The 72089-nt window shown below is 50.4% G+C and overlaps 1 protein-coding gene across 1 annotated transcript; it reads left to right on the top strand.

Annotated features, from left to right (window-relative positions):
- Positions 1 to 28642: 28642 nt before the first annotated feature.
- Positions 28643 to 70312, top strand: LOC141197839 (isovaleryl-CoA dehydrogenase, mitochondrial-like). The gene is made up of 4 exons (XM_073662909.1): positions 28643 to 28825; positions 31885 to 31971; positions 66189 to 66261; positions 69823 to 70312. The coding sequence occupies exons 2-4, from the start codon at positions 31927 to 31929 to the stop codon at positions 69954 to 69956; spliced, it is 252 nt and encodes an 83-aa protein (XP_073519010.1). The 5' UTR covers positions 28643 to 28825; positions 31885 to 31926; the 3' UTR covers positions 69957 to 70312.
- Positions 70313 to 72089: the final 1777 nt, after the last annotated feature.

The following is a 72089-nucleotide window of genomic DNA, read 5'->3' as shown; positions in this document are numbered from 1 at the left end:
TGCTCGGGCCGCTGGGGCTGTTAGACAGCTGTGACACATGCAGGGATTGCCTAACAAACATGCAATCCCTGCATGTGTCACAGCTGTCTAACAGCCGCGACACATGCAGCCGCGGCGGCTCGAGCATAGATGCCGAAAATACTCAGGCAGCACCTGAGCATGCTCTGTGAGAGGGTTAAGAGAACACGCTCATGCATCACTACTAACCTTACCTCATCCGGCGTGACTTTTGATGAGGCTGGCATGGTGTCATCTGTGCGTCGTGCTTCTTTCACTTGGGATCTATGGATTTATTTTCTGTCCATTCCACTTTCTCATCTTTTTGTAGCTTCACTATTTGACATTGGCTTTTTTGTGTCTGCAAGGCCGTGTTCACATGTTGAATAAATACTGTATTTTTTTTTGTTTTCTGCAGATGTCCACACCAAACTACACAATAACAATCTTCTCTGATTATTGCGTACTTGCTGCATTTTTTTATGCCTTTTCCCCCTTATTTGATGTTTTTTGGTGCAGATGTGAAGCCGCATTGTTCATTTTTTGTTATAATACAGAATGGCTTTGATTCTGCACTTAAGGTACCTGCAGTCTTTTTACCTGCGTTTTCTCTCTTTTTCCACATAGAAGTCTCCAGACGTAAAATAAACCATAACCGTACAGATCAGCAGCGTCTTTAGACCACAGAGCCGTTTTCATGAAATCACATTCACTTTTCTTGGCCATTTAAATGCTGCAAAATGACTGTTCCAAAAAAGCAGCTGAAAAAACACAGCACTTATGCTACATCTGAACACGGCCTAAATGTGCAAGTGCAGTGGATGTGATTTAATGAAATCTACGCCTGCAGTGAGTCTAAAGACGCTGCTGAACTGTGCGGATTTCATGCATTTTATTATATATATATATATATATATATATATATATATATATATATATATATAAGCCTCTGTGGAGCCTGTAAAAAAAAAAAAACATTTTTAAGCTCAAAAATCTAAGTTTTTCTGTAGTATTAAAAATGTAGATTCACAGCTTCACCAAAACACATTTTAAGGGGGAAAACTCAAAAGAAACTCAGCAAACACACAATAATAAGATTGTTATTTTGTTGTATGGTGCGGACACCTGCATAAAAAAATGCAGTCTTCATGTTGTGTGAACTTGGCTTTAGTGTTACATTTTATTCAACTTTTTATTTAATTTTTATGGCTTTAATAAAGACTAGCACACCTTTTCATTTTGTGGGATTGAAATTCAGCTGTTATACAGAGCTGAGTGCAGAACACAAAAATATATTTTTATAATTTGCCAGTGTGATAGCGCAAGCTATAGTAGCCCACCTTATCAGTTTTTGGGGGTGAAATTGATTTGTATGCACAGTAAAAAAAATATAATTTTTTTTCTGTTGCTAGCCAGAGTCCACCTAGTCCTTTTGTGGTGGTAAAATTCAGCTGTATGCAGAGACACCTCGTACACGTGCGGCTCTGCTCCACACACCTCGTACACACGCGGCTCCGCTCTGCACACCTCGTACACGCACTGCTCCGCTCCATACACTTTGTACACGCGCAGCTCCGCTCTGCACACCTCGTACACGCACTCCTCCACTCCGTACAGCTCGTACGTGCACGGCTCCGCTCCATACACTTTGTACACGCGCAGCTCCGCTCTGCACACCTCGTACATGCACGGCTCCGCTCCGTACAGCTCGTACACGCAGGCTCCGTTCCGTACAACTCGTACACGCGCGGCTCCGCTCCGTACACCTTGTACACGCATGGATCCGCTCCGCTCCGAACACCTCATACACGCGTGTCTCTGCTCCATACACCTCGTACACGCGCGGCTATGCTCCGTACATGAGTGGCTCCACTCCGCACACTCGTACACGTGCGGCTCTGCTCCGCACACCTCGTACACGTATGGTTCCGCTCCATACACTTTGTACACGCGCAGCTCCGCTCTGCATACCTCGTACATGCACGGCTCTGCTCCGTACAGCTTGTACACGCGCGGCTCCACTCCATACAGCTCGTACACGCGCGGCTCCGCTCTGGTACTGCTCGTACACGCGCGGCTCCGCTCCGTACACTTTGTACACGCACGGATCCGCTCCGCTCCGCACACCTCATACACGCGCAGCTCCGCTCCGTACAACTCGTACATGCGTGTTTCCGCTCCACAAGCCTCGTAACGCACAGCTACGCTCTGCACACCTCGTATACGCGCGACTCTGCTCTGCACACCTCGTACACGTGCGGCTCCGCTCCGTACACCTCGTACACGCGTGGCTCCGCTCCGCACACATCGTACACACGCGGCTCTGCTCCGTACACCTCGTCCACGCGTGGCTCCGCTCCGCACACCTCATACACGCGCGGCTCCGCTCCGTACACCTTGTACACGCGTGGATCCGCTCCGCACACCTCGTACACGCATGGCTCCGTTCCATACACGTCGTACACGCGCGGTTTCGCTCCTTACACGTCGTACACGCGCGGCTCCGCTCCTCACACCTCGTACACACGCGGCTCTGCACACTCGTACTCGCGTGGCTCTGCTCCGTACACTTCGTACGCGCGTGGCTCCGCACACCTCCTTACACCTCGTACACGTGCAACTCCGCTCTGCACACTCGTACACGCGCTGCTCTGCTCTGTACACCTCGTACACATGCGGCTCTCCTCCGCACACCTTGTACACGCGTGGCTCCGCACCGTACATCTCGTACACGCGCGGCTCCGCTCCAGCTCCGCACACTCGTACACGCGCTGCTCTGCTCAGTACACTTCGTACACCCGTGGCTCCGCTCTGCACATCTTGTACACGCGTGGCTCTGCTCTGCACACATCGTACACGCGTGGCTCTGCTCTGCACACATCGTACACGCGCGGCTCTGCTCCGCACACATCGTACACGCGCGACTCAGCTCCATACAACTCGTACATGTGCGGCTCCACTCTGTACACCTAGTACACATGCGGCTCCGCTCCGTACACCTCGTACATGCACTGCTCTGCTCTGTACACCTCGTACACGCGTGGCTCCGCACACCTCGTACACGCGCAGCTTCGCTCCGCAGACTCGTAATTGCGCGGCTCTGCTCCATACACCTCGTACACACGCGACTCCGCTCCGCACACATCATTCAAGCTCAACTCCGCTCCGTACAACTCGTGCAAACTACTCTGTACACCTCGTACACACGCGGCTCCGCTTCGCACACTCGTACACGCGCGACTCCACTCCATACACCTCGTACACGCTCAGCTCCGCTCCGTACAGCTCGTACACGCTCGGCTCCTCTCCGTACAGCTCGTCCACGCGCGGCTCCGCTCCGTACACCTTGTACACGTGCGGATCCGCTCCGCACACTCGTACACGCGCTGCTCTGCTCTGTACACCTCGTAAACGCTCGGCTCTGCTCCGTACACCTCGTACACTTGTGGCTCCGCTCTGTACAACGTGGCTTCGCTCCATACATCTTGTACACGCTCGGCTCCGCTCCAGCTCCGCACACATCGTACAAGCGCTGCTCTGCTCCGCACACATCGTACACGCGCGACGCCACTCCGTACACCTTGTACACATGATGATCCGCTCCGCACACTCGTACATTCGCGGCTCTGCTCCGTACACCTCGTACACACGTGGCTTCGCTCCGTACACCTTGTACACATGTGAATCCGCTTCGTACTCCTTGTACACAAGCGGATCCGCTCCACACACTCGTACACCCGCGGCTCTGCTCCGTACACCTCGTACACATGTGGCTTCACTCTGTACATTTCGTACACGCCACGCTCCGCTCCAGCTCTGCACACTTGTACACGCTCTGCTCTGTACACCTCGAACACGGGCGGCTCCGCACACCTCGTACTTGTGCGGTCTCGCTCCGTACACCTTGTACACGTGCGGCTCCTCTCCAGCTCGGCACACTCGTACACGTGCTGCTCTGCTCTGTACACCTCGAACATGCGCGGCTCCGCTCTGCACATCTCGTACACGGGCGGCTCTGCTCCGCACACATCGTACACGTGTGACGCCGCTCCGTACGCCTTGTACACGCGCGGCTCAGCTCCGTACAATTCGTACATGTGCGGCTCCGCTCCGTACACCTCGTACACGGGCGGCTCCGCTCCACACACTCGTACACGCGCGGCTCTGCTTCGTACACCTCGTACACGTGCAGCTCTGCTTTGTACACGCGTGACTCTGCTCTGCTCTTACATCTCGTACACACGCGGCTCCGCTCCGCACACTCGTACACGCGCGGCTCCGCTCTGTACACCTCAAACACGCGCGGCTCTGCTCCGTACGCTTCGTAAACGCGTGGCTCCGGTCCGTACTCCTCATATAAGCGTGGCTCCGCTCCGTACACCTCGTACATGCGCGGCTCCGCTCCACTCTGAACACTCGTACACGCGCTGCTCTGCTCCGCACACCTTGTACACGCACGTCTACGCTCCGTACACCTCGTACTTGCGCAGCTTTGCTCCGTACACCTCGTACTTGGCGGCGTCTCTCCGTACACCTTTTACACGTGCGGCTCCACTCCGCTCCGCACACATCGTACACGTGCGGTTCCGCTCCGTACACCTCGTACACGCGCTGCTCTGCTCTGCACACCTTGTAAATGCGCGACTCTGCTCCGCACACCTCATACACGTGCGGCTCCGCTCCATACACCTCGTACACGCGTGGCTCCGCTCCTTACACGTCGTACACTCGCTGCTCTGCTCTGTACACCGCGTACACGTGCGGCTCTGCTCTGCACACCTCGTACATGCGCGGCTCCGCTCTGCACACCTCATACACGTGCGGCTCCGCTCCATACACCTCGTACACGTGTGGCTCCGCTCCTTACACATCGTACACTCGCTGCTCTGCTCTGTACTCCTCGTACACGTGCGGCTCTGCTCTGTACACCTCGTACACGCTCGGCTCCGCTCCGCACACTCGTACATGGGCGGCTCCGCTTCGCACACTCGTACACACGCGGCTCTGTTCCGTACACCTCGTACACGCGCGGCTCTGCACCGTACACCTCACACATGCGTGACTGCTTCGAACACCTCGTACACTCGCGGCTCCGCTCCGCACACTCATACACGCGCAGCTCTGCACCTTACATCTCGTACACACGCGGCTCCGCTCCGCACACTCGTACACGCGCGGCTCTGCTCTGTACACTTCGTACACCCGCGGCTCCGCACACTCGTACACGCGCGGCTCCACTCCGCACACTCGTATACGCGCGGCTCTGCTCCGTACACCTCGTACACGCGCGTTTCTGCTCCGTACACCTCGTACACTCGCAGCTCCGCTCCGCACACTCGTACACGCATGGCTCCACTCCGCACACTCGTACATGCGTGGCTCTGCTCCGTACACCTCGTACATGCGCAGCTCTGCTCCGTACCCCTCATACACGCGTGACTCTGCTCTGTACACCTCGTACACTCGCGGCTCCGCTCCGCACACTCGTACATGCGCGGCTCTGCTCCTTACATCTCGTACACACGCGGCTCCGCTCCGCACACTCGTACACTGGAGACTCTGCTCCATACACCTCCTACACGCGTGGCTCCGCTTTGTACACCTCGTACACACGCGGCTCCGCTCCGCACACTCGTACACTGGAGACTCTGCTCCATACACCTCCTACACGCGTGGCTCCGCTTTGAACACCTCGAACACGCGCGGCTCCGCTCCGTACACCTCGTACAAGCGTGGCTCCGCTCCGTACACCTCGTACACGCGCGGCTCTGCTCCTTGCACGTCGTTCACGTGCGGCTCCGCTCCGCACACCTTGTAAACGCGTGGCTTTGCTCCGTACACCTTGTACACGCGCGGATCCGCTCCGCACACTGGTACTAGCGCGGCTCTACTCCGTACACTTCATACACGCGTGGCTCCGCTCTGCACATATCGTACACGCCCGACTCTGCTTCGTACAGCTCGTACACGCGCGGCTCCGCTCGGCACACCTCATACACGCGTGGCTCAGCTCCACACACATCGTACACGCTCGACTCCACTCCACACACCTCGTACACGTGCGGCTCTGCTCCACACACCTCGTACACGCGTGTCTCTGCTCCACACACCTCGTACACGTGCGGCTCCGCTCCGCACACCTCGTACACGCACGGTTCCGCTCCGTACAGCTCGTACACTTGCTGCTCCGCTCCGTACACCTCATACACGCGTGGCTCCGCTCCGTACACCTCGCACACGCACGGTTCCGCTCCGCACACCTCGTCCACGGGCGGCTCTGCTCCACAACCTCATACACGCTGGGCTCCGCTCTGCACACCTCGTACACGCACGGCTCCTCTCCCTACAGCTCGTACACGCACGGTTCCACTCCTTAAATGTCGTACACGTGCGGCTCCGCACACCTCGTACACACGCGGCTCCGCTCTGTAAACCTCGTAAATGCGTGGCTCCGCTCCGTACACCTCGTAAACTCGCGGCTCCACTCCGTACACCTCATACACGTGCGGCTCCGCTCCGCACACTCGTACACGCGCTGCTCTGATCCATACACCTCGTACACGCGCGGCTCCGATCCGTACGGCTCGTACACGCGTGGATCCGCTCCGTACAGCTTGTACATGCGCGGCTCCGCTCCGTACACCTTGTACACGTGTGGATCCGCTCCGCAAACTCGTACACACGCTGCTCTGCTCTGTACACCTCGTACACGCGCGGCTCCGCTGTGCACACTCGTACACGTGCGGCTATGCTCCGTACACCTCGTACATGCACAGCTATGCTCCGTACAGCTAGTACACGTGCGGCTCCGCGCTGTACACCTAGTACAAGCGCGGCTCTGCTCCGTACACCTAGTACACATGTGGCTCCGCTCCGTACACGCGTTGCTTCGCTCCGTACATCTCGTACACACGCGGCTCCGCTCCAGCTCTGCACACTCGTACACATGCTGCTCTGCTCTGTACACCTCGTACATGGGTGGCTCTGCTCCGCACACATCGTACACACGCGACGCTGCTCTGTACGCCTTGTACATGTGCGGCTCAACTCCGTACAACTCGTAGAAGCGCGGCTCCGCTCTATACACCTCGTACACGCGCGGCTCTGCTCCGTACACCTCATAGACGCGCAATACCCCTCCGTACACCGCGTACACGTGTGGCTCTGCTCCGTACACCTCGTACACGCGTGACTCCGCTCCGCACACCTTGTACACTTGCGGATCTGCTCCGCACACCTCATACACGCGTGTCTCCGCTCTGCACACCTCGTACACGCACGGCTGTGCTCCACAACTCGTACACGCGCGGCTCCGCTCCGCACACCTCGTACATGCAAGGTTCCGCTCCGTACAGCTCGTACACGCGTGGCTCCGCTCCGTACAGCTCGTACATGCGCGGCTCCGCTCCGTACACCTTGTACACGTGCGGATCTGCTCCGCACACCTCATACACGCGTGTCTCCGCTCTGCACACCTCGTACACGCACGGCTGTGCTCCACAACTCGTACACGTGCGGCTCCGCTCCGCACACCTCGTACACGCGCGGCTCAGCTCCACACACCTCGTACATGCGCGGCTCCGCTCTGCACATTTCGTACACGCGCGGCTCTGCTGCGCACACTTTGTACATGCGCGGATCCGCTCCACACACTCGTACACGCGCTGCCATGCTGTGTACACCTCATACACACACGGCTCCGCTCCACACACCTCGTACATGCGCGGCTCCGCTCCGCACACCTTGTACATGCGCGGCTCCGCTCCGCACACCTTGTACACGCGCAACTCCGCTTTGCACACCTCGTACACGCGTGACTCCGCACACTCGTACATGCGCAGCTCTGCTCCGCACATCTCGTACACGCACGGTTCCGCTCCATACACTTTGTACACGCGCAGCTCCGTTCTGCACATCGTACACGCACGGCTCCGCTTCGTACAGCTCGTACACACGCGGCTCCGCTCCGTACAGCTCGTACACGCGCGGCTCCACTCCGTACACCTTGTACACACACGGATCCGCTCCAGCTCTGCACACTCGTACACATGCTGCTCTGCTCTGTACACCTCGTACATGGGTGGCTCTGCTCCGCACACATCGTACACACACGACGCTGCTCCGTACGCCTTGTACATGTGCGGCTCAACTCCGTACAACTCGTAGAAGCGCGGCTCCGCTCTATACACCTCGTACACGTGCGGCTCTGCTCCGTACACCTCATAGACGCGCAATACCCCTCCGTACACCGCGTACACGTGTGGCTCTGCTCCGTACACCTCGTACACGCGTGACTCCGCTCCGCACACCTTGTACACTTGCAGATCTGCTCCGCACACCTCATACACGCGTGTCTCCGCTCTGCACACCTCGTACATGCAAGGTTCCGCTCCGTACAGCTCGTACACGCGTGGCTCCGCTCTGTACAGCTCGTACATGCGCGGCTCCGCTCCGTACACCTTGTACACGTGCGGATCTGCTCCGCACACCTCATACACGCGTGTCTCCGCTCTGCACACCTCGTACACGCACGGCTGTGCTCCACAACTCGTACACGTGCGGCTCCGCTCCGCACACCTCGTACACGCGCGGCTCAGCTCCACACACCTCGTACATGCGTGTCTCCGCTCCACACACCTCGTACATGCGCGGCTCCGCTCTGCACATTTCGTACACGTGCGGCTCTGCTGCGCACACTCGTACATGCGCGGATCCGCTCCACACACTCGTACACGCGCTGCCATGCTGTGTACACCTCATACACACACGGCTCCGCTCCACACACCTCGTACATGCGCGGCTCCGCTCCGCACACCTTGTACAAGCGCAACTCCGCTTTGCACACCTCGTACACGCGTGACTCCGCACACTCGTACATGCGCAGCTCTGCTCCGCACATCTCGTACACGCACGGTTCCGCTCCATACACTTTGTACACGCGCAGCTCCGTTCTGCACATCGTACACGCACGGCTCCGCTCCGTACAGCTCGTACACGCGCGGCTCCGCTCCGTACAGCTCGTACACGCGCGGCTCCACTCCGTACACCTTGTACACACACGGATCCGCTCCACACACCTCATACACGCGTGTCTCCGCTCTATACACCTCGTACACGCGCGGCTCCACTCCGTACACCTTCTACACGAGCGGCTAAGCTCCGCACACTCGTACACTTGCGGCTCTGCTCCGCACACCTCGTACACGCGTGGGTCCGCTCCGCACACCTCGTACACGCATGTCTGCGCTCTGCACACCTCGTACACGCATGTCTGCGCTCTGCACACCTCGTACATGCACGGCTCCGCTCTGTACAGCTCGTACACATGCGGCTCCGCTCCGTACAGCTCGTACACGCGCGGCTCCGCTCCGTACAGCTCGCACACGCGCGGCTCCGCTCCGTACACTTTGTACACTCTCGGATCCGCTCCGCACACCCCGTACACGCGCGGCTCCGCTCCATACACTTTGTACACGCGCAGCTCTGCTCTACACACCTCGTACATGCACGGCTCCGCTCCATACAACTCATACACGCGCGGCTCCGCTCCATACACTTTGTACACGCGCGGATCCGCTCCGCACACCTCGTACACGATTGGCTCCGCTCCACACACTCGTACATGTGCGGCTCTGCTCTGCACACCTCGTACACGCGCGACTCCGCTCCGCACACTTCGTACACGCGCGGCTGTACTCCACACACCTCGTACACGCGTGTCTCCTCTCCACACCTCGTACTTGTGCGGCTCTGCTCCACATACCCCGTACACGCACGGCTCCGCTCTGCACACCTCGTACACGCTAAGCTCCGCTCCGTACACCCTGTAAATGCGTGGATCCGCTCCGCACACTCGTACACGCGCTGCTCTGCTCCGTACACCTCGTACACGTGCGGCCTGCTCCGTACAGCTCGTACACGCGCGGCTTTTCTCTGTACACTTTGTACACGGGCGGATCCACTCCGCACACCTCGTACACATGCGGCTCCGCTCCATACAACTCATACACGCATGGTTCCGCTCCATACACTTTCTACACGTGCAGCTCCGCTCTGCACACCTCGTACATGCACGGCTCCGCTCTGTACAGCTCATACACGCGCGGCTCCGCTCTGTACACTTTGTACACGTGTGGATCCGCCCCACTCCGCACACCTTGTACACGATTGGCTCCGCTCCGCACACTCGTACATGTGCGGCTCTGCTCCGCACACCTTGTACACGCGCGGCTCCGCTCCGCACACCTCTTACACGCGCGGCTCTGCTCCACACACCTCGTACACGCGCGGCTCTGCTCCACACACCTCGTACACGTACGGCTCTGCTCTGCACACCTTGTACACACCTGTCTCCACTCCATACACCTCGTACACGCGCGGCTCCGCTCCACACACCTCGTACACGCGCAGCTCCACTCCGCACACCTTGTACACGCGTGTCTCCGCTCCACACACCTCGTACACGCGCGGCTCCGCTCCATACACTTTGTACACGCGCGGATCCGCTCCGCACACCTCGTACACGATTGGCTCCGCTCCACACACTCGTACATGTGCGGCTCTGCTCTGCACACCTCGTACACGCGCGACTCCGCTCCGCACACTTCGTACACGCGCGGCTGTACTCCACACACCTCGTACACGCGTGTCTCCTCTCCACACCTCGTACTTGTGCGGCTCTGCTCCACATACCCCGTACACGCACGGCTCCGCTCTGCACACCTCGTACACGCTAAGCTCCGCTCCGTACACCCTGTAAATGCGTGGATCCGCTCCGCACACTCGTACACGCGCTGCTCTGCTCCGTACACCTCGTACACGTGCGGCCTGCTCCGTACAGCTCGTACACGCGCGGCTTTTCTCTGTACACTTTGTACACGGGCGGATCCGCTCCGCACACCTCGTACACATTCGGCTCCGCTCCATACAACTCATACACGATTGGCTCTGCTCCGTACACCTTGTACACGCATGGTTCCGCTCCATACACTTTCTACACGTGCAGCTCCGCTCTGCACACCTCGTACATGCACGGCTCCGCTCTGTACAGCTCATACACGCGCGGCTCCGCTCTGTACACTTTGTACACGTGTGGATCCGCCCCACTCCGCACACCTTGTACACGATTGGCTCCGCTCCGCACACTCGTACATGTGCGGCTCTGCTCCGCACACCTTGTACACGCGCGGCTCCGCTCCGCACACCTCTTACACGCGCGGCTCTGCTCCACACACCTCGTACACGTACGGCTCTGCTCTGCACACCTTGTACACACCTGTCTCCACTCCATACACCTCGTACACGCGCGGCTCCGCTCCACACACCTCGTACACGCGCAGCTCCACTCCGCACACCTTGTACACGCGTGTCTCCGCTCCACACACCTCGTACACGCGCGGCTCCGCTCTGCACACCTCATACATGCTCGGCTCCGCACACTCGTACACGCGCTGCTCTGCTCCGTACACCTCGTACACGTGCGGCCCGCTCCGTACAGCTCATACACGCGCGGCTTTTCTCTGTACACTTTGAACACGCGCGGATCCGCTCCGCACACTCGTAAATGCGCAGCTCTGCTCCATACACCTCGTACACGCGCGGCTCCGTTTCGCACACATCATACACGCTCGGCTCCGCTCCGTACAACTCGTACACGCGCGTCTCCATTCCGTAAAACTCGTACACGCGCGGCCCCTCTCCGCACACCTCGTACACGCGCGGCTCCGCTCCGTACACCTCGTACTTGCGCAGTTTCGCTCCGTACACCTCGTACTTGCGCGGCCTCGCTCCGTACACATTGTACACGTGCGGCTCCACTCCGCTCCACACACCTCGGACACGTGCGGCTCCGCTCCGTACACCTCGTACATTCGCGGCTCTGCTCTGCACACCTCGTACACATGCGTCTCCGCTCCTTACACGTCGTACATGCGCTGCTCTGCACACCTCGTAAACGCGCGACTCTGCTCCGCACACCTCGTACACGCGCGTCTCCGCTCCTTACACGTCGTACATGCGCTGCTCTGCACACCTCGTACACGCGCGGCTCCGCTCCGCACACCTCGTACACGCTCGACTCCACTCCGCACACCTCATACAAGCGCGGCTTTGCTCTGTACACCTCGTACACCCGCGGCTCCGCTCCGCACACCTAGTACACGCGCGGCTCCGCACACCTCGTACACGCGCGGCTCCGCTCCGCACACCTAGTACACGCGCGGCTCCGCTCCGCACACCTCGTACACGCGGGGCTCTGCTCCACACACCTCGTACACGCGCGGCTCCGCTCCGCACACCTCGTACACGCGCGGCTCCGCTCCGCACACCTCGTACACGCGCGGCTCCGCTCCGCACACCTAGTACACGCGCGGCTCCGCTCCGCACACCTCGTACACGCGGGGCTCTGCTCTGCACACCTCGTACACCCGCGGCTCCGCTCCGCACACCTAGTACACGCGCGGCTCCGCTCCGTACACCTCCTACACGCGCGGCTCCGCTCCACACACCTCGTACATGCGCGGCTCCGCTCCACACACCTCGTACACGCGCGGCTCCGCTTCATACACCTCGTACATTGTTGAGTTGATCAAAAATGTTGTGACGTTTGGTGTTTTCACGTCAGTTTTGCCCAGCTTCACCAAAATGGGCAGAGTTGGGGCAGGATGGAAGTGTGGCACCACAGCTTGTCTAATTCATAGCGAACTGTGGCTTCCCTTACACCAGAAATCTTACTCCAGTCCGTGACTGGAGTAAGATTTGTGGCAAGGTGCACACACCACTTGTCAGAAGTGCATAATTCATGCTCCACTTAATGAATCTGGACCGTCTGACTCCAGCACGCTCCCTCATCAAGAGCAGCTTGAATATGGCCAGTCTTAATGAATCCGTGTCCTAAGTGCTTTATTAGTTAAGGAATAACCGTTGTTTTAATTTTTGTTTTGTAAATTAATATTACACATGAAAATAAGTAATTTTATAATCTTATCAGAGAAGTCTTCTTTTTCCTGCTGGATTGATCTTTCAGTCTCAATTCGCGGTAACATCTGTAAAATCTGTATTCAGTGAAGACAAACTTTCCTATTAGTGAGATAGATGACAGTTAGTGCTATTAATACTCTTTACAGAAGGAAGGGGAGGAGCTAGCAGAAGGGGGAGGAGCTAGCGGAAGGCACAGACCTTCTGCTGCAAGTTCTCCTGAAACCACAGTTACTTCTCCATGGAAGATTGCAGCTGGTGTTTATACATAGAATCCTAGAACATTAGAATTGGAGGAACCTCCAGGGTCCTAGTGTCCAACCCCTGCTCAATGCAGGATTCACTAAACCATCTCAGACAAATGTCTGTCCAGCCTCTGTTTGAAGACTTCCATTGAAGGAGAATTCACCACCTCTCGTGGCAGCCTGTTCCATTGAAAAACGCACCAAATCTGCAGCGTGTGCACACAGCCTTGTTGTTCTTTTGGTCACAGGCAGGTCTGTGCACAGTCCTGAATGATAAGTACAGCACATACACGCTAAGGCTATGTGCCCACGTAGCAGATTTACATGCATTTTTTCTGCCAGAGAGAAGTGTTTTTTCAGCATTTTTTCAGCGTTTTTTCAAGCACTTTTCCAAGTGATTTTGAGCATCACTTGGAAAACTGCTTGACAAGTTGGTCACACAATATAAATCCATGCAACCGGCATGGATTTATATTGTGTGACCAACTTAGATGCTTTAAATGCTGCATCTATAGTAACAAAAAAAAAGAAGTTAAAAATAAAAAAAACCCTGTATACTCACCTCTCCAGTCTCCTCCCGGCGGTGTTCTCTCTCTTCAGCGTCCCGCGGTATACTGGCAGGACCTGCGGTGACGTCATTTAGTCAGCTGATGGTCACGCGACCATCACCTGACCTCTGACGTCAGCGGTCGAGTGACCATCAGCTGACTAGATGACGTCACCGCAGGTCCTGCAAGTACACCACTGGACGCCGAGGAGAGAGGACGCCGCCGGGAGCAGACCGGAGAGGGAAGTATACAGGGTTTTTTATTTTTAACTTATTTATTTCTTTTTTTCACCGCTTGGTAGCCGGGATGAAGAGGAGTTGTAGTCTCTTCTTCATCCTGGGTACCACACGCACCCCGATTACGCTGCAAATTCTCGACCATTGAATTTAATTGAAACGCAGCAAATCCACATATACCTGCGGGTTTGCTGCTTTTCAATGGCCGCGTAATCGCGGTAGAAATGGTCATGCTGCGTTTTGCAACACAATGCGGATTCGGCGCTCTAATTAGCGCATCATGTGCACAGCACATCCCAATTCACATTGCTTTGCATGGCAGACGGTTTTACATGGGCACATAGCCTAAGAGCGGGGAGCGGCTCTAGTGTCACCTGCTGGGATGGCACAATCACGGTCAGCAGGATACAGGGGACATTATCAGAAAGGAGGAGATGACGTCTCTGCCCTCTCGCCTATCAGAGAATAGATTGCTGTATACGGGGGGCCTTATCCTCCTCTATTACACAGCACTCAGCTCCTAAAGGGAATGATTTGACCATAATACAATATATTTGAGTGGGGCCAGTGCTCCAGTTTTACGTTCATAATGTTGAATGGAGATTGATCAGTTCCAGTGTGTCTGAACAGGGTCCGAGCCCACATCTCCTGAGCTCAGGCTTTACACTGAGCATCACTGTCACGGAGGTCAGATTAGAAGGGCATGGAGCACGATGTGGATGGTTGCCTCCGTATCCGCCATTACCTGGACTGCTAGCTTTACCTGGACACTCTGGATCAGCTCCTCCGTCTTGTCGAGACCTCTAAGGGCCTGTTCACACAAGCAGATAAAATATCATTCAGAGTTTCATCCAGAAAAGTGGGAGAATTCTTTTCTCACTTGTCGTCCATGTGCGGTCCAGATCTAATCTGGCTTTTTAACCATTTACAGTTTCCAGGGCTACAGGATTGCAATGTATCTGTATAAAGCAGATTTTTTTCTGTACCCATAGACTTGAATGGGTGAATCTTGTCTGACGGATGAAACGAGGACATGCTGCCATTTTCTTTCTTTATTTTTTGCTCACACACAGATTCGATCAGTGACAAAAAAGAAAAATGACTCCTCTGCACTTTCCCATTGAATCCCATTGGTCTGAGTGCCGTCCATTTGTTCCACAGACAACTTTCCTACTGAAAATACATTCGTGTGAACGAGTCCTAAGAAAGACATTGGAATTGGTTATTAGATGTTGACTGAAGTTTGGCTCTGAAAATGCCGGGCTCTTAAAGACGTTCTCTAATACTTTAATGCAGATGATTTATGCATAAAATAGGTGGTCTATATCAGATGGTTGTAGGTCCGACTCTTGGCTCCCCACCAATAAGCTGTTTATAGCTCTGGCAACGGCCGGATGTAACTTGTGAACAGAGCGCACCCCAGTGGCCACTGCCTGGTGCTGCAGATCACCTCCGGTACTCCTCAATAGCTGGTCTGCACCCGGCAGCGGCCGCAGTGTACGGAGAGGTTTTGTTCCACTTTGAACATTGCCTGCATCTTGCCAGAGGTGATGACAGCTGATCATCGGGGGGCCGATGGTTGGACCCCCACCTATCTTATATTAATGACCTATCCAGTGGAGTAGAAAAGTGTTTGATAACTCCTTTTAAAATCTTGTTTCCATCCCATTGTCTTATACAGCGTGTATCTGTGTTCTTTCTGTAACCAGATGGGCCTGACCTCTGATGGTTCTTCTAGGCTTCTATTACAGCTCTTACAGCCCCAGCATGCATCATTTGTGCTGGAGAGGAATATGAGGACGCAGGAGCAAATAGAAGAACAATTAGGAAAGCTTGGATTATTAGAAGAGCAAAAAATGCTCATAGTGGAGGTGAGACTATTATTATTATTTTTTTTTTTCTTAACTTTAATTTTTATATTTTTTGGACATTTGTTTCCTCTCTTCAGAAAATAACAGTAGATAAGATTGATTAAAGCTTCTGGAAAGGTGTTCAATAACGTCTGATCAGGTGGCTGGTTTGTAATGGTTGTCCCATCTTACCAATCCCTCTCTTCTACCATGAATGGGACATTGTGGGATGAATATATATATATATGTATATGTGTATGTGTGAAAAGTTGTTTGCCCCTTCCTGATTTCTCATTCTTTTGCATGTTTGTCATACTTAAATATTTCAGATCTCAAAACAAATTTTAATATTAGACAAAGATAACACAAGTAACCACAAAATGCAGTTTTTAAATGAAGATCCTAATTATTAAGGGAAAAAGAAATCCAAACCTACAGGGCCCTGTGTGAAAAAGTGATTGCCCTCTAAACCTAATAACTGGTTGAAGCACCCTCAGCAACAACAACTACAATCAAGTGTTTGGGATAATTGGCAATGAGTCTTTTACAACACTCTGGAGGAATTTTTGCCCACTCATCTTTGCAAAATTGTTGTAATTTAGCCACATTGGAGGGTTTCCAAGCATGAACCGCTTTCTTAAGGTCAGGACTTTGACTAAGCCACTGCAAAGTCTTAATTTTGTTTTCCTTAAGCCATTCAGAGGTGGACTTAATAGTGTGTTTTGGATCATTGTCCTGCAGCATAACCCAAGTGCACTTCAGCTTGAGGTCATGAACAGATGGCCGGACATTCTCTTTCAGGATTTTTTGGTTAACCAGCAGAATTCATGGTTCCATTTACCACAGCAAGTCTTCCAGGTCCTGAAGCAGCATAACAGTCCCAGACCATCAAGCTACCGCCACCATATTTTACTGTTGGTATGATGTTCCTTTTTTGAAATGCAGTGTTACTTCTACGCCAGATGTAATGGGACATACGCCTTCCAAAAAGTTCAACTTTTGTCTTGTCAGTCCACAGAGTATTCTCCCAAAAGTCTTGGCGATCATCAAGATGTTTTCTGCCAAAACTGAGATGAGCCTTTGTTCTTATTGCTCAGCAGTGGTTTTCGTCTTGGAACTCTGCTATACGTGTCATTTTTGCCCAGTCTCTTTCTTATGGTGTAGTCATGAACACTGTCCTTAACTGAGGCAAGTGAGACCTGCAGTTCTCTGGATGTTGTTGTGGGGTCTTTTGTGACCTCTTGGATGAGTCGTTGCTGCGCTCTTGGGGTAATTTTGATCAGCCGGCCACACCTAGGAAAGTTCACCATTGTTCCATATTTTCGCCTATTGTGGATAATGACTCCCACTGTGGTTCGCTGGAGTCCCAAATCTTTAGAAATGGCTTTAGAACTTTTTCCAGACTGATAGATCTCAATTACTTTGTTTCTCATTTGGTCCTGAATTTCTTTGGATCGCAGCATGATGTCTAGCTTTAGAGGATCTTTTGTTCTACTTCACTTTGTCAGGCATGTCCTATTTAAGTGATTTCTTGATTGAGAACACGTGTGGGAGTAAACAGGGCTGTGTGGGGCTACGGAAATTGAACTCAGCTTCCCAAAGATGTGACAAATTACAGTTAATTTATGTTTTAAGGAGGGAGGTGCATCACTTTTTCACACAGGGCCCTGTAGGTTTGGATTTCCTTTTCCCTTAATCATAAAAACCTTCCTTTTAAAAACTGCATTTTCTGTATACTTGTGCTATCTTTGTCTAATAGGAGTCTGCTGCTGACATTGGTATTGGGGTAATGTCCCCCAATTCTGTTAATATCCTCCATCCTGGTATGTATGGTCCCTCCTTCCTGGTTATATGTGGCTCCCATCCCATCTTGGTATACGTGGCCCTCATCCCCATCCTGGAATGCATGGCACCCCTTGATCCCCCATCCTGGTATTCATGGCACCCCTTTGATCTACCATCCTGGTATGCATGGCACCCCCTGATCCCCATCCTAGTTTTCATGGCACCCCTTGATCCCCCATCCTGCTATGCATGGCACCCCTTGATCCCCCATCCTGTTATGCATGGCATCCCTTGATCACCCATCCTGGTATGCATGACACCCCTTGATCCCCCATTCTGGTATGTATGGCACCCCTTGATCACACATCCTGGATATATACAGTAACAGACCAAAAGTTTGGACACACCTTCTCATTTAAAGATTTTTCTGTATTTTCAATGACTATGAAAATTGTACATTCACACTGAAGGCATCAAAACTATGAATTAACACATGTGGAATTATATACTTAACAAAAAGTGTGAAACAACTGAAAATATGTCTTATATTCTAGGTTATTCAAAGTAGCCACTTTTTGCTTTGATGACTGCTTTGCACACTCTTGGCATTCTCTTGATGAGCTTCAAGAGGTAGTCACCGGAAATGGTTTTCACTTCAGGTTTAATAAGTGAGATTTCTTGCCTTATTAATGGGGTTGGGACCATCAGTTTTGTTGTGCAGAAGTCTGGTGGATACACAGCTGATAGTCCTACTGAATAGAATTTGTACTATGGCAAGAAAAAAAGCAGAAAAACACGTCCCCAATATGAGACACCCATTCAGGGCCGATGTAAGGCCAGGCAGACTAGGCATCTGCCTGGGGCCTCCAGCCCGTGGCGTGCCGCTATAGGGCCCGTGAGTTCGTTCCCCCGCATTGGGCATTGAACTGTATCGGTAGCGGGGGAATGACTGTGCCTGCAGAGTGGAGCTGCTGAGACGCTCTGCAGAGCATGGAGCAGCTGGAGAACGAGGAGAGGTGAGTATTGTATGTATTTGTTTTTTATACGTGGTGACCATAATACTGCAGAACTGGGGGGCTGCATTATACTGTATGGAGTGGCTGAATTATACTCTATGGTTGGGGCCGAATTATACATTACGAGGACTATGGGTTTCATTATATTATATGTACTATATGTTTGGCTGCATTATACTATAGGGAGGCTGCATTATACTCTATTAAGGACTGAGGAGAATGCATTATACTATATGAAGGACTATGGGGAGTGCATTATACACTATGAAGAACTATGGAGAGTGCATTATACTATAGGGAGGGCTATGGGGAGTGCATTATACTATAGGGAGGGCTATAGGGAGTGCATTATACTATATGGAGGGCTATAGGGATTGCATTATACTATATGGAGGACTATGAGGTGCATTCCATTATATGGAGGACTATGGGAAGTATATTATACTATATGGAGGGCTATGGGGAGTGTATTATACTATATGGAGGACTATGAGGTGCATTCCATTATATGGAGGACTATGGGGAGTATATTATACTATATGGAGGGCTATGGGGAGTGTATTATACTATATGGAGGACTATGAGGTGCATTATACTATATGGAGGGCTATGGGGAGTGTATTATACTATATGGAGGACTATGAGGTGCATTATACTATATGGAGGGCTATGGGGAGTGTATTATACTATATGGAGGACTATGAGGTGCATTATACTATATGGGGGGCTATGGGGAGTGTATTATACTATATGGAGGGCTATGGGGAGTGTATTATACTATATGGAGGGCTATGGGGAGTGCATTATACTATATGGAGGACTATGAGGTGCATTCCATTATATGGAGGACTATGGGGAGTAAATTATACTATATGGAGGACAATGAGGTGCATTATACTATATGGAGGGCTATGGGGAGTGTATTATACTATATGGAGGGCTATGGGGAGTGTATTATACTATATGGAGGGCTATGGGAAGTGTATTATACTATATGGAGGACCATGGGGAATGTAGTATACTATATTGAGGAATATGGGCCACATTATACAATATGGAGGGCTGTGGGGCACATTATACTATATTGAGGACTATTGGGAGTGCATTATACTATATGGAGGACTATGGGGAGTATATTATACTATATGGAGGACTATGGGGAGTATATTATACTATATGGAGGACTTTGGGGAGTGCATTATACTATTTAGAGGGCTATAGGGAGTGTATTATACTATATGGAGGACTATGAAGTGCATTATACTATATGGAGGGCTATGAGGAGTGCATTATACTATATGGAGGGCTATGGGGAGTGTATTATACTATATGGCGGACTATGAGGTTCATTATACTATATGGAGGACTATGAGGTGCATTATACTATGTGGAGGGCTACGGGGAGTGTATTATACTATTTGGAGGAATATCGGTCACATTATACAATATGGAGCTCTGTGGGGCACATTATACTATATTGAAGACTTTGGGGGAATGCATTATACTATAGGGAGTGTATTATACTATATGGAGGGCTATGGGGCAGTATATTATACTATATAGAGGGCTATGGGGCAGTGTATTATACTATATGGAGGGCTATGGGGCAGTGTATTATACTATATGGAGGGCTATGGGGCAGTGTATTATACTATATGGAGGGCTATGGGGCAGTGTATTATGCTATATGGAGGGCTATGGGGCAGTGTATTATACTATATGGAGGGCTATGGGGAGTGTACTATACTATATGGAGGACTATGAGGTGCATTATACTATATAGAGAGCTATGGGGAATGTATTTACTATATTGAGGAATATGGGCCACATTATACAATATGGAGGGCTGTGGGGCACATTATACAATATGAAAGACTATGGGGAGTGCATTATACTATATGAAGGACTATGTGGAGTATATTATACTATATGGAGGGCTATGAGGTGCATTATACTATATGGAGGACTATGAGGTGCATTATACTATATAGAGAGCTATGGGGAGTGTATTATACTATTTGGAGGAATATGGGCCACATTATACAATATGGAGGGCTGTGGGGGACATTATACAATATGGAGGACTATGGGGAGTATATTATACTATATAGAGGGTTATGGGGAGTGCATTATACTATATGGAGGGCTATCGGGAGTGTATTATACTATATGGAGGACTATGGGCCTCATTATACAATATGGAGGGTTGTGGTGCACATTATAAAATATGGAGGACTATGGCATGTATTATACTAAACAAGCAAAATGCTGCCTATTCATCGAGTAATTGGATTGTTTATGCCAGAACAAAAATCCTTGTTCTCAGCAGCACATCGGCCGGTGTAACCTGCAGATGTGCTGCTGATAACATGATGCTGTATGGGGACAGATTGATCTATTAGTGATTGTTCTGTATCCATCATTCTTCCTCAGCTGGTGTAAAGAGGTCGGGAAACAAGCGTCGAACGGCTTCAGTATTGTGGATTGCGCTCGTTTAGCGGCCTGATCTCAGCGCATGTACATACAAGCTAAATGTTTGTGTGGTGCTGTATGTCAGCATTTGGGACCCCACCTTAAACTTTTCCCCAGGGCCCCACTTTATCTAAAATCGGCCCTGCACCCATTTAAATGGTTCCCGTCCGCTGCACAGACTGGGAGAGAGAGGGGAGACTATTTGGGGCTTATGTAGTGGCGCTCAGTTTTGTGGACATCGGAGGGAAAGTTTTCTTTTAATTTATGAAATTCAATTCATGCGCTAAATGTAAAAAAATATTAGTAACAATTCAACTTTATTTTAATGCTTAGGTTATGGGTGAGGATCTTTTGGCAGAAAGAACAGAGGAAGGACAAACGGACACAAAAACCACTCAGACATTGGCCTCTTACATAATGCCGTCTGACGCCGAGTTCAGAGTCAAATGGTTTCAGAAAGCGACCACTTTCCTAATGAGCAGCGAGTAAAGATGATCAGCTCTCCGCCATCACTGACTGTCTGCCAACTGGAGCTTGTCCATCTCTAATCATTCCTGCTCAATGGGGGCCACAATATTTTGACTTCACAGTAATCACTGACATCTTTTCGGAGTATATTGTATACATAGTGATCTTTATACGGCTGGAGCACTTACAGTAGCCAATCAGATGGCATGCAGGTAGCGTTGTGCGAGATCCAGTATGCCGTCCTGCTTCTATCATTAGAGGGTCCTGCTAGAGAACAGCGGCCACACTATTATACTGTGTCCAGAGTTACAGGAGTCGGTCAGATGGGGACTGCTACGTTCCAAAAAATGCTTAATGAGTTATTTTTTTTCAAACTGGATTGATATGCAAAATATTTTTAATAAAATCATTTTCGTATACTTGCAGGGTTTCTGTTTATTCAGTAATGTTGTAGCTGTTTTCTCTCACGCTGTGGATGATTGTAAATGAATACAGTTTCCTACATAATCATTGCAGCGGATCAGTTAAAAACGGGTGCCGTATGTGTTGTACCCAGGGCCGGCATCACCACCCGGGCAAGTGCCTGGGCCCTGAGCGAGCAGGGGGCCCACTCACCCTCTGGTACACCAGCACGCTATGGGGCCCATGAGTCAGCGGGGCCTGATGCCAGCGAATGGGCACTTGCACTGGGACTTCCCCAGTGCTTTAAACTGTTTGCAATACTTACCTCTCCCTGTTCCTCTGCTGCTCCTCTGTCTTCTGCGTCTTCTTACTCTGTGACATCTCAGGGCAGAGGGCGCAATGACGTCACTACAGAGCGCCCTCTGCTGAGCAGTCCCAGTGCAGAGAGTCAGAAGACGCTGATGAGACAGGCCTGCTTCCAGCAAGGAGCGGTGAGTATTTGATTTTTTTTTTTTATGTTATGAGTATTATATGGGGCTCATTATCTATTGAACAATATATGGGGCCCATTATGTATGGAGTATTATATAGGGCTTATTATCTATTGAACAATATATGGGGCTCATTATGTATGTAGTATTATATGGGGCTCATTATCTATTGAACAATATATGGGGCCCATTATGTATGGAGTATTATATAGGGCCCATTATCTATGGAGCATTATATGGGGCCTATTCTTTATGGAGCAATATATTGGTCCCACTATTTATGGAGCAATATATAGGGCCCATACTGTATGGAGCAATATTTGGGCTCCATTATTCTGTATGGAGCATTATATGGTACCCATTATGTATGGAGCAATATATGGGGCTCATTTTACTTTATGGAGCAATATATGGGATCCATTATACTGAATGGAGCAATATATGGGGATCATACTGTATGGAGCATTATATACGATCCGTTATTCTGTATGGAGCAATATATGGTGCCCATAGTACTGGATGCAGGACCATGTGGTGCCCATAATACTGTATATGGAGGACCACGTGGTGCCCATAATACTGTATGGAGGACCACGTGGTGCCCATAATACTGTATATGGAGGACCATGTGGTGCCCATAATACTCTATGTGGAGGACCACGTGGTGCCCATACTACTGAAAATGGAGGACCACGTGGTGTCCATAATACTGTATATGGAGGACCACGTGGGGCCCATAATACTGTATATGGAGGACTACGTGGGGCCCATAATACTGTATATGGAGGACTACGTGGGGCCCATAATACTGTATAGAGGACTATATTGTCTGGTCTGAACTGTGCGCTGGGAGGATTCGCCGGTTTCTGAGCTGTTGTAGACTTTACAATAGATATCACTCATGTAATGTGAGAAGTCAGTGAAATCTTTAGCATTGTACTATACCTATATTTCTGTGCATCATGAATCGTGGTAGGTGTGAAAGGGGCCCACTGAGACTTTTGCCCGGGGCCCATGAAGTCCTGGAGCCGGCCCTGGTTGTGGCATCTATTTCTTTTTGTACTGTATGCATGAGTTTTAATGGCGAAATTCTTTCAAAAAACAGTGGGATAAACAGTGATCTGAACTTGTCCCTTAACTTACATTGGTCTGTGAGGTGATCTGAAAGCAGAAAATCCAATGCTGACTTCTAGAACATTTGGGGTAACTTTCCCGCATTGGTCTCTACATAATCTGTGAATTCAGGGAACTGCTAGATCTGCGGCAGATAAAAGAGGGATTATATCAAAATGACATCATGCAGACCAGCAAGTGACACATCGCTGGGATAAGGTCCTCTGCCCCGACTTGTTGCTTTTAGATTACATAGCAAAAACCTGATGACAGTTTCCCTGTAATAAAATCCCAGAGCTTCTCACATGGGAAATCCAGCGGGTGGCAGATACTGGCCTGGAATCCTGTAGATACACAGCACTGCCGTCACCTATACACTGCATTGTGAAAGGATTTGGCCCCCTTGAACTTTTCTACCTTTTGCCACATTTCTGGCTTTAAACATAAAGATATAAAATTCTATTTTTTGGGGGAAGAATCAACAACAAGTGGGACACAATCGTGAAGTGGAATGAAATTTATTTGCTATTTTAAACTTTTTTAACAAATTAAAAACTGAAAAGTGGGGCGTGCAATATTATTCGGCCCCCTTGAGTTAATACTTTGTAGTGCCACCTTTTGCTGCGATTATAGCTGCAATCGCTTGGGGTATGCCTCTATCAGTTTTGCACATCGAGTGGCTGAAATTCTTGCCCATACTTCCTTGCAAAACAGCTCGAGCTCATTGAGGTTGGATGGAGGGCGTTTGTGAACAGCAGTTTTCAGCTCTTTCCACAGATTCTCGATTGGGTTCAGGTCTGGACTTTGACTTGGCCATTCTAACACCTGGATATGTTTATTTTTGAACCATTCCATTGTAGATTTTGCTTTATGTTTGGGATCATTGTCTTGTTGGAAGATAAATCTCCGTCCCAGTCTCAGGTCTTTTGCAGACTCCAACAGGTTTTCTTCCAGAATGGTCCCGTATTTGGCTCCATCCATCTTCCCATCAATTTTAACCATCTTCTCTGTCCCTACTGAAGAAAAGCAGGCCCAAACCATGATGCTGCCACCACCATGTTCGAAAGTGGGGATGGTGTTTTGAGGGTGATGAGCTGTGTTGCTTTTACGCCAAACATATCGTTTTGCATTGTGGCCAAAAAGTTTGATTTTGGTTTCATCTGACCAGAGCACCTTATTCCACATGTTTAGTGTGTCTCCCAGATGGCTTGTGGCAAACTTCAAACGAGACTTTTTATAGATATCTTTGAGAAATGGCTTTCTTCTTGCCATTCTTCCATAAAGCCCAGATTTGTGCAGTGTATAACTGATTGTTGTCCTATGGACAGACTAACCCACCTCAGCTCTAGATCTCTGCAGTTCATCCAGAGTGATCATGGGCCTTTTGGCGGCATCTCTGATCAGTCTTCTCCTTGTTGGAGATGAAAGTTTAGAGCAGTGTTTCCCATACTCCAGTCCTCACAGACCCCACAGGTCATGTTTTCAGGATTTCCATAGTATTGCACAGGTGAGAAAATTCCTGATGCCTTGATGATACTTCCATCACCTATGCAATACTAAGGAAATCCTGAAAACATGACCTGTGGTGGTCCGTGAGGACTGGAGTTTGGGAAACACTGGTTTAGAGGGACGGCCGGGTCTTGGTAGATTAGCATTGGTCTGATACTCCTTCCATTTCAATATGATCGCTTGCACAGTGCTCCTTGAGATGTTTAAAACTTGGGAAATCTTTTTGTATCCAAATCCGGCTTTGAACTTCGCCACAACAGTATCTCGGACCTGCCTGGTGTGTTCCTTGGTCTTCATGGTGCTCTCTGCACTTGAAACAGAACCCTGAGACTATCACAGAGCAGGTGCATTTATACAGAGACTTGATTACACACAGGTGGATTCTAGTTATCGTTACCAGTCATTTAGGACAACATTGGATCAGTGGATTCTAGTTATCGTTACCAGTCATTTAGGACAACATTGGATCAGTGGATTCTAGTTATCGTTACCAGTCATTTAGGACAACATTGGATCAGTGGATTCTAGTTATCGTTACCAGTCATTTAGGACAACATTGGATCATTCAGAGATCCTCACTGAACTTCTGGAGTGAGTTTGCTGCACTGAAAGTAAAGGGGCCGAATAATATTGCACGCCCCACTTTTCATTTTTTATTTTTAAGTTTAAAATATCCAATAAATTTCATTCCCACTTGTTGATTCTTCCCCAAAAAATGTGAATTTTATATCTTTATGTTTGAAGCCAGAAATGTGGCAAAAGGTGGAAAAGTTCAAGGGGGCCAAATCCTTTCACAATGCACTGTATCTACCACTCGCCGACCTCCCTCTGTGAGAAGCTGATGGTTATTAATGATGGAATACAATGTTTTATTATAGCGGTGAGTGCTGCATTCACTTCTTACACTCATTCATGTGGATTTGTCTGATTAGTGACCTGCACCAGCTTATATCATGGGGCTGCTCAGAGTATAAAAATTTACCAAAAAGGTGTGTTCTGTTTATTTTCTTTTGGTTTCCATTTTTTTTTACTTTTCTTCTTTTTTTTCTTTACGTGGATCTTTCTGTAAAAAATAAATAAATAAAAAATAAAATATAGTCAACCTCTGGTATGCTCTACTACCATGAGATCCCCATAATAAAGGCAGAATTTAATAAAGGGTTACACATTTATCCAAGACATTGAAAGTTATGGTTAAAAAGGTAAAAAGACTTTTCTTTTTTTGCAGCAAAATTGGCTACAATTGCCCAGACAGGTTATATTTGCCCACAGCGTGGGACTGGGGAGACTGGGGCCCACCCTACAGCTAGATGCAGATACCTGTTAGCCTTTATCCCCGTTATAGTGGGACCTCGACTGTAAAACACAGGCGGCTCCTGCACATCTACTGTGCGCACAGCACAACTGGGATGTACAATTACGGTAGTTTGCATTAAAGGGCTTCTTTGGTGAAAACAAGTTATCACCGATCCATGGGCTCCTCAGGATTGGTGATAACTTAATGATCGTTTGGGTCCGACCATTGGAAACCGCACTGATCAGAATTGGGAAGTTTTATCCCTGACAGGACACTTTTATCCCCATTTTAAAATGCAGCGGCAGGTGGGATGTCTGACCGCAGATCCATTCATTCTCTATGGGGCTTCCAGAAAAAAACAAGAGCAGCGCTCGCAGCCATTGAGGAAATCAATGGATCAGTGGTGAAGTCGCACATGCTGCTCCAGTCTAATGGGGAGAAAAGCTCCACATTCTACTAATCGGTGCGGGTCCCAGCAGTCAGACCCCCACCAATCAATACCTTATCACTTATCCTTTGGAAAGGTGATTACTTGTTTTCACAGTAGAATTCCTGTAAGTGCATCTTGTTCCAAGTATTTAATCACAAATCTAAATAAAGATTATTCTCCTAATATCAGAGAGAACAATTGACTGCTGTACACAACACACTCCACTTTTTCAAGACCAATAATACCACATTCAAGGGAGAACTAAAGTGACACTGTGACCAGACCACATATTACCAGCATAAAGCGACCGAATAATCCCACGTAGAAGGGAGAAATACAGCCACACCGTGACCAGACCACATATTACCACCACATAGTGACCGAATAATACCACATATTGTATAAGGGACAAATATTGCCACACCATGATCAGACCAGATTTTAGCAGCATATAGCGACCAAATTATTCCACATAGAAGGGAGAACTACCGTCACACCGTGAGCAGACCACATATGACCACCACATAGTGACCGAACAATACCACATATTGTATAAGGGACAAATATCGCCACACCATGACCAGACCAGATTTTAGCAGCATATAGCAACCAAATTATTCCACATAGAAGGGAGAACTACCGTCACACCGTGAGCAGACCACATATGACCACCACATAGTGACCGAACAATACCTCATACTGTAAAAGGGAGAAATATCGCCACACCATGACCAGACCAGATATTACCAACATATAGCGACCAAATAATTCCACATACAAAGGAGAAATACCACCACACCATGTCCACACCACATAGTGACCAAATAATAACACATACAGGGATAAATACCACACCATGACCGGACCAGATATTACAACATAGTGACCGAATATTACAATACTGATCATTAATGAAATGTCCTCGGATGCACATTCAGTTGAAACCAGTGGGCCCCCTCTACGTCCTGCTCAGGGTCCTGCCAAGGACCCTGGCCCACCGGATAATCGTCCAGTGTCCCGGTGCTCCAGTCAGACCCTGTTTGCCCACCAAACTCATCCATTTAAATGTCTGATTTTAGAGTTTGCATTGTGTTCCTTTTCTTAGCTTATAAAAACATAATAATTATAGTCTATGGACCTTTTCTGATGCTGATGGTTCACAAAAGAAATTTGAGACATGTTTGATTGTAATCTGATTTGCAGATAAAACTGGCCCATTCAAATGATTGGATTGCCAAAAAAAGATCCATTTGCATCCTTGTTCTGTATGTTTTTCACTGACTAATGTTAGAAGTTTGTAAATCTTCATCACTTTTTTTCTCTCATCAATAGGTGGCAGAAAATGTCATTTTACAACATGAGGAGAGAAAACTTCATTCCATCACTTTACCTGATGGGCCCATGCAGGTTCGGACTGGCCTGGTGTGATAAATTCCCGGTGGGCCCCGATGAGAGAGTGAGAGAATTGGTAACGGGGGCTCTTAAAAAGTGCGGGCCCTTTAAAAGCGCAGCCGAAGGAAATGTAGCGTCGCGTGCGGCGCTCATACTATTCAGTGGTGACAGCGGGTGACGCGCATAGTCACATGACAGGAGGACGTGATCTTGGTGGGCGGTGACACGCACCGCGCTCTGCTTTCCCGCTGGTGGCTGGCAGTTGTGTGGTGTCAGGTGACACGCTGACGTCACGCTCTCCTCTCCCTGTTCCCCTGCCCGCTGTTCATACGCCGCGCTCTGCTCTCCAGTCCCGGCTCCTGCTCCCTTGGAATTGGCCTTGTAACACCGGCTCCCGTCCGGGTATGTAACACCGCACCAGCACCGCGCACCGCCCTCTTCTCTCCTGCTCTCTTGGCCTTTTAAGCCGGCTCCTGGGCTGAGTATGCGGTGACCTGCACTCTGCTCTCTCACCATCACCCTGGAAACAAGACTGCAGGCCTGGCTACAGCTCTCCCTGCTTCAACTTCAAGTCAAGTGCAATAGCCACATTTTTCTGGGTGAGTGTTCCCAGCATTGGTCATCATCCATATATGGAGGGGTCGCAGGCTGGTCACATGGGGACATGGATGGAGACATGGGGCTGAAGGGGGGGCTGGATGGACCCGTGGGGACATGTATGGAGACATGGGGCTAAAGGGGGGGGTCTGGCTGGACCCGTGGCGACATGGATGGAGACATGGGGCTGAAGGGGGGGCTGGTTGGACCCGTGGGGACATGGATGGAGACATGGGGCTGAAGGGGGGGCTGGTTGCACCCGTGGGGACATGGATGGAGACATGGGGCTGAAGGGGGGGCTGGCTGGACCCATGGGGACATGGGGCTGAAGGGGAGGCTGGCTGGACCCATGGGGACATGGGGCTGAAGGGGGGGCTGGCTGGACCCATGGGGACATGGGGCTGAAGGGGGGGCTGGCTGGACCCATGGGGACATGGGGCTGAAGGGGGGCTGGCTGGACCCATGGGGACATGGGGCTGAAGGGGAGGCTGGCTGGACCCATGGGGACATGGGGCTGAAGGGGGGGCTGGCTGGACCCATGGGGACATGGGGCTGAAGGGGGGGCTGGCTGGACCCATGGGGACATGGGGCTGAAGGGGGGGCTGGCTGGACCCATGGGGACATGGGGCTGAAGGGGGGGCTGGCTGGACCCATGGGGACATGGGGCTGAAGGGGGGGCTGGCTGGACCCATGGGGACATGGGGCTGAAGGGGGGGCTGGCTGGACCCATGGGGACAGACATGGGGCTGAAGGGGGGGCTGGCTGGACCCATGGGGACAGACATGGGGCTGAAGGGGGGGCTGGCTGGACCCATGGGGACAGACATGGGGCTGAAGGGGGGGCTGGCTGGACCCATGGGGACATGGATGGAGACATGGGGCTGAAGGGGGGGCTGGCTGGACCCATGGGGACATGGATGGAGACATGGGGCTGAAGGGGGGGCTGGCTGGACCCATGGGGACATGGATGGAGACATGGGGCTGAAGGGGGGGCTGGCTGGACCCATGGGGCCATGGATGGAGACATGGGGCTGAAGGGGGGGCTGGCTGGACCCATGGGGACATGGATGGAGACATGGGGCTGAAGGGGGGGCTGGCTGGACCCATGGGGACATGGATGGAGACATGGGGCTGAAGGGGGGGCTGGCTGGACCCATGGGGACATGGATGGAGACATGGGGCTGAAGGGGGGGCTGGCTGGACCCATGGGGACATGGATGGAGACATGGGGCTGAAGGGGGGGCTGGCTGGACCCATGGGGACATGGATGGAGACATGGGGCTGAAGGGGGGGCTGGCTGGACCCATGGGGACATGGATGGAGACATGGGGCTGAAGGGGGGGCTGGCTGGACCCATGGGGACATGGATGGAGACATGGGGCTGAAGGGGGGGCTGGCTGGACCCATGGGGACATGGATGGAGACATGGGGCTGAAGGGGGGGCTGGCTGGACCCATGGGGACATGGATGGAGACATGGGGCTGAAGGGGGGGCTGGCTGGACCCATGGGGACATGGATGGAGACATGGGGCTGAAGGGGGGGCTGGCTGGACCCATGGGGCCATGGATGGAGACATGGGGCTGAAGGGGGGGCTGGCTGGACCCATGGGGCCATGGATGGAGACATGGGGCTGAAGGGGGGGCTGGCTGGACCCATGGGGCCATGGATGGAGACATGGGGCTGAAGGGGGGGCTGGCTGGACCCATGGGGCCATGGATGGAGACATGGGGCTGAAGGGGGGGCTGGCTGGACCCATGGGGTCATGGATGGAGACATGGGGCTGAAGGGGGGGCTGGCTGGACCCATGGGGCCATGGATGGAGACATGGGCCTGAAGGGGGGGCTGGCTGGACCCATGGGGCCATGGATGGAGACATGGGGCTGAAGGGGGGGCTGGCTGGACCCATGGGGCCATGGATGGAGACATGGGGCTGAAGGGGGGGCTGGCTGGACCCATGGGGCCATGGATGGAGACACGGGGCTGAAGGGGGGGCTGGCTGGACCCATGGGGCCATGGATGGAGACACGGGGCTGAAGGGGGGGCTGGCTGGACCCATGGGGCCATGGATGGAGACACGGGGCTGAAGGGGGGGCTGGCTGGACCCATGGGGCCATGGATGGAGACACGGGGCTGAAGGGGGGGCTGGCTGGACCCATGGGGCCATGGATGGAGACACGGGGCTGAAGGGGGGGCTGGCTGGACCCGTGGGGCCATGGATGGAGACACGGGGATGAAGGGGGGGCTGGCTGGACCCGTGGGGCCATGGATGGAGACACGGGGCTGAAGGGGGGGCTGGCTGGACCCGTGGGGACATGGATGGAGACACGGGGCTGAAGGGGGGGCTGGCTGGACGCGTGGGGACATGGATGGAGACACGGGGCTGAAGGGGGGGCTGGCTGGACGCGTGGGGACATGGATGGAGGCACGGGGCTGAAGGGGGGGGCTGGCTGGACGCATGGGGTGACTTATGGATGGAGGCACGGGGCTGAAGAGGGGGCTGGCTGGACGCATGGGGAGACACATGGAGGTGAAGGTGGCCAAGTTGGGGACCTGGATGGACACATGGAGGTGAAGGGCGGCAAGCTGGACACATGGGGACCTGGATAGATATATGGGGTGGGGTGGGATGCATATATGGGGGGGACAGGGTGGACACATGGAGGCCCGGATGGATATATGGGAGGGGCAGGCTGGACACATGGAGACCAGAATGGATATATGGGTGGGGGGGGGGTCAGGATGGATAGATGGGTGGCCTCGCTGGACAAGGGACTTTATTACTGTTTAGTGGCCAGATTGAGGAACTTTATTAGTTTATGATGGCGAGTGGGGAACATTATTACTTTAGAGTCCAATTAGGGACATTATTACTTCTGTAATATAATTTACTTTTTAGGAAACTGTTTTCCATAAGAGGGGACAAAAGGGGGGTCCTGTTACTGTGCAGGGCGCCACTATGTCGCTTTATTTCTTCAACTGGTGTAGTGTAGAAGCCTGGGGAAAAGTGGGAATGTGCTCTAAAAGAGATCAGTTATTGATAACTGTGTGTTATTTTCTGCAGAGATGATTCCTCGCTGGAAGAAGTGATGGCGGACTGTGCCAAATGAAGAAAAGCGAAGATGAAGAACTTCACCTAGAGACATCACTGGTGAGTCAGTGTATTACTGTACACTTACACTATATAGTATATTCAGAGCTCCTGTGTATGTCACTGGTGACCAGTGTATTACCTATACACTATATACAGAGCTCCTGTGTATAATGTCATCGGTAATCACTGTATTACCTGTACACTATATACAGAGCTCCTGTGTATAATGTCACCGGTGATCACTGTATTACCTGTACACTATATACAGAGCTCCTGTGTATAATGTCACCGGTGATCACTGTATTACCTGTACACTGACACTATATACAGAGCTCATATGTATAGTGACAGTGTTGTTAGTATTGTGGTTTGTATTCCTGATCAGTATTGTAGTATTTGGTCACTATGTGGTGGTAATATGTGGTCTGGTCATGGTGTGGCGATATTTGTCCCTTTTGTATGTGGTATTATTGGTGTTATTATAGTGGATTATGTTGTGTATGGCGGTCATTTGTTCTCGCTGAGATTAACTAGGAAAAGATTTTTTTCCATGAGGCCACGGCTTCACTATCAGTATTTGGTCAGTATTGTTTCTCAGTAGTGAGAGGCAAAAGCAGGAGTGGGTGATAAATCCAGAATTGGTGACTTGTTTCTATTATACCTTTTCTCTGATTGTTCCTCACCTGGTTTTGGCTCCCACTCCTGAGAATAATCCTGACTGAATACTGATAGTGTGGCTGTGGCCTTAGAGATGAAATACTTGGAGCAGAGCGTCAGAGATGCACTTACAGGGGTTCTCCGGTGAAAACAAGTCATCATCTCTCCACAGGATCAGTGATAACTTATTGATTGGTGGGGGTCTGACTACTGGGACCTGCACCGATCGGCAGAATGTGGAGCTTTTCTCCCCATTAGACTGGAGCTCATGTGCGACTCGACCACTGATCCATTCATTCCCTCAGAGGCTGCGAGCGCTGCTCTTTTTTGGAAGCCCCCAAGAGAACGAATGAGGCTGTGGTCAGACGTCCCACCTGTGGCTGCATTGTAAAATGGGGATAAGTGTCCTGTCAGGGATAAAACTTCCCCATTCTTCCAATCAATAAGTGATCACCTATCCTGTGCAGCCCATGAATCTGTGATCACTTGTTTTAACCAAAGAAGCTCTTTCATGCAAACTCCAGAAATTGTCCATCCCTGTTCTAGTCTGTGCACAGTAGATGTGAGGAGCCGCCGGTCACTGCTCCACTATAACAGGGAGAGCAGAGAAAAGAGATCTGCATATTGCTGTAGGTGGCCCCTAGAGTCAGTGTCCCCTGTGGCCCCAGACGCCCCAGTCCGACCCTGCTGACATCTGATTAAGGCCTAAGGCCCTGTTCACATGTCAGGTTTTAATCAGTGTTTTTTTCTCATTTTCATCTGATTTTGGTCAGTGTGTCAGTTTTTCTCCTCAGTGGGGCATATTTTCTATATGTAAAGTAAAAAGCTAAAGGTTTCCTAGCCTCGCTTGCCCGGCCTATAGACCCTGGAAAACAGGCAGTACAGGCAACATGGTTGGTTCTGGCCATTTTTCTGACAGACTCATTGACTTCAATAGATGATCTTTATCTACAAATCGGATGAAAATCGGACCGGTCTCAGTTCTGATTTACAGATCAATCGTCCACAAAAAATAGAGCTGTAAACCTGTCCCCGGTCTATAACGGAGCATATTCTACCTGTTAGAGAAATAACCAGACGTGAAAAGAGCCATGTGCTATTCTTACAGGGAAGGGGCCACCATTTTATGTTTTGTATTAATAATTATTGATTATGTAATCAATTATTTTTAATACAAAATTAAATGTCCGACTTTATTAGTTTTTTAGTTATTTATGCTGACATTGGCCACTGGGGGCTGCCATTTTTATTTGGGGGGGGGTGTAAAAAGTGCTCTTACACACCTCATTTACAGCAGCCCTGGCCATAAGAGACAGTAGTCTGTCACCGACCCCATCTCTAACATTAGAGGCCGCTCCTCCTGCCTCTAGCTGTGACCTGGGCACGCCCCCTTGGCTGTTCAGGTCGCAGCCGTGGGAGGAGATTGCAGCCATCTTTGTGGAGCCTGCAGTGTAAGCTGTACATTCCCCCTGTCGTCGCACGCACTGCTTAGTCAGAGCGTGCCATGACAGGAGCTGCCAGGGAGGAAATGCCTGGGAGTGGACGTCCCGAGTGAGTATCTGCGGCGGCGCCGTGCGGTGATCTCGGCTTCTCTGCTGTTATCACCGCCGACATCTTCAGGCAACACAGACACAGCGCTGCGTGGGAACGTGGAAGGTGAGTAGAAGCGTTTATTGTTTTGTTTTTTTCTCCTTTGCATTGAATATATGGGGGCATAAACCCACCAGGATGGAGGAGGAGTCATAAACCCACCAGGATGGAGGGGGCATATACCCACCAGGATGGAGGAGGAGTCATAAACCCACCAGGATGGAGGAGGAATCATATACCCACCAGGATGGAGGGGGGGCATATATCCACCAGGATGGATGGAGGGGGGGCATATACCCACCATGATGGATGTAGGGGGGGGGCACATACCCACTAGGATGGATGGAGGGGGGGCATATACCCACCAGTATGGAGGGGGGGATATACCCACCAGGATGGATGGAGGGGGGCATATACTGACCGGGATGGATGGAGGGGCATATACACTTACCCAGGATGGATGGATGGAGGGGTATATACACCTACCCAGGATGGATGGATGGAGGGGCATATACACCTACCCAGGATGGATGGATGGAAGGGTATATACACCTACCCAGGATGGATGGATGGAGGGGCATTTACACCTACCCTGGATGGATGGAAAGGCATTTACACCTACCCAGGATGGATGGATGGGTATTTACACCTACCCAGGATGGATGGAGGGGCATATACACTTACCCAGGATGGATGGAGGGGCATATACACCTATCCAGGATGGATGGATGGAGGGGCATTTACACCTACCCTGGATGGATGGATGGAGGGGCATGTACACCTACCCAGGATGGATGGAAGGAGGGGCATTTACACCTACCCAGGATGGATGGATGGAGGGGCATTTACACCTACCATGGATGGAAGGATGGAGGGGCATTTACACCTACCCAGGATGGATAGATGGATGGAGGGGCATTTACACCTACCCAGGAGGGATGGATGGATGGAGGGGCATTTACACCTAGCCAGGATGGATGGATGGAGGGGCATATACAGTATAGACCAAAAGTTTGGACACACCTTCTCATTTAAAGATTTTTCTGTATTTTCATGACTATGAAAATTGTACATTCACACTGAAGGCATCAAAACTATGAATTAACACATGTGGAATTATATACTTTACAAAAAAGTGTGAAACAACTGAAAATATGTCTTATATTCTAGGTTCTTCAAAGTAGCCACCTTTTGCTTTGATGACTGCTTTGCACACTCTTGGCATTCTCTTGATGAACTTCAAGAGGTAGTCACCAGAAATGGTCTTCACTTCACAGGTGTGCCCTGTCAGGTTTAATAAGTGGGATTTCCTGCCTTATAAATGGGGTTGGGACCATCAGTTGTGTTGTGCAGAAGTCAGGTGGATACACAGCTGACAGTCCTACTGAATAGACTGTTAGAATTTGTATTATGGCAAGAAAAAAGCAGCTATGTAAAGAAAAACGAGTGGCCATCATTACTTTAAGAACTGAAGGTCAGTCAGTCCAAAAAATTGGGCAAACTTTAAAAGTGTCCCCAAGTGCAGTTGCAAAAACCATCAAGCGCTACAAAGAAACTGGCTCACATGAGGACCGCCCAAGGAAAGGAAGACCAAGAGTCACCTCTGCTTCTGAGGATAAGTTTATCCCAGTCACCAGCCTCAGAAATCGCAGTTTAACAGCAGCTCAGATTAGAGACCAGGTCAATGCCACACAGAGTTCTAGCAGCAGACACATCTCTTCAACAACTGTTAAAAGGATACTTTGTGCAGCAGGCCTTCATGGTAAAATAGCTGCTAGGAAACCACTGCTAAGGACAGGAAACAAGCAGAAGAGACTTGTTTGGGCTAAAGAACACAAGGAATGGACATTAGACCAGTGGAAATCTGTGCTTTGGTCTGATGAGTCCAAATTTGAGATCTTTGGTTCCAACCACCGTGTCTTTGTGCGTCGCAGAAAAGGTGAACGGATGGACTCTACATGCCTGGTTCCCACCGTGAAGCATGGAAGAGGAGGTGTGATGGTGTGGGGGTGCTTTGCTGGTGAGACTGTTGGGCATTTATTCAAAATTGAAGGCATACTGAACCAGCATGGCTACCACAGCATCTGGCAGTGGCATGCTATTCCATCCGGTTTGCGTTTAGTTGGACCATCATTTATTTTTCAACAGGACAACAGGCTGTGTTAGGGCTATTTGACCAAGAAGGAGAGTGATGGGGTGCTACGCCAGATGACCTGGCCTCCACAGTCATCAGACCTGAACCCAATCCAGATTGTTTGGGGTGAGCTGGACCGCAGAGTGAAGGCAAAAGGGCCAACAAGTGCTAAGCATCTCTGGGAACTCCTTCAAGATTGTTGGAAGACCATTTCCGGTGACTACCTCTTGAAGCTCATCAATAGAATGCCAAGAGTGTGCAAAGCAGTCATCAAAGCAAAAGGTGGCTACTTTGAAGAACCTAGAATATAAGACATATTTTCAGTTGTTTCACACTTTTTTGTAAAGTATATAATTCCACATGTGTTAATTCATAGTTTTGATGCCTTCAGTATGAATGTACAATTTTCATAGTCATGAAAATACAGAAAAATCTTTAAATGAGAAGGTGTGTCCAAACTTTTGGTCTGTACTGTACACCTACCCAGGATTGATGGAGGGGCATCTACACCTGCCCAGGATGGATGGATGGAGAGGCATCTACGCCTACTCAGAATGGATGGATGGATGTAGGGGCATATACATCTACCCAGGATGGATGGATGGAGGGGCATATACATCTACCCAGGATGGATGGATGGAGGGGCATTTACACCTACCCAGGATGGATGGATGGAGGGGCATTTACACCTACCCAGGATGGATGGATGGAGGGGCATTTACACCTACCCAGGATGGATGGATGGAGGGGCATTTACACCTACCCAGGATGGATGGATGGAGGGGCATTTACACCTACCCAGGATGGATGGATGGAGGGGCATTTACAACTACCCAGGATGGATGGATGGGCATTTACACCTAGCCAGGATGGATGGATGAAGGGGCATATACATTTACCCAGGATGGATGGATGGAGGGGCATATACACCTACCCAGGATTGATGGAGGGGCATCTACACCTGCCCAGGATGGATGGATGGAGGGGCATCTACGCCTACTCAGAATGGATGGATCGATGGAGGGGCATATACATCTACCCAGGATGGATGGATGGGGGGGCATATAAACCTACCCAGCATGGATGGATGGAGGGGCATTTACACCTACCCAGGATGGATGGATGGAGGTGCATACACACCTACCCAGGAAAGATGGAGGGGCAGATACTCCTACCCAGGATGGATGGATGGAGGGGCATATACACCTACCCAGGATGGATGGCGGGGCACATACACCTACCCAGGATGAATGGAGGGGCATATACACCTACCCAGGATGGATGGATGGAGGGGCATATACTTCTGCCCGGCATGGATGGAGGGGCATCAACACCTACCCAGGATAAATGGAGGGGCATATACACCTACCCACAATGGATGGAGAGGCATCTACACCTACCCAGGATGGATGGAGGGGCATCTACACCTGCCCAGGATGGATGGAGGGGCATCTACGCCTACCTAGAATGGATGGATCGATGGAGGGGCTTATACATCTACCCAGGATGGATGGATTGGGGGGCATATAAACCTACCCAGCATGCATGGATGGATGGAGGGGCATATACACCTACCCAGGATGGATGGAGGGGCATATACACCTACCCAGGATGGATGGAGGGGCATATACACCTACCCAGGATGGATGGATGGAGGGGCATACACACCTACCCAGGAAAGATGGAGGGGCAGATACTCCTACCCAGGATGGATGGATGGAGGGGCATATACACCTACCCATGATGGATGACGGGGCACATACACCTATCCAGGATGAATGGAGGGGCATATACACCTACCCAGGATAGATGGAGGGGCATATACTTCTGCCCTGGATGGATGGAGGGGCATTAACAGTTACCCAGGATGAATGGAGGGGCATATACACCTACCCAGAATGGATGGAGAGGCATCTACACCTACCTAGGATGGATGAATGGAGGGGCATCTACACCTGCCCAGGATGGATGGATGGAGGGGCATCTACGCCTACCCAGAATGGATGGATCGATGGAGGGGCATATACATCTAGCCTGGATGGGTGGGCATATAAACCTACCCAGCATGGATGGATGGATGGAGGGGCATATACACCTACCCAGGATGGATGGATGGAAGGGCATATATACCTACCCAGAATGGATGGATGGAGGGGCATATACACCTAACCAGGATGGGGACCATATACCATATACGAAGATGTGGCCATATACAAGTATGGGGAGGGCATATACTGTGGGGCATATATGGGACCATTACGCTGTAGAGCACTATATGGGGCCATTACGCCTTTGGCTCACCATATGCGGCCATTACGCCTTTGGCTCACCATATGTGGCCATTACGCCTTTGGCTCACCATATGTGGCCATTACGCCTTTGGCTCACCATATGTGGCCATTACGCTGTGGCTCACCATATGGGGCCATTACGCTGTGGCTCACCATATAGGTCCATTACGCTGTGGGGCACCATATGGGGCCACTGAAGTTCTCCACCGAGGGGGTTAGAAACTCCTATTACAGTTACTGATGATTACTGCACGGCTCCTGTCACACAATTATGTTATAGCCTACTGACTTTGTACTTATATATAAAGATGATAATCATAGTGTCTTTTCAGCAGGGACAGATGTTACAGACTTTGCAGTAACTAATAAAAATGATGCCTTAAAACATTCTCTCATTATTCTGGCATTTAGCAAATATTAAAAATTATGGTAATCCTAATTGACCTAAAACGGGAAAGATTTATTCTGATTTCATGTCAGATATTGAGAAAAACATGCAGATGTGTCTATTTATACAGTGTATGGAAACTTCTGATTTCAACTCTGTGTGTATATATATATATATATATATATATATATATATATATATATATATATATATATATATATATATATATATATATACATACTAGCTATTGAACCCGTTCTACGCCCGGGTGGTGAGCATTTTTATTGGTATATCGTCTCCCATGCTGGTATGTGCTGCCCCCATCCTGTACCCACCATCCAATCCTGGTATGCGTGGCACCCCTCACCCCCAATCCTGGTATGCATGGCACCCCTCACCCCCAATCCTGGTATGCGTGGCACCCCTCACCCCCAATCCTGGTATGTGTGGCACCCCTCATCCCTATCCTGGTGTGTATGATATCCCTCATCCTGGTATGCATGGCACCCTATCCCTCACTCCCAATCCCGGTATGCGTGGCACCCCTCACCCCCAATCCCGGTATGCGTGGCACCCCTCACCCCCAATCCCGGTATGCGTGGCACCCCTCACCCCCAATCCCGGTATGCGTGGCACCCTCACCCCCAATCCCAGTATGCGTGGCACCCCTCATCCTTATCCTGGTGTGTGTGGTATCCCTCATCCTGGTATGCATGGTACCCCATCCCTCATCCCTATCCCGGTGTGTATGGTATCCCTCATCCTGGTATGCATGGCACCCCATCCCTCATCCCCAATCCCGGTATGCGTGGCACCCCTCATCCCCAATCCCGGTATGCCTGGCACCCCTCACCCCCAGTCCCGGTATGCGTGGCACCCCTCACCCCCAGTCCCGGTATGCGTGGCACCCCTCACCCCCAGTCCCGGTATGCGTGGCACTCCTCACCCCCAGTCCCGGTATGCGTGGCACCCCTCATCCCCAATCCCATTAAGCTTGGCACCCCTCATCCCGGTATGCATGGCACCCCTCATCCCTATCCTGGTATGTTTGGCACCCCTCATCACTATCCTGGTGTGTATGGTATCCCTCATCCTGGTATGCATGGTGCCCCATCCCTCATCCCGGTATGCATGGCACTCCATCCCTCATCCCCAATCCCGGTATGCGTGGCACCCCTCATCCCCAATCCCGGTATGTGTGGTACCCCTCACCCCCAATCCCGGCATGCGTGGCACCCCTCACCCCCAATCCCGGTATGCGTGGCACTCCTCACCCCCAATCCCGGTATGCTTGGCACCCCTCACCATCAATCCTGGTATGCGTGTTACCCCTAACCCCCCAATCCTGGTATGCGTGTTACCCCTAACCCCCCAATCCTGGTATGCGTGTTACCCCTAACCCCCCAATCCTGTTATGCGTGGTACCCCTCACCCCCAATCCCGGTATGCGTGGCACTCCTCACCCCCAATCCCGGTATGCGTGACACTCCTCACCCCCAATCCCGGTATGCGTGGCACCCCTCACCCCCAATCCCGGTATGCGTGGCACCCCTCACCCCCAATCCCGTTATGCTTGGCACCCCTCATCCCGGTATGTGTGGCACCCCTCATCCCTATCCTGGTATGTATGGCACCCATCATCACTATCCTGGTGTGTATGGTATCCCTCATCCTGGTATGCATGGTACCCCATCCCTCATCCCGGTATGCATGGCATTCCATCCCTCATCCCCAATCCCGGTATGCGTGGCACCCCTCATCCCCAATCCCGGTATGCGTGGCACCCCTCATCCCCAATCCCGGTATGCGTGGCACCCCTCATCCCCAATCCCGGCATGCGTGGCACCCCTCACCCCCAATACCATCATGCGTGGCACCCCTCATCCCCAATCCTTGTATGCGTGGCAACCCTCATCCCCAATCCCGGTATGCGTGGCACCCCTCATCCCCAATCCCGGTATGCATGGCACCCCTCAATCCCGGTATGGGTGGCACCCCTCACCCTCAATCCTGGTATGCATGGTCCCCTCACCCCCCAATCCTGGTATGCGTGTTACCCCTCACCCCCCCCCCAATCCTGGTATGCGTGGTACCCCTCACCCCCCAATCCTGGTATGCGTGGTACCCCTCACCCCCCAATCCTGGTATGCGTGGTACCCCTCACCCCCCAATCCTGGTATGCGTGGTACCCCTCACCCCCCAATCCTGGTATGCGTGGTACCCCTCACCCCCCAATCCTGGTATGCGTGGTACCCCTCACCCCCCAATCCTGCTATGTGTGGCACCCCTCACCCCCCAATCCTGCTATGTGTGGCACCCCTCACCCCCCAATCCTGCTATGTGTGGCACCCCTCACCCCCCAATCCTGCTATGTGTGGCACCCCTCACCCCCCAATCCTGCTATGTGTGGCACCCCTCACCCCCCAATCCTGCTATGTGTGGCACCCCTCACCCCCCAATCCTGCTATGTGTGGCACCCCTCACCCCCCAATCCTGCTATGTGTGGCACCCCTCACCCCCCAATCCTGCTATGTGTGGCACCCCTCACCCCCCAATCCTGCTATGTGTGGCACCCCTCACCCCCCAATCCTGCTATGTGTGGCACCCCTCACCCCCCAATCCTGCTATGTGTGGCACCCCTCACCCCCCAATCCTGCTATGTGTGGCACCCCTCACCCCCCAATCCTGGTATGTGTGGCACCCCTCACCCCCCAATCCTGGTATGTGTGGCACCCCTCACCCCCCAATCCTGGTATGTGTGGCACCCCTCACCCCCCAATCCTGGTATGTGTGGCACGCCTCACCCCCCAATCCTGGTATGTGTGGCACGCCTCACCCCCCAATCCTGGTATGTGTGGCACGCCTCACCCCCCAATCCTGGTATGTGTGGCACGCCTCACCCCCCAATCCTGGTATGTGTGGCACCCCTCACCCCCCAATCCTGGTATGCGTGGCACCCCTCACCGCTCAATCCTGGTATGCGTGATACCCCTCACCGCTCAATCCTGGTATGCGTGATACCCCTCACCGCCCAGTCCTGGTATGCGTGGTACCCCTCACCCCCCAATCCTGGTTTGTGTGGTACCCCTCACCCCCCAATCCTGGTATGCGAGGGAACCCCTCACCCCCCCAATCCTGGTATGTGTGGTACCCCTCACCCCCCAATCCTGGTATGTGTGGTACCCCTTACCCCCAATCCTGGTATGTGTGGTACCCCTTACCCCCAATCCTGGTATGTGTGGTACCCCTCACCCCCCAATCCTGGTATGTGTGGTACCCCTCACCCCCCAATCCTGGTATGTGTGGTACCCCTCACCCCCCAATCCTGGTATGTGTGGTACCCCTCACTCCCAATCCTGGTATGCGTGGTACCCCTCACTCCCAATCCTGGTATGTGTGGTACCCCTCACCCCCAATCCTGGTATGCGTGGTACCCCTCACTCCCAATCCTGGTATGTGTGGTACCCCTCACCCCCCAATCCTGATATATACATGGTCCCCTCACCCCACAATCCTTTTATGTGTGGCCCCCTCATCCCTTTCACACTGTACACAAAAAAAAACAAAAAAAAAAAAGTTACACTCACCTTTGTAATAAAGGTAACCAAAAAATTAGAGAAATATTACAAAAATACTGGTACATACTGAGACAAGATCCCCTTCTACGGGATGTACTACCAGAGAGACCAGGCATCACCTTTAGAAGGGGTAAAACACTCAGAAACATTATAGCACCTAGTCGCTTGAAAAAATCTGTAGTGAAAAGCTCTGGAAAAAAACAAACGTCTCTCCAATCTAAAACTACTAATCCTATAATAAAAAAGACAACCAATACACTCAATGGCACTTTTAAATGCAACCAGAAAAAGTGCCAATGCTGTCAAACAATAACCCATGGCCATCAATCTATCACCTCCAATAGTACAGGAGAAACCTTTCCCATAAAACATCACCTGACTTGCACTAGCAGCTATGTTATATATGTAATTACATGTAGTTGCGGAATGCAATATGTTGGCCGGACGACACAGATGGTCAGATCACGTTTAAACGCACACCGACATAATGCAAAAATTGGGCTACTATCACATAGCCTATCGAGACATCTCTTACTAAATCATAATAAGAGCTTTGAGATAAGTTTGACTCCTGTCGAAGAAATTCCGCAGAATATATCAAACAGAATCCATCTACTGAACAAGAAAGAGGCTTTCTGGATGTACAGATTGCGCTCTCTACATCCGGACGGCCTCAATGATAGACTGGAGAACATATAGAACATCGAATTAGATCAGGGCAGCGTTGCTGACCAATAGAAATATATAGAAAGAATGGAATATATGGTAACCCAGGCTAGATATTTTTTATGATATATTCTTGGGTTTGCCCATAAACCCCTGACTAGTGAAGCCAGCATCATGAGGACATCCACAGCATAGAAGTAAATACCAATGAGAGAAACACAATAGACCCTGGAGTGTGGACTACACGAGTTCAATCCCAATAGAAAAAACTAACTTATCTAAAAAGTTCCCACAGCAATTAAAGATATAGAACTCACAATATGATTAGATTAATGTAATATGATTATTCTTTTTATTTTTTAATTATTTTTTTTTTGTGTTGTGTTTTCTCTCATAAGAAAAGTTTTTCTAGTAAAAGAAGTATAATATAATAGTCCTAATATGATCATTGAATATATGCTGTATGTGTGGATAATGCTATAGATTTACATTTTTTTATACATCCACTCATGCTGTACACTAGTGTTGAGCCACCCCCGTAGTGTTCGAGTTCGGTTCGGTTCGTCGAACACCCGTGTCTTCGTCGAACTGTTCGTCGAACACCTTCGAACACCGTTAAAACCAATGGCAGGCAAACAAAAACACATAGAAACACATAGAAAACACCTTCAAAGGTGTCCAAAAGCTGACAAACTGCTCAGAAGACACAACTAACACATGGAAAAGTGACAAGTACATATAGTCATGTGAAAAGAAAAGAGGTGGAGGAGTAAAAGGAGGGGGAGACACAGATATAGGCATGTCATGCCCTTCTAAAATCCAAAAAGTGAGAAGCCGACACGGCCAGTCCGTTCCTGCCTGTGCCACCTCCGTGTCGCCGGGTTTGTGCCACAGCCGCGGTGGACCCTGACGGCCAGCCCCCCTATCCCAATACTGGTGCCTGTCCGCCGGTGGGTCGAGGCCCCCCACGGTGGGGGGGGGAGTAACATCTGCAGAAGAAAGACCATCTTCCAGCCAAACTAAGATGTCGACTTCTTTTCGTGGACAATGTGATACGATCCCATTCTTACGGACACGCTACAAATTCTAGATGAGGCACAAAAACAGCAGGTGCTTCAACGGATATCAAGTGCTCCTTCAAGTGGGCTCTCCATCACCTCAATTTCAACATCACAAATACTCCAGTCCTCAGAGGTGTCACCCCAATCGCACTTGCTTCCTCACAGCTCCCAAGTCTCCAGCTGCCCGTCTGAGTATGGGATAACACAGATGGCTGAGTCTGCCCAGCTGTTTACTCATACTATAGCCTGGGAAACGGAGGTCTGCTCCAGAGCTTCTGTTAATCCAGATGAGGAAATGATCTGATCCGATGCCCAGAATCTTTATAAGTTGGATCCAGGACCAGATGAAGAAGGTTCTGAGCATAATGTAGACCCTTGTTCCCAAACTGTAACTCCTGTTGGTGGAGACAATGATGAAGACGATGATGAGACTCAAATACCTGATTGGAGCGACAACTTGACTTTTCGGTCAGGGCAGGAAGAGGTTGGCTCTGAGGGCGACGGGTGTGATAACACACAGGGTGATGATGACGAGGTTGGAGATCCCACTTACTGTCAACCCACAGTCAGACAGTCGATGAGGTCAGCAGAGGAGGTGGAGGAGGATGTGACTAGCCCTGGGGATGGGGATGACTCGGTACCCGGACATTTGCCTGGCCTTGGGGATGTCGCGGTGGTCGGCTCCCTGGCCCGTACCCTGGGGTGTCTCTTTAAAAGGGTGGATAATTGTTAATTTTATAAGAGTTCATGACGCCACCTGTGGTATCTGGTGACAAGCACCAGCGCTGCAGCAGTCCACTGAGGCCGGTGATAAGGCAGCTCGATGGTATAGCTCCCCACAGGTGGAGCTAGGTCTCAGGGCAGCGTATGCAGGGGGAATGCAGGACAGGCGAGACCCAGCTGGATCAGAGCAAGAACGGGAACGGACACGGTAGTCACTTCAGTACCTTTTACTGGTGGAAATTCAGGCACATCCCGGAGCACTGTAGGGTGAAGGGTGCATATCAGGATCCTCCCCAATGAGCGGGTGTAGGGCCTCCTGTTTCTTGCCTCTGCGCAGTAAGTTTCTGACCTGCCTGGAGCTAGGCCTAACTTTGTCTCTGTCCTGCGCTGGCTGACCTTGTGGTAGGGCCTTCTCTTGGAGTTCACGCTCCCAGTATGCGGGGCCTAAGCGTCTCCTGGCTCTGTTACATATCAGCACCTTAGCGATCCTGGGACTTGTAGTTCTCCAGGGATTCCGGTTATGCCTTACTGGGTCATAGAGATACCGGTAAGCTCGGATCCTGTGTCCGGTAAATGCTTCGGGGTGAGCTGGTTAAGCTCCTCTGCCCCTTATGTACTAACTCGCCACTCGCCTTCGGCCTACTCGGGCCCTCACTAGGCTATACACACTAACGGCAGCTTGCCGCGCTTCATTGATCTTACGGCACCGGCACACCTTAAGCTCTATCTGGGCTCGCTGAATCTAGCAAGCAGGAGCTTCGTGCTCCACTGCTGAACTATTAACTGCGTTCTCTAGACTAGACTGAGCTCCACTGCAGACTGACCTCTCTTAGGCTTCTCTACTGCAGGAACTCTTCAGAGGAACTGAACTGCCTAGCTCCACCTTCCCTATTTATATCCCTAACGGGCTCCCTCTGCTGGACTGAGGTGGAAGGTGGAGATGTGTGAATGTGACTCGCCCCCTGGGCCGTGGGGCACGCGGATCCGGGCGATAGGGAGATGCTGGGAGTAGTAGTGGCGGCCCGGTCCCGCGGCTCAGGGTGGTCAGACCAATGGTAGTCTGCTACTGTACTTTAGATAATGTCCGACTACGCCACCCGTGGATTGCGGTTATTAGGAACCGCCGCTGCAAGGCAGTCCGCTGGGGCTGATGATGGGTGCAGCTGAGGTGATGTGACTCCCCACGGGAAGAGTGCAGCCCCAGGGCAGTGTAGTGGATGGTGGGAGTGATGGTAGTGCGAGTCCCGGTGCTGATAGTGCTGGAGGCGCGAAGGAGCACACAGACAACAAGTTAAAGTCCAGGGTCTTTACTCACAGTTCGTTTGTTCCGGGTCACTTCTGTCAGCAGTGACCGCCCGAGCCGTGCTGCGTCCACCAGGTGAGGGGCTCGGTCAACTCCCAGGCAGCTCAGGAGCATGGCACAGGACCCCCTTTAATCCTTTCTCTGGCCTGCCTTACCAGTGACCCACTTTTGTCCAGCTGCCGCGGACTTGTGCGGTTAAACGTGGGCCCCGTCCTCCGCTGTCCTATATGGTGCCTTCCTAGCAGGTTTGATGAGGTGTCGCACCAATAGATGATCACGACGACCGGTCTTTGGCTGAGGGTTGTTTCTCCTCCACCAACTTGGGATCCGGTACCCTTAATCTGCCTGACCCTGCACCCTGGATTCTCGTGGGTTCTTAGGGTCCCTTCCACCTTCTTGTTCCTGAGCCCTTCTGTTTCTCTGTCTCTCCTTCTTTGCAGTTCCTGTTCTGTTCCTTTCTGTTCCTTTCTCTTGGAGCTGAGATGAGCCAGAATCTCAGCTCCCCTTCACCTCCTCCTCGGCCTCTCACTAGGCCCTCCTGGAGTAGAGCTCCTACAGAGCCTCTACTCCCTGTCTTCTCCTCTGGCTGAACTGACCCAGAACTAAGATGGTGCCCACCTTTTATACCTCCCTCTAGCCATGAGCCCAGGTGACCAGCAACCAATGGGCTCCTTCCTACACTCAGGAACCGCCCCCTATCTGCCCCTACAGTACTGGGTGTTCCACCCCTCCCTCCCCACTCCAGCAGGGACATGGTCGGTCGTGCCTGCACTTATGTCTAGTGGGAGCACCGTTGAGCTGTCCCTCGGAAATGGGGTGTGTGTGCTGCATGCAGCTAACTGAGCCCTGGTCCACACTCCATCCTTACCCGGGAGTGGAATACCACACCTCTGGCAGAGGTGCAATACCCCTGTAGCGGCCGAGCCCTCGGGGCGCTACATTCCCCCCCGGTAAACCACAGCACGTCCTCGGGCTGGAAAAGAGCAAAAACAGATAATTACAGGACATGCAAAAACTTTTTCAATAACTTTTCACATCAGAAAACAGGTAACATGGTTCAATTCCCTTTATGGGAAACACTCCTCTTCTCTTGCCACTACCACAAAACACTTTGCTAATGCCTCTGGAACTCTTTTGTCACTTATCATATAAAACGGTCTCAAAATTATGTAAAACATTTTCTAGCAGCATATAAAACTTTCTCATGTAACACATTTTTAAGTAAAGCACATTCTTGGATTCTTGGCTGCGGTGCAACTTGCAACCAGGTAAAGGTGCAACAGTCCAGTAAATCTTGAGGTAGACGTTGCGGTTTTTGTATAAAACCAGTAGGGGGCGCTTTAGGAAGCGCAACTATATACAAAGGGTTGACCGCTCTCAGTCCTCGGCCAGTTTTGGGAAGGGAATGGCTGCTCACAGTCCTCAGCCTGATAGGGGATGAGGGGCACACAGGTAGCAGTTCAATATTTGTCCCAACGGGGACCACACTTTCAAGACGGGAACAGTCCCAAAAACAGTTCTGATACCCTGACGGGTAACTATGTACACGGGTACTTTGCTACTTACTAGTAGCGGTGTCCTCCATATGCTCCTTCTTCCTCCTCATATGGTTCTTCAGACCCGTCCGGGTCCTCTTGGCTCTCCTCATAGCCGCGGTATTGTAGCTCCTCCTCGGTGAGCCGATGAACATGTAGGGCGTATGGTCCTTTTGCACCCACGTGGCGGGTAAAGGCGACCACATCACCAGGGTACAGGTCACGGCCACGATGCCCCTCAGGTAGATGACTCTCCACGTCCCTGCGGGTCACAAAGACCATCGCCTGCGGTTTCTGGGCCCCTGATGAAGCCCCAGCCGTTCTCCATGTGGAACTTGACTACGGTCCCGGTGATTCGGGGACCACGGGCTGCTTGGGGGTCTTGGCGGGCCTTGCGCTTTTGTTCAGCACTCTGGACTTGGAGTCGTTCCTCCCTGACGCGCCTCTCTCGTTGCTCCCGCTCAAAGGTCGCCAGTTGCTGGTGACAGGCCTCCAGACGACGGACCTCGTCTGTCCGGGTCTCTTGAGAGAACCCCATCAAGTTCTCGCCGGTGGAGTCCCACGCAAATTGGACGTCTTCTAGTGGGGGTAGGGTGACCTCGACGGGTTCAGGAGCCGGTATCAGAGGCTCGCGCGGGGGCTGGGCCTTCCATGGATGATTGCCGGTCACTTCAGCCGGCCACTCCAGCGGCAGTCCATCCGGACCGGTGTGATGGGCAAACAGGTCCACGCCCAGCGATGGTATAGTGGGGGGACCTGATCTGGGAGCGGCGCCCGGGGGCACTCGGCCTTGCGACCAGGCCGGGGGTCTTGTGGCTGCGCTAGGTGGCAGTCCCATCCGGGACAGGGGCGCAGGCTTGGCGATGGCGCCCGGGTCATAAAATGTGGGCACCACATTTTAAAAAAGACATAGACAAACTGGAGCAAGTTCAGAGAAGAGCGACCAGAATGGTGACTGGTCTGCAAACCATGTCCTATGAGGAACGGTTGCAGGATTTGGGAATGTTTAGCTTGCAAAAAAGAAGACTGAGAGGAGACTTAATAGCTGTCTACAAATATGTCAAGGGCTGTCACATTGTAGAAGGATCATCTTTATTCTCATTTGCACAAGGAAAGACTAGAAGCAATGGGATGAAACTAAATGGGAGGAGACACAGATTAGATATTAGAAAAAACTTTTTGACAGTGAGGGTGATCAATGAGTGGAACAGGCTGCCACGAGAGGTGGTGAGTTCCCCTTCAATGGACGTCTTCAAACAGAGGCTGGACAGACATCTGTTTGAGATGATTTAGTGAATCCTGCTTTGAGCAGGGGGTTGGACCAGATGACCCAGGAGGTCCCTTCCAACTCTACATTCTATGATTCTATGATCCAGGCCTTGCGACCGGGCCGATGATGCTTCCTGCTTTACGGCACCCGGGGTCAAGGGGCATGGCGCTGGGCGGGGCGTGGCCGCGGCGCTCGCCGCTTGAGGCCTAGCCGGGAGCAGTGGCGGCGCGGCAACAGGTGCGGTGAGTGGGGCCTCTGGTGCTGCGACGGGAGGCTGGGGCAGGCTTGCGGGTGCTGGGCTTGGGGTGGTGACGTCCCCTTCACTTGCCTCAGTCCTCGTGGCTCCCTCTGCGGCGTCGCCTCCGGTCCTCTCTCCTCCTGCGCCGTCCTCCGAGGCAGGCAAACCGCGGGGTGCGGCTGAAGCCTGTCGCTGGTGGGTCTCGGCCTGCCGGGCCAGTTCCTCTCTCCACTCGGTGAGTGCACTCCGCTGCGCCCGGACCATCCTCCGCTCTAGGTCCTCCAGTGCAGCTTGCGCACGCTCCGGATCTCTGGGGAGCTGCGCCAGGACTTCTGCTAGGCTGCAGAACGGTTCGGCCTGCAGCAGGCTTCGGGCCAGGAGGCTGGTGCTGCTCAGGGCGTCCATTCCCGGGTGCGGTCTGTCTGGACTGATCCAGACCACTCCCTGCCCCGCAGTTTTCTTTCCTATCCGCCCCCATGGGGGGTGGTCCTGGAGCATTCTGCTGACAATCACTCTCAGGGGCAGCCCCCCCACGTTGACGGACATTTCCACAGCAGTGCTCATGGTTGTTGGGGGCGGGCTTCCTCTTTGGCGCCATTCTGGGACCCGGCCCACGATGGGAGGCGGCCTCCTGTGGTCTTTTGGCGCGCACATTATGGCGCTCGTTCTTCTGGGGCGGGCGCCATCTTTAGTACCGTGAAACAGTCTCTTTTCAGGCGCGCAGTACCCGTGGTTAGCGGGCACGAAATCCTGCCGACTACGCCAAAGCTGACTCGCCCCCTGGGCCGTGGGGCACGCGGATCCGGGCGATAGGGAGATGCTGGGAGTAGTAGTGGCGGCCCGGTCCCGCGGCTCAGGGTGGTCAGACCAATGGTAGTCTGCTACTGTACTTTAGATAATGTCCGACTACGCCACCCGTGGATTGCGGTTATTAGGAACCGCCACTGCAAGGCAGTCCGCTGGGGCTGATGATGGGTGCAGCTGAGGTGATGTGACTCCCCACGGGAAGAGTGCAGCCCCAGGGCAGTGTAGTGGATGGTGGGAGTGATGGTAGTGCGAGTCCCGGTGCTGATAGTGCTGGAGGCGCGAAGGAGCACACAGACAACAAGTTACAGTCCAGGGTCTTTACTCACAGTTCGTTTGTTCCGGGTCACTTCTGTCAGCAGTGACCGCCCGAGCCGTGCTGCGTCCACCAGGTGAGGGGCTTGGTCAACTCCCAGGCAGCTCAGGAGCATGGCACAGGACCCCCTTTAATCCTTTCTCTGGCCTGCCTCACCAGTGACCCACTTTTGTCCAGCTGCCGCGGACTTGTGCGGTTAAACGTGGGCCCCGTCCTCCGCTGTCCTATATGGTGCCTTCCTAGCAGGTTTGATGAGGTGTCGCACCAATAGATGATCACGACGACCGGTCTTTGGCTGAGGGTTGTTTCTCCTCCACCAACTTGGGATCCGGTACCCTTAATCTGCCTGACCCTGCACCCTGGATTCTCGTGGGTTCTTAGGGTCCCTTCCACCTTCTTGTTCCTGAGCCCTTCTGTTTCTCTGTCTCTCCTTCTTTGCAGTTCCTGTTCTGTTCCTTTCTGTTCCTTTCTCTTGGAGCTGAGATGAGCCAGAATCTCAGCTCCCCTTCACCTCCTCCTCGGCCTCTCACTAGGCCCTCCTGGAGTAGAGCTCCTACAGAGCCTCTACTCCCTGTCTTCTCCTCTGGCTGAACTGACCCAGAACTAAGATGGTGCCCACCTTTTATACCTCCCTCTAGCCATGAGCCCAGGTGACCAGCAACCAATGGGCTCCTTCCTACACTCAGGAACCGCCTACTATCTGCCCCTACAGCACTGGGTGTTCCACCCCTCCCTCCCCACTCCAGCAGGGACATGGTCGGTCGTGCCTGCACTTATGTCTAGTGGGAGCACCGTTGAGCTGTCCCTCGGAAATGGGGTGTGTGTGCTGCATGCAGCTAACTGAGCCCTGGTCCACACTCCATCCTTACCCGGGAGTGGAATACCACACCTCTGGCAGAGGTGCAATACCCCTGTAGCGGCCGAGCCCTCGGGGCTCTACAAATGTTTATGGGGGCCTCTTGTGGAGGATTCCATCAATGCACTCTTGTAGGATCTGTGATACCAAGCGCAGCGGGGCATCACAGATGCTATTGACGACGAGGTTAGGTTGCGCCTTCCTGAACAGAGACGGAGTACTGGAAGCACGTGAACAACTGCATCCTCAACCACAACTCTGCCTCTGACCACAAGTCGTAGTGGCTCTTCAGGTCACATGGGCTCTAAGCCTTGCATAGCCTGGGCATTTATTCAGATCGATAAGGATGACCCAACTCGTGTTATCTGTAATATTTGTCAGCAAAAGCTAAGTAGAGGCCAAAAAATCCATAGTTTGAGTACTTCATGCATGTACCGTCACATGGATATGAAGCATAAGTTGCAGTGGGAAGCTCACTGTGCTACAATGCGGCCTAGCCGGCTGGGCCAACCACCGTCTGCCCCATCTTGTGCATCCGCAGCCTCTTCATCCTCTGTGACTGGGGGGACAGCAGTCACACATGTTTTTGGACGCAGACCTGCCACCTCTTTACCCGCAACAGCCAGTGTGATTGGCAGGTCGTCAGTTCATTGGGAAGTGGAAACACCTGCTAGTGTTGAGCGCTCTCCGACATCGAGAGCACCACCTTTGGATCAAGGCAACCTAACATGTCCGCCTGCATCTTCCTCACAGATCGGCAGTTGCCGGGGACACCCTACTCAACACCGTCTAAGCACAACAGCCAGCCCTCGGTCCCTCAGATGTGGAAAAGTAAAAGACCATTTCCTCCTAGCCATGAGAAAGCTAAGAGGTTGAATTTCACCATCTGCAAGCTGTTGGCTACAGAAATGCTGCCTTTCCACCTGGAGGACACAGAGGATTTTCAAGACCTTATGTCCGTCACAGTGCCCCAGTACCAGATGCCCAGTCGGCACTACTTCTCAAAGAAAGGTGTGCCTGCACTCCACTAGCATGTCGCACACAACATCACCGCTTCTTTGAGAAACTCTGTGTGTGACAGGGTGCACTTCACCACAGACACTTGGACGAGAAGGCATGGACAGGGGCGTTACATGTCGCTGACTGGGCACTGGGTAACTATGGTGACAGCAGGACAAGGGGCTGCTGTCCAAGTCTTACCGTCCCCACGAGTTGTGTGTTAATCCTCTTTATCTCGAACTTCCTCCACTGCTTCTGCCTCCTCAACCTCCTCTCGGTCCTCCACCTGCACCCAAAGCCTGTCTGGTAATGCCACCTGCTTTCTAACTGCGCAGAAGGAATCCTGCACACCTCCTTACTATGCTGGCAGCTGGGCTCAACGCATCAGTGTTTACTTTGAAATGTCTGGGAAATGTGAGTCACACAGCTGAGGAGTTTTGGTCAGCTCTGGAGACCCAGTTTCATGAAAGGTTGTCTCCACTGGACCTGCAACCAGGGAAGGCCATGTGCGACAATGCTGCAAACCTGGGTGCGGCCCTTCGCCGGGGCAATGTCACACACGTGCCTTGTATGGCTCACGTGTTGAACCTGGTTGTCCAGCAATTTTTAGCCCACTATCCCGGACTAGATGGCCTTCTGCAGAGTGCACGGTCGCTGTGTGCTCACTTCCGCCGTTCGCATCCCGCAGTTCAACGACTTACATCTCTACAGAAGTCGTTGGGCCTGCCAGTTCACCGGCTGAAATGCGATGTGCCGACACGGTGGAATTCAACTCTGCACATGTTGCAGCGACTGTGGCAGCACCGACAAGCCCTGGTGCAATACTTTCTGACGTATAGCCTGGGCCAACGAGATCCAGAGGTGGGGCAAATCACGCTGGAGGAGTGGTCTCAGATCAGGGACCTATGCACCCTTCTGCACAGTCTTGAAATGGCGACGAAGATGTTTAGTGCTGACGATGCCATTATCAGCATGACTATTACGGTGATTTACATGCTGGAGCACATGTTAAACAGAATTCGGAGTCAGGTGGTGGGACAAGAGGAGGTGGAGGAAGTAGAGGAGGAGTCGTATGCGGAAGGGATAACATCTCCAAGGTCCAGACGGTTGGCAGCACCAAGGCGGCAGGCATGGGAGGGTGGGGGAGAGGGATTAACCAGGGCGCATGGTAGCAGCCAAACTGTTGAGGAAGGTGCAGGAGCCGAGGAAGAAGTGGAGGACGAACTGGCAATGGGCATGGAAGACACATCAGATGAGGGAGACCTTGATCACATTTCTGTTGTGCGAGGTTGGAGGGAGAGGGCAGAGGAAGGAAGCATGATTCTTACCTCGCTACCAACACAACAAGGACTTGGTCCTTCTGGATGCGCAAGACACATGAGTGCCTTCTTGCTGCACTACCTGCAACATGACCCCCGGATTGTCAGAATTCGAAGTAATCCCGACTACTGGGTTGCCACACTCTTAGATCCCCGGTACAAAAGTATATTTGCCGAAATAATTCCTGCCATAAAAAGGTATTGACGAATGCAGGAGTATCTGTTGCAGAATCTTACATGTGCTTTTCCACAAAACACCAGTGGTGCACGTAGTGAATCTCACAGTTCTAACTTGCCAACGGTGGGACTGTCGAGTCTTCATCACTCAAACAGTAACAGTAACACAGTATCTGCTGGTAACAGCAATTTTGTGGAATCGTTTCACCACTTTTTTAGACCATCCTTTGCAAGGCCACAGGAGACAAGAAGTCTGACACATAGTCAATGCCTAGAGAGGATGGTACAGGAGAATCTCCAAGTGAACATCGAAGCCATGACTGTGTCACTGGACCCTTGCTCATTTTGGTATTCCAATCTTGAAAAATCGCCGGAGCTCGCCACTCACGCCTTGGAGATCTTGTCATGCCATGCAGCCAGCGTTCTCTCTGAACGTGTGTTCAGCGCTGCTGGTGGTGTGCTGACAGATAAGCGCACGCGGCTGTCCACTGAGAATGTAGACAGACTCACGTTCATAAAGATGATCAAATCATGGATTCGCAAGGACATTTCTACCCCTGTGTCATCCTTGGGAGACTAAAAGCTTGGGGATTTGGTAAAATCACCTCACCAACCGTTTTAAGCAACAGTGGGGCAATTGATGCCACTTAACCCTAGAACGCATGACCATAAAAATCTACACTTTCACATACCTGGGGCCCTTTAGGCCCGTGTGCAAATAACATGGAATAACTCAAACTCAAATGACAAACAACTATATACATGAAGAATACCTAGAGTTTCAAAATTCTAACTAAAGCAATCTTGCAGAAAATAGAAAACAATTAACTGGGCGGGCCTGCAAGGCCACAGGTATGCGTTCTAGGGTTAAGTGGTGTCTGTGCCACAATTTTGGGAGTCCCCTTGCTGTGTCTTACGTGACGTTGGCATCGTCAATTCCAGGTGGGTTGGGTCGCACCCCCCCTTTTAACTGTAAGAAACTACATACACTATGGCTTGGGGTAACACAGATGGTTGAGTCTGAAGAGCTGTTTACTCAGAGGTCTGCTCCAAATCTTCAGTGTCTGCTAGTCAGCGTAGAATTTTTAACTGTATCTAGCCTAGGCAATACTTTGGGCATAGTAGCCCAGCTGCGAAGCAAGCTGCACCGCCTGTGTATCTAATAAGAATTTTTAAATTAATCTAGGCTAGGCAGACTGTGGGGACCCCCAACCAAACCCAGATGCTCAGCCCCCCTACCGCCCCCCTTTTATGGACAACCCAATAATGTAACTCTTACAACTGGATAGGTGAGGATCGTTCACAGCTTTATTAACTCTTTATACTCATTCCATTAGAAAGGCATTTTATTTCTAAAATAATTCAGCTTGTTGCAGCATGCCCTGGGTCCCCACTCCGGCAAGTTGGCCAACAAGTGTAACTCTCCAACATGTCCTTTCTATTTCCAGGCCACGGAGGATCCAGCGTACTCGTATGCAGGACTCTGACCCCCACCCATCACTCTTAACGCTTGTTCCACTCTGTCCTGGAGTCCTGACAGGAATATGTCCAGTCCAATATTTATTAAGTGAACACCGTCGGGCCGTATGAGGCCTGCTTTATCTCCTTCCAGTTGTCGGTGTCGTATCACTACACCGCCTCTGTCTCTTCTAAATTTTGCCATCCGAATATTTATTACCCGCCTTGTCCATTCGATGGCCGTGATGTCTCGCGCACCTTGCCATACCGCTATCGGCACAATCTCTGACCATACTATAGCTAATTTTGTGAAAAATTCTCTGAAGCGCTCAGTGTCTAGTTTCATTATTGCCATTAGTTATGCGCTCTTGTGATGACCTAGGTTGTTTCCCCCGGCCTGTATAACTAAGATGACCGGACCTCTTGCCTCTCTCCCTACCTTGATTACCTCCATTAGTACCTGTGGCCATAGCAGGCCTCTAATACCTCTCCAGTTGAAATATGTGTTATGAAACTCTAATTTCCTCCCGCCTGGGCGGACTTTCGCCCTTTTTTGTGCCCAATATATATACGAGTGGCCTATCACTCACACTGTTGGCTTATCGTCACCTGTAAAAGAAACAAACCACGTTAGGATAACAAGTCCGGTCTTATGTATCTCGCCAAACACGTGGATCGCCATCTCCCTATCCTCTGAACTTCCGTTTCTGACAGTCCTGCTCTTGCTGCTTCCGTGGCCGCACCTATGCGGAATGAGTGTGTCCCGTAATCTTTGGGGTGGTTCCCTGCCGATGTTATGCATTTATTAAATATAGCTTGGAACAGGTATCTTGATAATGGCGTTCCATCAATGTGTGATACGAAGAAATTACTTTGTGATCTGATGGTTAGATATGTTTTTACTATTGTTACCCGACTCAGTGTACCGTTTGTGGGTTGTAGAAGTACCCAAGTACCCCTGCCCGCTGGAACCGTTTTCGATTGGTGTATGCGTACACGTATTGCATTATTGGCTATGACTACTTCCTGGTGTAATAAGCGTCCACTGGTGGTAAATTTGGATTGAGGGACTAATTCGCTTATACATAGCGCCCCGAAGAAGGCGATCACAAATGCAGTAGACATTAGTGTTGCTTCAAATTGTGAGTGTCATGTTAATGGTGTTAGGGATAAGATGTGAGAAATCAGTTTTAGTGACACGGGACGGGACGTCTACATTCCTGACTTGGCTGACCCCTTTTCCACCCTTTTATGGATTGTCTGATGATGAATCTTTGTCACATCTCCCCAATTCAGTAGTTGGAAGTGAAATGCTACTCCGGTCCGCCACCGCTGCGCTGACGCCCCTGATATGCCCCTCATCATTAGCTGGTGGAGAAATTCTATGGTGACTTGTGATCTGGCTTGTTCACATTGGTCAACCCGTCTGCCTGCTACTAGTCGTGTCCACTCTTCCCATGCCTTACCGTATGCTTGCCACGTTGACGGGGCAACTGACGCTCTGATTAATGGCATCAACTATTCGCCACTAGATCCCATAGGGAGGGTGGGCAACTGTTGCCCGATGGGTGGGCGTTGTGGAAGAGCTCTGTGAAAATCTGCCAATTGAATTGTTATAAAGCGTTAGCAGCAGCTTTATACCCCTCAACATAGTGGCTAGCGCGGACCCATACATTGTGTTTTAGGCACAGGAATACTAGCCTGCGTAGTAGGCCTAGCACTGGGAGAGACGATGATGCCATCTTATTAATGCAGTGCGCTAGGCTGGTGTTTTGTGTTATTAAGCGTATATTTTTGTTAGCCAGGCGCGCGCCCCATATTTCTATTGCTACCACTATTGGGAAAAATTATTTTCAGGGCTAGATGAAGCTAAAAATTATTATTAATTTCAAAGCTGGTGGAGCTTGGTATAGATGGCCTAATACAATGAGTCCCACACACTGCTAGAAGGCCAAATATTTTTTCAGAGCTAGATGCAGATAAAAATTATATTCAATTTGCAACCTGATGGAGGTCAGTATAGATGGACTAATAGAACAAGTCCCACACACAGCTAGAAGCCCAAATATTTTTTCAGAGGTAGATGCAGATAAAAATTATTTTTAATTTGCAGCCTGATGGAGGTCAGTATAGATGGACTAATAGAGAAAGTCCCACACACTGCTAGAAGGTCAAATATTTTTTCAGAGCTAGATGCAGAAAAAAATTATATTCAATTTGCAACCTGATGGAGGTCAGTATAGATGGACTAATAGAGAAAGTCCCACACACTGCTAGAAGCCCAAATATTTTTTCAGAGCTAGATGCAGAAAAAAATTATTTTTAATTTGCAACCTGATGGAGGTCAGTATAGATTGACTAATAGAATGATGCTATGCCCAAAAGATTTTACTTCACTAGGTGCAGTAAAAAAATTGGTATTCTATACACAGGTGGTATATCTTGCAACACAGATAGGCTACTCCACTGACTAACACACTCTGCAATAGGCCAAAAAGGATTAGCTTTGCTAGATTCAGCCAAATGCTGTGAAAAAAACTTGCACAGCACTGGCACAGACCTGCCTGGCAAAAACTGATAGGAACTGATGTAACCTAGTCCTGAAAAGGACTCCAATTACAATTAGTCTTTACTCCCACAATCTATCTATTTAAGAGCACAGACCTGCCTGATAAAAGTCGTAGGAAATGCTGTAACCTAGTCCTTAAAAGGACTGCAATCACAGCTATTCCCTACTCCCAAGCTATCTGTAGATTTGTGCGAAAATTGGCTTGAAATTAACAAGGTATAGCGCACACAGCAACAGCGGTGCCGTCTAACACGCAGCTGCAGCAGTGAGAAAATGGTGGCGACGGGGAAAATGGCTTGGTCTTATAGGGCAAGGACATGTGACATACACTGCCAATGACACATGCCCTTGCTTGTGTGAAAAAAAGCACTTCGCTCCGTGTGTGGCTGCTGATAGGCTGACAGATTGCACCTCCCCACTGCAAATGCGGGAAAGAGAAAAAAAAATGGAGATCTTCATTGTTCCTGCAGAGATCCATCCCCTCCCCCCACCCCGCTGTACACTCAAACTGCGTATTAACATTAATTTTCATCATTACTGAGAAAAAATCCAGTTATGATTTTGGTGCACGAACAGTTATCGAACATAACCTCGAACAGCTGAATTTTTCTCAAATTGTTCGTGTTCGCCGAACGGCTCGAACACCGCCCAAAACAGCTCGAATTTGAGATTGGCGAACAGTTCGAGTAGAACACCGCTCATCTCTACTGTACACACGCAAATCAATGTTTGTAATGTTTTTCATGTGTGTGTGTTTTTCACCATATATTTTATCATGTACTGCAAATATACCTGTAACAACAAAAGAAACAAGGATAAGCTAAAGCTGCATACTGAAAACCACCAAGCAGCAATTAAGCTAATGAAGAACCACCAGGTCTTGACCATTTAACCTAATTAATTTATTCAAGTGAACCTATATAGACTATATAACTCTAACAGACTGTAAAGCAATATCTTACCTGAGGAAGGCTATTCTGTACCAATATATAGCCGAAACGCGTTGTTCTATGTATCGTTTTTTTATGATGATTTTTATCTAAGTAAATTTCTGAAGACTTTTAATACCTCCGCCTGGTGCCTGTCTCCTGGGAGCGCTGAACAGACTAGATGAATCCTTTCATTTTCTCCTGACCTTCTCAAGAACAGAGGAATTTTAATTTCATATTTTTTTTAATCAAATCATTCTGAACTTCAATTCCCATAACCCACCCTAAACCCAAATCCCAACACTCCAGAGAACCATTTTCAGAGCAGTTCTAGAATAACGGACTATAGCATTCGTAGAAGGAGAAGAAGATAAAAAAGTGACTAACAAAGGGGTAGCAGCGTTTTAATGTTATCATTTACTGCTTGATGCCTGAGCCGGGGAGTGCACGCTGAAAACTGTTGCAGGCTGCTGTAATCACAGGACACAAGCAAACAGCATGGCATTTCCTATCAGCAGGGAGGAAGTAAAGGGCGACAGTAATGAAAGTCTCCTCCTACTCCGCTCCATATTGAAATGAATAGTGTGCATCCTACAAATGAGATGCATACAGCAAACAATTGATTTTCCATACATAGGTTTTGAGTTGACCACTGGATATACACATGTGTATCACTAATTACCAGAACTGGAAATCGAAAAAAAAGACGAGCAAGTTTGGGGTGAATCCTGCCTTCATTACTGCACAGCCGCTCATAGAGGGATCGGTACTAGGAACAGCAGGAGTGCCGGCGATGTTCACAGATTTACCTGCTGCGGGACTGAAGGAGTCTGATCGCGCTCGGCTCGAAGCTTTTTACCTTGTTTACGATAGGAATAATTGAAAGCTGTGCTTCAAAGGCGAGGAAGAAGTTTGCCACAGTCTGCGCTTGAATACCCTTAAGGGGGGAAAAAAAAGATATATACAAATACTGAAACATCTAAATGCATTAGAACATCAAACCTGGTGAAGCGGTAAATGACTTGTCCTCCAGGGATACAGGCTACTGTCATTCAGTAATTATTTAATAGGAATTTTACATTTTATGTGATCACCACGCTAGAATGTAAATGGAGAAAAACACAACACAACTCCTCATCATATGAAGATATTTTGTGTTATAGAACAGGATTTCTGTGGCACAACAAGACTGATTTACTATGTATGTGTGTCACCCTGGCCTGGATGCCACAAGTGTAATTAAAGCTGTGTCTGAGAGCAAGGGGGAGGTTCTCTAGTCAGGGGAACATTAGCATGCAATGCCTCCTGTCTCAGGCCAGTAGGGGGAGCTGGCTGCCCCTATAAAAGCTGGTACTGGGGGCAGGGTTAGAGAGAATGGATGGCCTGTCTCAGCACTGAGACGTGTCCCAGAGTGGAGCAGGGACAGAAAGTTGATTGCACCTAAGAGGAAGTGTGGCAGTAGGAGAGCCACCAGCCAGAGACGAGAGGCGAAGAGAGCCTGTCTTGGCAAATCAGAGACTGACCTTACCAGACTTTGGTGTCTGAGGCTGGAAGGATTCCACATCCCCCAGCAGAGAACCAGTCCGCAAGGGACTGTATATTCCTTGGCCTAAGAAGCCTGGAGGCCCTGCCACAACCGAAGGGACCAGTAAAGCCGTACAAGGCTGGGAGCAGAAAGGAACCCACGTCGCAGGCCATACAGGCGAGAATACACGGAAAGCTCAGAAACGTGGGCTGTTACCCTATCAGGAGGAGATAGCCAGAAGGAGCGCAGAAAGCACGGTAGGCCTACACCCTCACCCTGACCAGGGCCAATTTCCCCGTTGCTCTCAGACATCCAGGTCCCCCTCCTAGCCGGGACTGTTTATGGGTCAATTTACCTGTTCTAGTAAAGACCCTGGACTGCAACCTGTTGTCTGTGTGCTCCTTGCTTCTCCAGCACTATCAGCACTGGGACCCTCACTACCATCACTCCCACCATCCACTATACTGCCCTGGGGCCGCACTCTTCCCGTGGGGAGTCACACTACCCTAGCTGCACACCTCATCAGCCCCAGCGGTCTGCATGCAGCGGCGGTTCCTAATAACCGCAAATCCACGGGTGGCGTAGTCGGACATAAACATCAGCACATAACGGACTACCACTGGCCTGACCACCCTGAGCCACGGAACCGAGTTGCCACTACTACTCCCATCGTTCCCCTACTGCCCGGATCCGAGTGCCCCACGGCCCAGGGGGCGAGTCATATGCACCATAGCCTTCATTTGATGTCACTTACTTAGCACCAACACCTTGCCCCAACTCTGCAATCCCCAATATCAGTCCATGACCTCAATGGGGTCACTATAAAATTATAAAGAGGACTGGTCATGTCTTTATTAGAAAATAGACAAACTTAGGATAGAAACAATATGAACATATACCCTGCTATAAGTAAGTAAAAAGCAATAGGAAATATATATAATATAGGGTACTTAGTAAACATGTTGTTTGATTAAAAAAAAAGCCATCCCACCAGCACCAAGGTGTACCCAGTCAGTTATGTGAAGTATATAATAAAATACACTTTAGTACAATATTAGTATCTTGTCCCTTTAAATCTGCAGCTACTTCTGTCACCATGGTAACTGCATTCATACTCAGCCAATAGGATTGCTCGGTTTGAATTTGAAGAAAAAAAAAAAGTCCTATATCGTCAGTTTGTTCCATCTCATCTGAGTGTGAAGACAGACACCTGCGATCAGCGAGATTATAGGTATAAGACGTGATATAATATAACGGACGGAGCCACATCCCATCACACGCACTCAGCGACCACAACTGACAGGAATCAGCACATTTATCAGAGGAGAAGTCATTATTCCCCAACACATGATAAGTGACAACTTCTAGATCTGCTGGGAACCCAACTAATCCCTGCTAGACCCTCCCCGGCCACCGCTCCATTCATTCTCTATGCAGGAGAAAGCTGAGTACAGCGCCCCCCATAGAGAATGAACGGACCGGCGGTTGAACATTTGCACTTCGCTCACTTCTATCTATAAGTGCTGTTCTGCTGATTGGGTCATAGCGGCCAAACCCACCGATCTAAGAGTCATCACCTATCCAGAGATCAGTGAGAACTTGTTCCAACTAGACATCCCCTTTAATTGAAGAGATCACATATCTAACAGCCAATCCTATTCATTCCCAATCTTCCCTGTGCCCAGTAATGCCCCTGGGTATATCGCCAATATGAGCCAATCACCAAACCCTCTGCTGACTGTTCCCCATGTTTTATAGATTTTGGATCCGTTTCTACAAGAGAAGATCTCAGCGGCCTCCATGGGGATGGGTTACTCTGCCAGCGATGGAGCAGGTAGTATCCACCAGCCTGTGATATCTCACCTTCCTCCATATTCTGCTGTTACATGCGTTTCTTCAGCTTTACCTCTTCCCAACAGAACCAATTGATGGTTTTTTCTGTTTTTTCCTTGGCTTTTTCCAAGGGCTATAACTTTTAATGTCTGTCCACATAGTGTGAGGTCTTGTTATTTTGTAGGATGAGCGGTACTTATAAATCCCACCATTCATTTACCACATAGTACTAGAAAACGGGAAAAACATTCCAAGTGCAGTAAAAGTGCGAAAAAAAAAGCCTGACCTTGTTTTTCTGGGAAGGATTTTAACGGCGCACATAGTGTGGTGAAAATGACCTGGTAATAGGATCCTACTCCTCAGTGTGATTACAGCAACACCAAACTTCTCCAATAGTTTTTCTGAGACCCGTAACATTTTCATTTTTCGGGTTGATGGAGCTGTGTGGGGGCTTATTTTTTGAAGGGCAAGAGGACTTTATTGATAACATTTTGGGACACATATGTCATGGTCATCGCTTCTTACAGGGTTTTCTGCAGTATTGTGGCGAACGAAAAAAATGCAATTTTGTCTTTTTGAATTTTTTTCTGTGTTCACTGATCGTTTGTTTTTTATATTTGGATAGATTGTATTTCTCTGAAAGAGACCATACCACAAATGTGTATATTTTTATTATCTTTATTTTTAGTGGGAGGTGAGTTGAACGTGTGGGGTTTTAATATTTTAGACTTTTTTTTTTTTTTTTTAATTTTCACTGCATTTGTATACATTATCTGATTGCTTGTGCTATATACAGCGATACCACAGTAATGCTCCATATAGCAAAATCACGGTCTTCTTTACAGCCCAAATGAAGCTTTATGATGACAGGCACGGAGGCTTCAGCAGACCCCCGGATGTCATAGCAGTCCATCTGCGCCCTGTGATCGCGTCACAGGAGCGCCGGTGGGCGCATGGAACGATGCGTCCCAATGCCGGCGCGCTGTTAATGCTGCTGTTAGAGATTGACAGCAGCACTGAACAGGTTAACAGTGGTGGGCAGATCTTCGCTCCACTCGCAGCTCTTAGAGGCAGGTCCTGGTTGTTTGTCACAGCCATTATCTGCCATGTACGGGGCGAGCTGACCCTGCTCCATACACCCGCTACTGACTTATACCATACATGTACGGCAGATGTTGGTAAGGAGTTAAAGCGGTTGTCCTGCTTTGCGGCCATTTGTTTTTTTTACTTTAATGCAAGTATTTGGGGCTAAAATTGATTTCCGTTATTGAGTTTCATTAAAAATGTTGCGTTCTGTAGCATCTGTGCTGCACTGTCTATTCCTGGCTGCAAAATTAGCTAACTGAGAATCTATCAGTGAGCTCCTTCTGACAGTCTTAAGGGAGAGTTTGTAGATCTTTCATCTGTTTTTTTTTCCTGAGTGCCTTTTAGCTGATCTATGCCCAAAGAAAACATGAAACTTGAATGTGCAGGGAAGCAATAAGTCTGTAATAACCAGTGAAAAATGAAATCTAAATGTAAAAAATTACTTTTAGTAGTAAATACATGGACATAAGAAAATACACACTGCAATGTCCTGCATTAGGAGGAACTCAGGGCCCACTGCACCAGCATATTGTCTCACAAGGGGCCTGAGGATCTCATCTCGGTACCTAATGGCAGTCAGGCTACCTCTGGCGAGCACATGGAGGACTGTGCGGCCCTTCAAAGAAATGCCACCCCACACCATTACTGACCCACTGCCAAACCGGTCGTGCTGAAGGATGTTGCAGGCAGCAGATCGCTCTCCACGGCGTCTCCAGACTCTGTCACGTCTGTCACATGTGCTCAGTGTGAACCTGCTTTCATCTGTGAAGAGCACAGGGAGCCAGTGGCGAGTTTGCCAATCCTGGTGTTCTGTGGCAAATGCCAAGCGTCCTGCACAGTGTTGGGCTGTGAGCACAACCCCCATGTGTGGACGTCGGGCCCTCATACCACCCTCATGGAGTCAGTTCTAACAGTTTGTGCAGACACATGCACATTTGTGGCCTGCTGGAGGTCATTTTGCAGGGCTCTGGAAGTGCTCCTCCTGTTGCTTCTTGCACAAAGGCGGAGGTAGCGGTCCTGCTGCTGGGTTGTTTCCCTCCTACGGCCCCCTCCACGTCTCCTGGTGTACTGGCCTGTCTCCTGGTAGTGTCTCCAGCCTCTGGACACTACGCTGACAGATGCAGCAAACCTTCTTGCCACAGCTCTCACTGATGTGCCATCCTGGATGAGCTGCACTACCTGAGCAACTTCTGTGGGTTGTAGAGTCCGTCTCATGCTACCACGTGTGTGAAAGCACAACCAACATTGAAAAGTGACCAAAACATCAGCCAGAAAGCACTGGTACTGAGATGTGGTCTGTGGTCCCCACCTGCAGAACCACTCCTTTATTGAGGGTGTCTTGATAATTGCCAATAATTTCCATCTATTGTCTATTCCATTTGCACAACAGCATGTGAATCATAGAATCATAGAATAGTAGAGTTGGAAGGGACCTCCTGGGTCATCTGGTCCAACCCCCTGCTCAAAGCAGGATTCACTAGATCATCTCAGACAGATGTCTGTCCAGCCTCTGTTTGAAGACGTCCATTGAAGGGGAACTCACCACCTCTCGTGGCAGCCTGTTCCACTCATTGATCACCCTCACTGTCAAAAAGTTTTTTCTAATATCTAATCTGTGTCTCCTCCCATTTAGTTTCATCCCATTGCTTCTAGTCTTTCCTTGTGCAAATGAGAATAAAGATGATCCTTCTACAATGTGACAGCCCTTGACATATTTGTAGACAGCTATTAAGTCTCCTCTCAGTCTTCTTTTTTGCAAGCTAAACATTCCCAAATCCTGCAACCGTTCCTCATAGGACATGGTTTGCAGACCAGTCACCATTCTGGTCGCTCTTCTCTGAACTTGCTCCAGTTTGTCGATGTCTTTTTTAAAATGTGGTGCCCAAAACTGTACACAGTATTCCAGATGAGGTCTGACCAAAGAGGAGTAAAGACCGATAATGACTTCACGTGATCTAGACTGTATGCTTCTGTTAAGAACACCAGAATTGGCACCGAAGAGGAGACCCCACCGAAGAGGAGACCCACCGAAGAGGAGACCCAAGAGGAGACCCACCAAAGAGGAGACCCCACCGAAGAGGAGACCCCACCGAAGAGGAGACCCCACCGAAGAGGAGACCCCACCGAAGAGGAGACCCCACCGAAGAGGAGACCCCACCGAAGAGGAGACCCCACCGAAGAGGAGACCCCACCGAAGAGGAGACCCCACCGAAGAGGAGACCCCACCGAAGAGGAGACCCCACCGAAGAGGAGACCCCACCGAAGAGGAGACCCCACCGAAGAGGAGACCCACCGAAGAGGAGACCCAAGAGGAGACCCACCGAAGAGGAGACCCACCAAAGAGGAGACCCCACCGAAGAGGAGACCCACCAAAGAGGAGGCCCACCAAAGAGGAGACCCCACCGAAGAGGAGACCCCACCGAAGAGGAGACCCCACCGAAGAGGAGACCCCACCGAAGAGGAGACCCCACCGAAGAGGGGTCTTATTAAACATTGACCTGTCTTTAGATGAAAAGGGAGCTTTTTTTTTTCTTTCTTTCTTTTATTGTATTCCTACTTCTTCCCTGAACATGATTTTTTATTTTTTTTTAAATCTGCCATACTGTTCCAGAGATATGGGCCTTTTTACTTACTGCTAAATTTTATGATCTATATCAAAGGGGGCGTGGCTCACAGGATCCTCAGGGGCGTGTCTTTAGGCTGCTCTGCATAATTATCCTGTGGGCCACGCCCCCTTATAAAGATTACACACAATCAACACTAAATAAAAAGGCCCATATCTCTGCAACCGTATGGTGGATTTAAAAAAATGAAAAAGTGTAATACTCGGGGGAGCAGCGGGAATAAAGTAAGGGCAAACACTGGTCACTTCTGACTTGGTGACATGTCCTCTTTAAAGTAGAATTTTTGTTCTTCTTCAATTCTGGTTATTGTATGTGATAAATTGGGAACATGTCATTTACTTACAGGATTGTGCTGGCGTTATCCTTTACTCTGCTGAATCTGCTACCCAAGTGGCCCTCGATGGTATTCAGTGTCTAGGTAAGGAGAGTCTAACCTGTGCCTTTTGGCCAACACCTAAATCCACCAGCACTACTGATACATATTTATTCTTCAGTTTTGCCCTCGATGTTTCCAGCAGTCCACAACACAAAGCGATCACCATTACGGCTGTGGGGGTTTTTTTTGTTTTTTTTTTGCCTAATGTTTTCAGCCGATTCATCAATTGAGCAAACTCTGTGCCCGAAAAATATAACCTCCATAATTGATTTTATATGATACATTTCTCGCACAAAATTTTGCGCTGTGTTAGAGGAGCATCCAATTTTTTTTTCATTAAAGTCACAAAAAAAAAAAGATTAAAGACGAAAATAAAGAATTCATTGTACTGTGTGCGCCATTTTGAAGAATTATTTTGGTGCAAAAAAAACCCCATCAAGTAATGATCCAAGATGTAAAAAAAAAAAAAAAATGAGAAAATGACTTTAAATTTTAACTGCAAATGAAACTTGCCCTATGTGTCTTCACCTGTATGAAAAGACTGGGATGGCTCTGGGAGCAAGCGCACCACCACCGCTGTGTTTTCATATATAGGCATCTCCAATGTTTAGGAATTCAGTGTTGACAAGCGTTGCGATTTGTGCAAGTAAAGGTGTCAGGTTTAGATTGTTGCCTGTATTCACTTTAAGGGAATCTTTAAGTAGGTTTTTGTTATATAATCGGAGAGCAGCATGGTGGAGGGGCAGAGACCCTGATTCCAGCGATGTGTCATTTTTGATACAAAAACAGTTTTCTCTGCTGCAGAGCTCTAAATGCTTAGCCCTGTATAACCCCTCCCACACCACTGATTGGCAGCTGTGTATAACACCCGCCCACACTACTGATTGGCAGCTGTGTATAACCCCCGCCCACACTACTGATTGGCAGCTGTGTATAACCCCCGCCCACACTACTGATTGGCAGCTGTGTATAACCCCCGCCCACACTACTGATTGGCAGCTGTGTATAACCCCCGCCCACACTACTGATTGGCAGCTGTGTATAACCCCCGCCCACACCACTGATTGGCAGCTGTGTATAACACCCGCCCACACTACTGATTGGCAGCTGTGTATAACCCCCGCCCACACTACTGATTGGCAGCTGTGTATAACCCCCGCCCACACCACTGATTGGCAGCTGTGTATAATCCCCGCCCACACCACTGATTGGCAGCTGTGTATAACCCCCGCCCACACCACTGATTGGCAGCTGTGTATAACCCCCGCCCACACCACTGATTGGCAGCTGTGTATAACCCCCGCCCACACCACTGATTGGCAGCTGTGTATAACCCCCGCCCACACCACTGATTGGCAGCTGTGTATAACCCCACCCACACTACTGATTGGCAGCTGTGTATAACCCCCGCCCACACCACTGATTGGCAGCTGTGTATAACCCCTGCCCACACCACTGATTGGCAGCTGTGTATAACCCCTGCCCACACCACTGATTGGCAGCTGTGTATAACCCCCGCCCACACCACTGATTGGCAGCTGTGTATAACCCCCGCCCACACCACTGATTGGCAGCTGTGTATAACCCCCGCCCACACCACTGATTGGCAGCTGTGTATAACCCCTGCCCACACCACTGATTGGCAGCTGTGTATAACCCCCGCCCACACCACTGATTGGCAGCTGTGTATAACCCCCGCCCACACTACTGATTGGCAGCTGTGTATAACCCCCGCCCACACCACTGATTGGCAGCTGTGTATAACCCCCGCCCACACCACTGATTGGCAGCTGTGTATAACCCCCGCCCACACCACTGATTGGCAGCTGTGTATAACCCCCGCCCACAACACTGATTGGCAGCTGTGTATAACCCCCGCCCACACCACTGATTGGCAGCTGTGTATAACCCCTGCCCACACCACTGATTGGCAGCTGTGTATAACCCCCGCCCACACCACTGATTGGCAGCTGTGTATAACCCCCGCCCACACCACTGATTGGCAGCTGTGTATAACCCCCGCCCACACTACTGATTGGCAGCTGTGTATAACCCCCGCCCACACCACTGATTGGCAGCTGTGTATAACCCCCGCCCACACCACTGATTGGCAGCTGTGTATAACCCCCGCCCACACCACTGATTGGCAGCTGTGTATAACCCCCGCCCACACCACTGATTGGCAGCTGTGTATAACCCCTGCCCACACCACTGATTGGCAGCTGTGTATAACCCCTGCCCACACCACTGATTGGCAGCTGTGTATAACCCCCGCCCACACCACTGATTGGCAGCTGTGTATAACCCCTGCCCACACCACTGATTGGCAGCTGTGTATAACCCCCGCCCACACCACTGATTGGCAGCTGTGTATAACCCCTGCCCACACCACTGATTGGCAGCTGTGTATAACCCCCGCCCACACCACTGATTGGCAGCTGTGTATAACCCCCGCCCACACCACTGATTGGCAGCTGTGTATAACCCCCGCCCACACCACTGATTGGCAGCTGTGTATAACCCCCGCCCACACCACTGATTGGCAGCTGTGTATAACCCCCGCCCACACCACTGATTGGCAGCTGTGTATAACCCCCGCCCACACCACTGATTGGCAGCTGTGTATAACCCCCGCCCACACCACTGATTGGCAGCTGTGTATAACCCCACCCACACTACTGATTGGCACCTTCCTGTGTATAACCCCTGCCCACACCACTGATTGGCAGCTGTGTATAACCCCCGCCCACACCACTGATTGGCAGCTGTGTATAACCCCCGCCCACACCACTGATTGGCAGCTGTGTATAACCCCACCCACACTACTGATTGGCACCTTCCTGTGTATAACCCCCGCCCACACCACTGATTGGCAGCTGTGTATAACCCCCGCCCACAGCACTGATTGGCAGCTGTGTATAACCCCCGCCCACAGCACTGATTGGCAGCTGTGTATAACCCCCGCCCACAGCACTGATTGGCAGCTGTGTATAACCCCACCCACACTACTGATTGGCACCTTCCTGTGTACACTATATATTGATAGAAAGCTGCTGATCAGACACCTAGTGCTGTAATGATAATATCCTGCTGATTTAAGACTGATTTTATTGATACAGCAGCACACAGCCCTGTAGTAACACATTGCTGGAATCTGGCCGGACATTATTCTGATCTCAGATTACATAGACAATCCTGCTGACAGATTCCCATTAAAAGGTTCTTCCCGTCCTCTGCTCCCCATCCTCTGGCTTCCTGCTTGCTCCTGATGATTGACAGTTCGGACCAGAGGTGCCACCCGTCCTGTGCGCTCTCCAGTGCTGCAATCAGAAGCAGCCTTCCCTCCTGGAGAATCAGAGGACAGAGGCATAATGAAGCCGGCCGGATCCAGAGCGGACAGCACTCCTTCCCTAGGAGACCGACCACCTCTGACAGACTGGCAGAGGTGGCTGGTGACCTAAAAATATCTCTCTTCTCTAGGTCTGAGAGGATTTTTAATAAGAAGTAAATTGAAAAGTTTTTACCGTATTTTGCAATTTTACCCATGAAGACTGAGACCACCCCATGTTCACTGTTCTTTTATAAATGTTTATTTCTCCACAGGGGGCAATGGCTATATAAACGACTACCCGATGGGCCGCTTCCTTCGTGATGCCAAGCTTTATGAAATAGGGGCTGGTACTACCGAGGTTCGGAGACTGGTCATAGGAAGAGCCTTCAATGCTCTGTACAAGTAACCTGCCGACCTTGGAGATCACCGATCATGGCTCTAACTCCGAACTCAATCCGCAAAAATCTCTCTGCACCCGGGTGGATGAGGAGCGATGGGCACTCACTGCCTAAAACACTTACCTCGTAGCTGAGAGCCTCGTGGCCGCACAGACTGGACTGTTAGGAGACCGGACCGGTCCAGTGCTCTGTCTACCGACTCTTTATCAAGTGAATGTGAAGATTCTTATACCGGGGACATGAAACCATGAACCGTATAGTTATATCCAAGAGATGGGGGGCTCTGATCACCCCCACTGATCACTGTTTATGGAGTCTGTGTATTGCTCCAGGAACAAATAAAGCATACGTCAATCATCTGTCATTATTTTCCCCAGTGCTGTCTATAGTGATATCTACAGCCTGTTAAAGGAGTTGTCTGGGACTTAAACATTTAACATTGATGACTTATCCTTAGTATAGGTCATCAATGTCTGATCGGTGGGGGTGCGACACTCTGCACCCCCGCCAATCTGCTGTTCCTGGTGTCAGCGGCCAGGACTGATCAGTTACAGAGCTGCACAGTGGGTGCGACCGGGCACTGCACTCCACCGGGCACTGCACTCCACCTGCTATTGATTTGAATAGGGGGCGGATGTGCAGTACCGGCCGCGGCCACTATACAGGCGCTGTGCAGATCCATAACTGAGCAGTTTTGTGACGCCGCCGACATCAGGAACAGCTGACTGGTGGGAGTCCCGGGTGTCTCACCCCCACCAATCATACATTAGTGACCTGTCACCAATGTAAGTCTTAAAGGGGTTGTCTAAGTGTAACCCACCCTGTAAGAGCAGAGATGCATTACAGAAAGTGGATGCTTCATCTCTTCATTCCTGTCCTGTCTGTCATCCTGCATAGTCCAGTGAAGGCAATGGCAGGAGAAATGCATGCTGGGAGGTGAAAGGAAGTCAGTTCCAGCTCCTATAGTGCTGATGAAATACTGCACATTCAGAGTATGAGAGTTTTTGGACATATTAGACTATATCAGCACCAGTGGCGGTTTTAGCTTATTGTGGTGTATGTGGTCGGCTTCACTCTGCTTTTCTACAGGATTTATGTGAAGGGCTTTAAGAAAATATAAGCTCTTAAGAAAAATTATAGAAAATTTCAGTTAAATTACTTGTAAAAATCACTGATTCTTCTGTGGCAGAATCAGGGGGAGATCTGGAATTTTTACAAAGAATATAACTCAATTTTTTGTTTTTAAGCAAGCGACAGGTTCTCTTTAGCAGTAGTCCTAAATAAAATACACATGGAATAAATGGGGGAAGAGTTGATACGAGGAGTAAAATAATAGAAATATATCCCCCCGGTGGAGGTTTAGTAGATTGCAGGCAGGTGTCACAATGTACTTTAGTGACCCCTGCTGGTAGTGGTGGGGATTTGTTTTCAATTGTATTTTAATTCTATTCTTGCTGCATCTCACAATAAATACTAAGGAGGGAAATTTCCTAAGACAGGCGAGTCACAGTCCAGTCTGATTTGTGCTGGATTTATGAAGAGGGGAACACCATGTAATAAATAAGGTAAAGATTTAGCCGTTCTTGAAGCAAATTGAAATCTCCATCTGCTGTGAGCAGCCATAGAGCTGCTTTATGTGCTGAATTCTGGTATATTATAGAAAGTCTATCAGATGTATAGGCCGCCCCTCAGGCCTAATCACAGACACTTTATAAAAAGAAACAATTGCAAGTTTTAGCACAAGACAGATTTCTAAATAAAACATTTAATAGATCGCCCCTATGGGCATATTATTAAAATCTAAAAGAAAGTTATTCTATCCATTAGCACATATGCTCCTAACATGGGAAATAATCACCACAGAATTGTTTAATATGCAGTAAATGAATAACCTGCCAGACACCCGACGGACTGACCGCGGCAGGGGCAGAAATCACACTTAGGCCACGGCCCCACTATCAGTATTCGGTTAGTATCTTTCCTCTGGAGTGGGAGCCAAAACCAGATGAGGAACAATCAGAGAAAAGGTATAATAGAAACAAGTCACCAATTCTGGATTTATCACCCACTCCTGGTTTTGTCTCCCACTCCTGAGAAAAAATACTGACTGAATACTGATAGTGGGGTCGTGGCCTTAAAAG

This window comes from Phyllobates terribilis, unplaced genomic scaffold (genome assembly GCF_046119375.1).
Source record: "Phyllobates terribilis strain yellow unplaced genomic scaffold, ASM4611937v1 Scaffold_92__1_contigs__length_6168646, whole genome shotgun sequence".
Classification (NCBI taxonomy): Eukaryota; Metazoa; Chordata; class Amphibia; order Anura; family Dendrobatidae; genus Phyllobates; species Phyllobates terribilis.
Note: the sequence above shows the minus strand (reverse complement) of the source record. Positions and strands in the feature narration are given on the sequence as shown.

Bases quoted from the DNA above. Each gene is read 5' to 3' on its own strand.
- LOC141197839 (XM_073662909.1), top strand. From the start codon at position 31,927: ATGAAGAAAAGCGAAGATGAAGAACTTCACCTAGAGACATCACTG. The intron at 31,972-66,188 runs GTGAGTCAGTGT...ATTTACTTACAG, and splicing joins TTCACCTAGAGACATCACTG to GATTGTGCTGGCGTTATCCT. The intron at 66,262-69,822 runs GTAAGGAGAGTC...ATTTCTCCACAG, and splicing joins CGATGGTATTCAGTGTCTAG to GGGGCAATGGCTATATAAAC.